At 44.4% G+C, this 72,089-nt stretch overlaps 1 protein-coding gene across 1 annotated transcript; it reads left to right on the top strand.

Moving 5' to 3' along the window:
• The first annotated feature begins 14,686 nt into the window (after nucleotides 1-14,686).
• On the top strand, nucleotides 14,687-68,237 carry EMB3126 (Ribosomal protein L1p/L10e family). Its single transcript, XM_086497780.1, has 7 exons — nucleotides 14,687-15,113; nucleotides 15,551-15,730; nucleotides 51,294-51,348; nucleotides 51,881-52,008; nucleotides 52,262-52,345; nucleotides 67,686-67,811; nucleotides 67,911-68,237. The coding sequence occupies exons 1-7, from the start codon at nucleotides 14,781-14,783 to the stop codon at nucleotides 68,037-68,039; spliced, it is 1,035 nt and encodes a 344-aa protein (XP_086353906.1). The 5' UTR covers nucleotides 14,687-14,780; the 3' UTR covers nucleotides 68,040-68,237.
• The last annotated feature ends 3,852 nt before the right edge of the window (nucleotides 68,238-72,089 follow it).

Raw genomic sequence — 72,089 nt, 5'->3', positions numbered from 1 at the left:
CTGTCAATTATGACAACGGGGTTGTAGCTCAAGACTTTTTGGTCATGCCTATTGGAACTATGGAAGGTCATATAAACCTAGGACACACGTGGATGATAGCAACCAAATGCGCTATTGATTGGTGGACATGGAGTGTCACAATGCAGAAACAACCTCCTAGCCCTGTCACTCAAGCCATAGTCCCTGAGATATTACCTCCTAAGGAAATAAAACCAAATACAATGCATGTTCAGGAGGTTGAACCATCTGTCCCTATAGCCCAACTCTCTAGAGCTTACCATAAAACCTGAGATATTACCTCCTGAGGAAATAAAACCAAATACAATGCATGTTCAGGAGGTTGAACCATATGTCCCTATAGCCCAACTCTCTAGAGCTTCAACTTATGTAGTTGAAACAAATCTTGAGACACACAAGACGCATCCTAATATAGCGAAGAAAACATACAAGTGGGTCCCTAAAGCTTCTTTAGCGACCATGGCTGATGCTAAAAAATAGGAGCCTTTTAAGAAACGCCCCACTCGCTCCTACTCTCAAAAATGTACAAAAATGTTGCGTTGGATTCCTAACCGACTATTGGAAGCCCAAGCTACTATCAAGGAAATGACCAAAACGTAAATTGTGTTCTTACCTGTCACCTGACCCATGTGAGTCAAATCCTGTGACGACAAGGTCGATGGAAGATCGTGGGAAAGGAAAAATCACATAACACTATACACAAGATTTGGAGCTTGTTGGGGTGATAAAGCCCAATGTGCCGCGCCTGAGTGTTGGGCGACCAGAGACTAACCGAGAACTAACACTAACCATTCATTCTACATAAAAGAATAAGGACTCATACTTCTAACACTATTGTGTTTGGAGTCCACCCAAACCTGTGTTTCCTCTCTTCTTCTCTCTTCTCCATTGCTGCACACACACACATGCTCTCGCATACGCACTTCAACTGGTATCAAAGCTCAGGATTGGGAGTACCATTGGACCTCAGCGAGGAGGCAGGCGGAGAAGCAGCAAAAACTACAGCATATTTTTGTAGGTCTATTTTGGCCTACCAAAACGTCTTAATTCAAGACAATTCCCGTGAAACCTGACTGATTTTTTGTCCTCTTCAACTTTGCAGAAGAAAGTTTTCTCAAAATCTTCACCAATTTTGAGATACGTCACTCAGACTGCCTGTAGGTCGTGAAGTACAAGCTGCAGATTTTTACAGATTTGTTTTGACCTAAAAAAATATCTTATTTCATGTCCATCTTCCAACCTCCTAATCGTTTTCGTGTGGTCTACAACTTTGCAAAAGGAAGTTTTTGCAAATTTTGCACGGTTTGAGAGATATTTAGTTCAGACGTCAGGGTGGTCTACCTTTGACGGTTCTTCTGCGTATAGATTTTTGTTGCAGACTCTTTCTGCAATCTCTGTCACGTGCATATTTGATGTGAGATCTTGAGGGTCTGTTAAATCAGACAAACAGCCACATCGGTTACATAAAATGGTTTCTATGGTTGATGTAAGATCTTTTGAGGTTTATGTATTGTGATGGAAATATGCAGAGCCTATTGTTGAGGATCGCGGTGAGATTTTATTGAGCTGGGGGATTCTCAAATGTGGAGATCCTTACGGTGGTACAGTTTTTGGAGCGAGCCCCCGACACCCCATAGTTTCGGCATCAACATAGAATGTATGTTTATGCGGTTAGTGCAGTATTGGTGTGCATCTGCTGACCCGCTATTGTTGGCATTGCTGTCATCTTTAAGTGTATGCATTTGACAATGTTCAGTTGGTCAGAGACACTCTTCTAGAGTTGGAGACACTGACAGTGACAGTTCTTTGAGTTCTATCTTGCCAGTTTAGCCACTTTGATTAGTTTTTCAATCATTGTACACATTTGTTTTGGGTTCAGAAGTCAGTTTTGCGAGACTCTACCAAAATTTTTCGGGTTTTCTGTCATCTCCTTTAGTGCAGCAGATCTATCACTTTTGTTCCTTGTCGAGTGATGGCTTCACCATCGGAGAACTCTTTGTTCAACATTGAGAAGTTAGATGGCACTAACTTCCCATTTTGGAAGGAACAAATTTACAATGTCTTAGTACAGAAGAAGCAGATCCGACTGATAAAGATGAAGGGGATAAAGCCTGAGGATATGGACAAGTATGATTGGGAAGAGTTGGATGATCTTGCCAAGTCCACCATCATGTTGACTTTGTCAAAGAATGTTACTTCAATGTGAACATGAAAAAGACTAGCTATGAGATGTGGAAGAATTTATGTGACCTCTATGAGAAACAAAGTGCAGCATCACAGGTTTATTGGTTGAAAAAGTTAGTTGATTTGAAGATGGATGAGAGCACACCCATGTGCAACCATCTCAATGGTTTCAGCACAATTTCCAATCAGCTTTATGCACAGGGAGTCAATTTCGACAATTCGGTCAAAGCAATGTTCTTGCGAGTTACACTGCCAGAAAGTTGGGATACTTTTCGCACAACCATAAGTAACTCAGCACCTCGTGATGGTTTAACATGTGCTGATGTTGAGGGCAATTTGCTTACGGAAGAGGTTAGCAGGAAGAATCTTGATACTTCTCGTAGTACTAGCAATGCTCTCGTTGTTCGTGGTCGGTCACAAGAAAAGGGCAAGCAAAATCAGAGAGGAAAATCTCGTAGCAAATCACGTGGCCAAAAAGACATTGAGTGTTATCATTGTCACAAAAAGGGTCATATGAAGAAAGACTGCCGAAAGTGGAAACAAGAGAAAGGTAAAGACAAGAAGGAGGAAGAAGGCAAGACTAAGGAAGGCACTATAAAGATTGAAGAGATCAACAATGTTTTTATTGAAGATTCTGATGGAGACATTTATCTCACATCTGCCATGGATTCAGCATTTTTGGTTGCCACTAATGACTATGCTTTACAGGATTGGATTATTGACTCGAGTGCATCGTTTCATGTGACTCCTCACAAAGAGTGGTTCAGTATATATGATGCAGCCCGTAAAAGTCGTGTTCGTCTTGGCAATAATTTTGCTTGCGACATAGTTGGTGTCGGTGATGTGTAGTTGAAATTTCAGAATGGTTGTTCATTCATACTCAAGAATGTGAGACATGTGCCGAAGCTTACCAAAAACTTGATTAGTACAGAACAATTGGATGACACAAGATATTACTGCACATTTGGTGATAGTTCGTGGAAGATCACCAAAGGTTCTTTAGTGGTAGCACATGGTTCAAAGTCTGGGACTTTGTACATGCTACATGTATCCAATGTTAAAAACCATGTAATTTGTGTAACCGAGCAGCCAAGTGTTTCTTTGTGGCATCGCCGATTAGGACATATGTCTCAAAAGGGAATGAAAATCTTATCTCGTTTTGGTTATGTTCCTGGCTTCAATTTCTCAGACTTTTCAGTTTGAGAGCATTGTGTTTATGGTAAACAAACACAGTCACCACACAAAAGGGGAAGCACTCGAAAAAGTGAGCCATTAGAGTTAGTGCATAGTGATGTGTGTGGACCTATGCCTAACGTATCCATGGGAGGTTCATTGCACTTTGTTACATTCATTGATGACTTCTCAAGGAAAGTGTCGGTATATCCTCTCAGGAAGAAGGATGAAGTTCTTTCAAAATTTTAGAATTTTGTGGCATTAGTGGAGAATCAATCTGGCAAGAAAGTCAAGTGCCTAAGGTCATACAATGGTGGTGAGTATGTCACTAAAGCCTTTCAAAAAAAATTTGATTCCAAAGGCGTCAAAAGAAAGTTGACTACTCCATATAACCCTCCACAAAATGGTGTTGTTGAGAGGATGAACCGTATCATACAAGAGAATTATGTAGTGTGTTGTCTAATGCAGAGTTGCCTAATGGATTTTGGGCGGAAGCGTTAGCAACTGCTGTCCATCTTATTAAGAGATCTCCTAACAAGGCTTTAGCTGAGAAGGTACCTGAAGAGCTTTGGTCTAGGAAGCCACCTTCTTACAAGCATCTCAGAGTCTTTGACTGTGAAGCGTATTGCCATGTTCCAAAGGAGTTTCGAAGCAAGTTGGCTCCTAAGTCAAAGAAATGCATATTTCTTGGCTATGGCAATCCTGGCGAGATGGGATTTCGGTTATGGGATCCTGAAGCTAAAAAGATAGTTTGCAGCAATGACGTATACTTCAATGAAGAAAGGATTTTCGAAGCAAGTTGGCTCCTAAGTCAAAGAAATGCATATTTCTTGGCTATGGCAATCCTAGCGAGATGGGATTTTGAAGCTAAAAAGATAGTTCGCAGCAATGACGTATACTTCAATGAAGAAAAGATGCATAAGAAGATTGTGCATATAGTGGAGGTCGGGAGAGTTATCTTCCAAGACGATGGAATTTTCCACAATAGGGCTGAAGTGCCTAATGTCAGACAACAGGTACAAAATCCTCCTGTAGTACAAGGTGTTGCCGAGGGACAACCGGCTCAAGCAATTATCAGAAGGTCTATAAGAGTTTCAAGGCCTCCTGATAGATTTACTCCCTCACTGAACTACATCATGTTGACAGATTGCCGAGAGCCTTTTTGCTATAAGGAAGCCATGTCAATGGATGACAAGGCAAAGTGGGAGAAAGCTATGCAATCAGAAATGGACTCGTTGCATAAGAATCAAACTTGGAAGTTGGTTTGGTTGCCTAAAGGTAAACGGGCATTACCATGCAAATGGGTGTACAAGCAGAAAATTACACCTCATGATAATAAACCCAAGTACAAGGCACGACTTGTTGCTAAAGGATTTAAGCAGCAACAGGGTATTGACTTTGTTGAGATCTTTTCTCCGGTTGTCAAGATGACTACTCTGTGGTGTGTACTTGTGTTGGTTGCTAAAGATGACATGGAACTTGACCAGATGGATGTCAAGACGGCATTCTTGCATGGTGATCTTCAAGAAGAAGTTTATATGTAGCAGCCAAAAGGTTTTGTTAAGAAGGGCAATAAAGACTTGGTGTGCCAGTTAGAAAAGATTCTTTACGGTCTAAAACAATCATCAAGGGAATGGTATCGTAAATTCTACTCGTTCATGCTCTCTCAAGTCTACAAACGTAGCGATATGGACCATTACCTCTACACTAGGCGAGCTAAAGATGGTAGTTTGCTGATTTTGGTCCTTTATGTGGATGATATGTTAATTGCCAAGAAATGCAGGGATGAGATTTCAACCTTGAAGTCAGAGTTACATGCAAACTTTGAAATGAAAGACATAGGTGAAGCAAGCCATATCCTTGGCATGCGCATTAAGCGAGACAGATGCAAGAAATTGGTCTATTTGTCTCAATATGAGTACATTGCTAAAGTGCTCAAGCGTTTCAATATGGAGAAGGGGAAGGCATTGAGTACTCCATTGCCTCCATATGAAACTCTCAAAAAATGATTGCCCTAAGTCTAAAGAGGAAAAGGCTGAAATGGCACAAGTGCCTTATTCATATGCAGTTGGGAGTTTGACGTATGCTATGATTGCTACACGTCCCGATATTGCTTTTGCAGTGGGAGTTGTTAGCAGATATATGCCAAATCCATGCAAGAAACATTGGGAGGCAGTGAAAGGGGTTATGCGATATTTGAATGGTACAAAAGACATGTGCATTTGCTTTGGAAGAAAGGAAGCACATGTAATGGGTTACACGGATGCAGATTATGCAGGAGACTTGGACAAGAGAAGGTCCACTTCAAGCTATGTTTTTGAATTCACTGGAGGTGTAGTTTCATGGCGATCTCGTTTGCAAGATTGTGTTACCTTGTCTACTACTACAGAGGCTGGATATGTTGCAGCTTCAGAAGCTTGCAAGGAAGCTATATGGCTTGGTCGGCTAGTGGGAGACTTGGGAATCAATGTTGAGATGCCTGTGTTACATTGTGATAGCCAAAGTGCTATACAATTGGCAAAGAATCCAGTGTTTCATGCAAAGAAAAAGCATGTGGATGTGAAGTATCACTTCATTCATGAGGTGCTTGAGGACAAGCGGTTGCAGCTTGCCAAATTTCACACCACTGAGAATCCTGTTGATCTTCTAACAAAGGGCTTACCTTCAGAGCAGTTTGCACATTGTCGGGCACTCATGGGCATTGGGTAGATGATCATGGTATAGCTGATATGTCTCTTGACCACGATTGATCCATACTTAGTAGAGTACATCTCTCCGATTGCACAAACTTACCCTCTTGACCAAAATGACTATAGACGTATAGTGATGTTCTTAGTGAACATTTGTGCCTCTAATGATGAGGAAGAGTTACATGATTACATGGATGGCACATATGGTCTCACGGACGATGAATATGTTTTTCTAGACGATGATGAGGACAGGGGTTTATCCTTAGGGTTCCCCCCCAATCTCTACAATATCCTATTCCCTTGACTCTCTAGGAGAAGTGCAAATAATTAGGTTAGGGTTATGTTGTCTGATTGTGTTCAATAAGGGTTGGTGCCTCTTCCCATTGATGTGCCTCCTAGAGGTATTCTTTGTGTTTCCTAGTGTGTACAAGAACGTATTGATGTTGTTATGATTTAGACCTTCATGGAATCTTTCTCTCGTTCACTCTTCAAATCAAGCGCGATCATCAACACAAACAGGTGTTTCTTGACCATTAGCATTGCCCCTAGTCTTTGTTTTTGCATCCATGTTTGTCTGCTTTAAATGTGATTGGTAGCACAATATTCCATTTTGCTTAGATTAAACATTAGATTCTATATAATTTTTTGTCATAATCTCTTGTCTAGGTTTCAGAATCAAGCAGTCTGACTAAGCTAGTTTGACCAAGTTAGGAGTTATGAATCTTCTCTTAATACCATGGGGAATACCTTCCTAATAATTAATGGTTAATTTAGGTTCTTAATCCGATTTAGGTCAGCATTGAGAGAGAGAGAGAGAGAGAGAGAGAGGGGGGGGGGGGGGGGGGGAGAGAGAGAGAGAAGTATAGTTGCATCATTGTCAATTGTGCGAATGGTGCACGGGGAAGTCTTAAAGAAACTCAAAGATACGCCACCGCGCCATACAACCACATCGTGAAAGTTATGAAATAGAGAGAGAGAGAGAGAGAGAGAGAGAGAGAGAGAGAGAGAGAGAGAGAGAGAGAGAGAGAGAGAGAGTTTCTTATAAGCATAGGCTAAAATAGCACATGAGACTTCATCAGAAATTCAAGTAGGCATATCTATTTAGTCATTCACATTAAAAGATACATTTGTCTAATGTGCACGCTAGATCTTAGTTTATCTGCGATCCTGATAAAGAAAAGGGAAAAGTGACAACATGTCCTTCCTTTAGCAAATCCAGAGAGAGAGCACCCTTACCTGCATCCACAGTAAGAAAACAATCAGTAGATTAGTTTCCAAACACCACTACTGGTAAGTGGGGTGACTCTAGTTGTCATCCATGTCACCCTAACCTATACTAAAAGAGGAGAATGATGTAAAAGGTGGAAGAATCTAACAAGGCTAAGTCTGTTAATTCTTCTAAGACAGGTTAATCCTACCAGATTTCCTTGATAACAACTGCCCATTTCTCGAGTTTAGTCACTATTGCATACCTTAGAGAAGAAATTAAACATAAACTAATTGTTATGGTGCCTCAAATGGTCCAGTCGTATTGTTCATTGCCATGGCAGTGGTTTGAAACTTCAAACTTCCAAGTTCAGTGCTAGTATATCGTACTTATCGACTCGCTCAGAGAAGAAGGAGGTGTCAAGCAGATACTCAAAATGATTTATTCTTACTTAATATCTTAATCAGCAAGGCTCTCACACAAAGAAATCCCTTACTATGCTCACAGACTGAGCAATTACTATTTGGAAATACTAAAATGGAAACTAAGTGAGCTCAGCTTTAAGTACTACTTCTCCCCTATCTTGCTCACATTAATTTACTCAGTACTGCATCAAAACCTACATCAAGCCCGCTCACCATGCTACTAAGGTGGACTGCTTTTCAAGCCTCACAAATTTTCAGGCGTCTGTCACCAATTTCATTTATAGTGAAGACGCTATGAATGCACTGTCGGGCCTTTCATAATTACCCGGATCACCTTTCCTGCAAAAGGTTTTTGCCTTCAAGTCGGCCTAGGGTAAAAGCCCTTGGGTTTATTACATCCCAAGTCCGTAAGTCAAAATGCAATGGCCTAGTTCATCCCATATAGCCTTAGCCTAACCTAGTTAGGTTTCCTTTGTGATCTAGTTAGGCCATGAGTCAATTAGGTCTCATCTAGGTAGTCTCAGTCAGGTAGTGGTAGTTAGTCCACTAGCTTAATCAAATACTCAAGTTAGCCGAATAAGCAGAACCAACTTGACTAACAATTAGTTCTAAGTTCAATTTTTGGGCCATGTGCCCATACGATGGTGCCTTTCTTCAAGAAGACCGAATTCAAGCATTCATAGGCATGGAGTGTCTATCTTAGTGAATGTGTAGAGAGAGAGAGAGAGAGAGAGAGAGAGAGAGAGAGAGAGAGAGAGAGAGAGAGAGAGAGAAGTATAGATGCATCATTGTCAATTGTCCAAATGGCGCACGGGGAAGTCTTAAAGAAACATAAAAATACGCCATCGTGCCATACAACCACATCTTGAAAGTTATGAAAGAGAGAGAGAGAGAGAGAGAGAGAGAGAGAGAGAGAGAGAGAGAGAGAGAGAGAGAGAGAGAGAGAGAGAGAGAGAGAGAGAGAGATAGATAGATAGATAGTTCTATTATCGTCCTGGGAGGTCAAATATGACCTATGGGACCAAATGAACATGTCACGTGGTGTGAGTGGAGTTCATAAGTGACTCTCGATGCTCAAAAATGGCTGAAATGAGCGTCGCAATAGAGAGTCCACATCGTGGTTGGGAGAGGAAGGTATGTAGGGAGAGCTCATGGCTGAATATATAGGGAAAAAAGGACCTAATGTGGTCAAAAGCTGAGCACTCAAGTAGTGTGTGGTACTCACTCTCTCGCACTTGACGAGGGCATAAGGTGCAAAGTCGATGACACTCCTCGCCAGTGCCCCAACGTCTTGTCTCGCAGCGTAGAGAATGGGAGCTAAGATGAATGGAGGCAATGGTGCGGATCGCACTCAACGGGATGGGCTCAAGGATGTAGGAATGGGTTCGGTTACCTCGTTCCGAGAAGAAGAGAGATTTGTAGTTTGGGGCAACGTGTGTGGTGTAATGGCTGAAGCGAGAACCTCCGGATTTCTCCCAAGCCATGATACATTGGCGTTGTAAGAAGGCCTCATTAACTTGGGAGTCACTCGACGCATCCTTGACCAAGTGACATGCATCCCATCTTCCAAACCATTTCTTGATATCAAGCATCCACCCCGAACTTAGTATTTTGCTCTTGCATGTCTTTTGAACCTTTTGACTTGCTTCATATGCGATTCTAGGAAGTCGATGCAAAGGGCTACGTTGTGTCTTACGCATGTACTCCACAACCCTTTCCATGCCCAAGACCTCGATGGGAAGCGATCTGGACTCAAGAAGTAAGAGCATGTAGGGTGTTTGTGTCTTGACTTGGAGAAAGTTGGTGAGAAAACGCTTTTGGACATTCTCAAACTCTTTCCAAGTAGACTTCCCAATGCTTCCACCCCACACCTCCACTCCATAAAGAAGCACCAGTGTCACCAATGTGTCAAAGAGGTACTTTTTGAGAGCCCAACACTTGATCTCTCCTGCATTGCACATGTTCTCAAATGCATAATAAGCCCTCTTTCCGGCTTCCAAGCGACGCATTGCACAATCCTTCCATTTATGATTGGATGGAACCTCAAGGCCAAGGTACTTGAAGTGATCTACCACTTCAAGTTTCTCATTGTTGTATACAATGCATGGATTTTCGTCATTGAGGGTCTTTACAAGCATAACCTTGGTTTTGGATCCATTCACGATCAGCCCGCTATGTAGGCAAAAGCGTTCCAAGACACTCATAAGCTTTTGTGCATCTTCTAAGGTATGTGCCAAGAGCACTACATCATCGGCATAAAGCAAAAGCATGATCACCGCATTTCCAATCTTAACCTCTTCTATGCCTTCTTGCTGCATAAAATCAAGAACCATGTATTCCAATTCATCAATGAGTAGCCCAAAGAGGGTTGGGGAAAGTGGGCATCCTTGTTTGACACCAATAGTGCTTGCAAAAAATTCTGAAATTCCATCTCCCATACGTAATCGACATATCACTTTTTGGTAGATGCGAAAGACTGCATGCATAAATTCTCTCGGCACTTGAAGGCTTTGCATACGTCTCCAAAGATTTCCTCGCGGTACCATGTCAAAAGCTTTCTTGAAATCCACAAAGCAACAATACAACTTTTTTCCTTTCAATCGAGACGCTTCCATAAGAACTCGAAGAGTGACAAGGTGATCAATAGTGCTATGATGCTTTCGAAAACCTGCTTGGCCAAGCGCACGTTTGCCATTCTTTTCAGCCCATTCACTTATCTTCATCTCCATGATACATCCAAATAACTTTGCCATCAAAGAACCAACCATTATAGTGCGATAGTTGTTCACATTGTTTACATCTCCTCCTTTGTGCAAAGGTTTGATCCAATTTGCACTCCAATCATGAGGCATGCCATACTGAAGTGCAAGGTTAAACATATCGCATATCCAATATCGTGTTTTCTTGCTTGTCCATTTAATCATTTCAACCTTGACACCTTGAAGGTCACCTGCCTTGCGAGTAGCAAGTTTCTCAAGCGCGCGGCATACATCTTCAATGGTAAAGAAGGGAGACATAAATGGAAGGGAGCTACAACCCTCCATCTTATCAACATTGGGTTGCTCATAGAGGTTCTTACAATGCATATACATATCCTCAAGAGTCAAGTCACCAAAGCTCTCAACGCGCTTGCCTTTTAGATTTTGCCAAAACTTGCCACATGCATGTGCTTTCTCTTGTGCTAAAAGAAGTTGTTTTTCGACTTCCCACCTTCTCCTCTTCTTTTGAACAAGTGCTTTGTATGTGTGTGAACATTCCAAGTAAACTTCCTTGTCTTTGATTGCATCCAATCTTAGCAAGTGTTTTCGGGCTTGACTACATTCCATGTCAAACCATTTCTTCTTGGTGCTACCCTTCTTAGACCTTTTGCAAGACATGTGTTTCACCGAAAAGCATTCCTTCGCACAAGAGAAAATTACTTCTTTGAAAACTTTCCACTTGCATTCTAATGTTGGGCTCCCTTGATGCTCTATCATGCTTAACATTTGGTCCACCATATCAGCATATATAAGTGCTCGTTTGAAGTCTAGACGTAGGTACAAATGATTCACATCATGATTGGAGGCTACATGCTCGGGCCGTTTACCACACTTGAGGTCAATACATAACATCCTATGATCCGATTCCGGATTCCATTCACCAAGTGTAAAGCTTTGTATGCATTCTAGAGTGGCTTCTGAGAACAACATATAGTCAATCACGCTAGCACCATTGTGCTTTCTACATGTAAAGTCATTGGTGCCTTGCCATAGAGATACACCATTTGCAATGAGCATTCCGGTACTATTGCACATATGTAGAAGTGACTTTCCATAGTGATCCACTTCTTTTGCATCATTAGAACTTCGATTATACATGTATGAGTCATCCACTCTTCTTGATACATGCGGCATGTCGACTTGTTGTGTGTCGTGTTGTAACATATTTGTGCGAGCATTCATGTCTCCAAAAACAATGACTTCACCTTGATCCTTGTAATGAGCAATGTCTTCCTCTAGTTCAACAAAGGGCTGATCTCTATCCATATTCAAGCGAGCATAAAAGTTGGAGTCATAGTGAGGAATGTAGCAGCCGGCCACAAACATGACTTGACCATTTGGTGGGCTGATTTTCAGCCATAAGTAGCGTTTATACTTATCTTCTTTGACAATGGAAACATCTTTCAAACCCTTTTTGGTCATACATGCTACGCCTCCTTGGCCTCTTCGTTGCTTTGCATTTTTGGCCCACATCAAAGAATGTACATCGTATTTGTCAAATCCAAGAATTCGTTGTGCATCATGCTCCCATGTTTCGACAAGAAGTATCACATCGGAGTCATTGGTAAGCTCATCAATGCCAATTCCCGCATTCCATGGATACCCGTTACAATTCCAAAAGCTTATTCGCAAGCGTGAGTTGGTCTCATAGATCATGTGTCCCTATTTGTTGGGTGGACTTGCATCCTCCTCAAGTGACTTTTCTTCTTGAGATGATACCTTAACCTTCTTGCTTCTTTCCTCGTATGCTTTGCGACGTACATTTTGTTGCATAAGAGTGCGATCCTCATATACATTACAACCCGTTCCTTTGAGGTAGATCCAACCATTGTCAAGGATGATCTTTCTCTTTACCTCATCAGCCATGGTACATACAATAGGTCTTTCTCCCGAGCGAGGGACTCCTTGTTTTCCAACTCGATGTGCACCATAAGCCATGATTCCTGACATGCCAAAGTGTGTAGCAAAAAACTCTTCAATAGCAACCGCAAGAGATTGGGGTGTTTCCATGCTTTCCTCCTTGATTCCACGAATGACGATGTTCTTTGAACGTTTTTGTCGTTCTTGCAATTCTTGAGTGTCCACATTCTCTACATTCTTTGCTTGGACAACGGCTTGCGTGATAGGAGATGTAGAAACCACATTATCCTTACATATATCAGCCCATGATTTGGATGCATTTCTCATCTCACATACATCATGTCGTATTGTATCTATCGTTTCCTCTTTCAATACATGATCACTCTCAACTTTGCTCAAGCGCTCTTTCACTACATTCATGTCCACAAGAGAGCGTTTACATTCTTGAACTTCATTCTCAAGATGCATCAAGCGTGTTGTTTGCATTTCAAGAACCTTCTTGAGGTGCTCATTCTCCACAACGAGAACTCTTAAAGTACCATTCTCCATTGCAAGTGCGCGCAACTCTTCACCTTGCTTGTTGACGGTTTCTTGTAACGAGATCAAGTAAGCCATGATCATTGCTTCCGTTGTTGTAGACGATGTGGTTGGATTAGCATCCAAATTCCTTGGAGATTTTGCATCATTCTCCATGGCGAGTGTGGCTTTTCCACCCTTGCGAGTTTTGTCTGACATTGCCTTCAAGTCGGCAACAAAAACGCAAAGTTTTGACAGTTTTTTCAGTTCTGAGATGCTGTTACAGCAAAGCCTTTCATTACACAAAAAAATTCTGTCTTTACATCAATGCGTAGAGGGCTTCGTGCTCTTCGATTGAGGCTATAGATCACCTAAATCGGAGTTCGGATGAGCAAGTTATGGTCAAAAGAGCGCTTGAGCAAAGTTGAGAGAGAGAGAGAGAGAGAGAGAGAGAGAGAGAGAGAGAGAGAGAGAGAGAGAGAGAGAGAGAATGAATTATAATGCATAGAGGTCAGATATTACCCATGGGACCAAAAGCAAAACATTACAACATTTCCTTCTAAGTGAAGGTGTTATATACATATAAGTTAATGACTAAGGGTCCATCAAGAGGATAAAAGAAACGAAGAAAACCTAAGGGGGGTCAAGTAAGAGGGGAGCCGGTTTGGGAGTTCAAAAATCTTGGATGATGGCTTTACCGCCTTGGTAGACTACCCATTTACCTGATTTGTGAGCTCTGTGCATCTTCTACAGCTCGTTTGCTTTAATCTTGAGTTGATTCATGGTTTGTTCCTCGACGATCCAAAGCTTTTTTCCCTTGAGGAGGTGGGATTGGTGTAACCGTTTCATCTGCCCTTCTTTCTCCTTGAAAGTGAGGATATAGTGCTCCGATGGCATATGCCTATGCGACTCATTGATCCAAGAGATGGTTTCACGTTTGATGTTAGATGGTTGAAGAATGTCATTGAGCTGGGTGATTGCTTATTTGAGGGTGTCCTCATTGGTTCATTATGGGTGGAGCCCCCCAATCCTAACCTTGAGGCTAAGAAATTCTTGTAGCCGGCATTCTTGTAAGACTGCGTGTCTCTCGGTGTCGATCTTCTTATGTGTTGCCTCGTGGGCTTCTTTCTAACTGCCATGAGCGTCTCGGTGCAGGAGGCTTGGACTTTGTGTGCTTTGGCAAGCTGAGCTTGGTTCTCTACTTCCTTTGTATCCTCAAGCTTGTGCAAGTGTTGCTTGTGCTCCTAATAAGTTCTTGGATTTGACCCTAGAGAGAGAGAGAGAGAGAGAGAGAGAGAGAGAGAGAGAGAGAGAGAGAGAGATCCCCCTACTTGATGATGATAACCTCTCTCAATAATCAACATCCCACAACAAATTCGAATTCCTCGTCTAGAATGATTTAGATTCCTCTATGCTTTGCCACATGGCTCAACACTTTTCGCCGGCTTTTATATGATAGAGATTTATCATTGTAATTTCTCACTTTCTACTTAGTGCAAGGTTATATCGAGACACACTTCGAGTATATTAAACAAGCTCACAATGGCTCATAATTCATCTCGCAGCTACGCCATATGGCCGATCATGACACCTAAAAAAATGAGCGACCTGAGAAGTACCACCACAACAATTGTTTTCTATATTGGACTTCATTGTAACCATGCACCTTCATGCGAGACATGGCTTGCATTACAATCTGCATCTAGAGGCATATACAACAACAGATTCCTTGGCTTCAATAGGGGGTCCATCATGCATCATGCCTCCGAAGCAGAGCTACACTAACCACAATTGGCTACTACCTAAGTTACTTTTGATCTTGTGTGATGAGGTTATTGAGGTAGACTAAACATTATCCAGAATGGCATTGTGGGGAGTTGCTCTGTGTCGAGAGTCGAAGCGGCACACGAAGGAGAGCTAGAGTAGCATTTGCTCTTCTTCGTCGCCAATGTCTATCTGCGCAGCTTCCTGCGTGCTGGACTTTTCGAGCCTTTCCATAGCCGGACCCTCATCGACACCAGGATCCTCTTCTTCCTCTTCTTCTTCGCGAGCTCTTCTACCTCATCGCAGAACATTATCATCTTGTACCGGTTGGCATACCGTTTTTCATACGCGCCCCTCGCCCGAGCCTCGAGATGCCACTCGCCTGTACGCTGTAACAGAGCTCTTTCCAACTTTAGAAGATGAAGTGGTAGAAGGTGAGGAAACAGCTGCTGACACTCCTGCAACTCCTTCTAAACCCAAGAAGGGAAAAGCTGCTCTTCCTTTAAAAAGAGACAGAGTAAGCATGAACTGCTGGCGACTTTCTTGTCATTTCAGTTACACTTTCAGAGAGTTTGCAGTTTCTGTGACTTCCCAAAGAGAATTTAATACAAGAGCATTGCTGACTGCTGCGTTCTGCCGGTGCTGAGCTCTTTATCATGAATCAAAATTTCAGTGTAGTTGTTAGTGGCGTATGTACATTGATGCTTAAGTTGATTTTTGCAAAACCAGCTTCCTGTGGTGTCATTTTTTTCAATGTAGCTGATTGTGGGTTTTGCTGCTTCAGGCTTGAAATAGAGAGCACTCTAATTATCTTGGGCGCCAATTGCATATTCTTATGTTAATGATTAGGAAAATTGCATATCCTTATGTTAATGAGAAGGAAAACTTTGCTGCAGAATTTACCAGGTTACTATCTCATTGGTATTTATAGACACAAGTTTTTTTGTGTTCCAGACTCGATCTAAGAGGTTCTTGGAGATACAGAAGAATCGAGCGAATAAGCAGGACTACTCTCCTGATGCGGCAATCAAGCTCCTAAAAGAAACATCCAATGCAAAATTTGTGGAAACTGCAGAAGCTCATTTTCGGATGAATCTAGATCCCAAGTATGCAGACCAGCAGCTGAGGGCAACGGTGAGGTGACAAGTAGATTAGCAAGTCATTATTCGAGGATTGTGTTCTGGTTGTGGTTCTGCAATGCCTGAAAGTCATGAGACTTAGCTGCATAAATTTTTTATTAAATTGTATCAATACTAGTGTGTTAAAACTAGGCTGATTGCTTTACTTTGGAATAGGTTGGTAGCTGATTATCATATTGTAATAGAGTGGCTACCCTTTTTAGGATTTCTGTAGGTAGTGAATGAGGCGTTTGACTCGTAAAGTCGTATGGGGGCATTTTGAGGAGTATACATATTGAAATTACATAAGCATTCACTTTGTTTCGTGTATGACAATGGGCGCTTTTGACCAAATCTAAAAGCTGGCATTTCCTATGTGGTCGTGTGTTTGCTCTTTATCCCTTTTTGAATCAGTGTTGCCTGTTTCTAGGTTGGCTATATTAGGCTTCTATTTTCTTCATTTGATCCCGTCTATGGGATCCCATAGCAAGGATCGTACGCCCGTAGATGATCAAGCCGATGTCGAAGATACCGTGTACTGCAGCAGTCACTGAGAAACCGCACGGACCACCACCGGATGGTGTCCTGGCAGGAGGTAACTTCATCCTCTGTGAAAAACACAAGCCATGTGTCTGCTGTCCACCCAGAAACGCATCTGTGAGGTGATGAAAACGCTCTGTCCAGCGATTTTCGGCGTGCTTGTACGCTCCCGGCTGGGTCCGGAATAGTGCAGAGGGTGTAGAGAAGGGTGGTGAATCATTGTCACTGCTCTAGATGGGCTCAAAACAGAGAAAACAGCAAGGGGTAATGGTTGAAATCTGTAGATTTGAAGAGGAACTTCGCCAGCAAGGCACTGGATGCCAATGCCAGGTAGGTGGTGGCAAGATCTAGGGTCCAGAAGCTGAGCGTTGCCCTCTTGCTGCATAAATGCAGGTCAATTTGCAACCCACTTTTGTTGCACTTTTTGGCACCAAAAACCTTCTGATTGTTGAAAAAACAAAGGCTTGATGGGTACCCTAGGTGCCCAGCAACTTGTGGAAGGTGTCAACGATGCAAATTGACCAATAAAACTGCTAAAAATGGGCTGAAAACCCAAAAACGCAGGTCTGGCTGAAAAACGCAGATGGAGCAGAGGAGGTTTCCGGCAATGAAATGATCCCAAAAGTGAAGCGTCAGCAGCGTGATGCAAAAACACTGTCCTGATTTGCAAAACGCAGGTGAAGGGGTGTTAGGTGCAGCGGAATGATTGTTTGCGCTTTGCTCAAGATGAGTGCTCCGAACTGTGCTCAAGGTTCCTTTTAGTTCTTATGGAAGGGAGAGCCTTCCGTTCTTAATGGAAAGTGCTATGATCACAACAAAGTGAATGGACACTGTGCGTGCAAGTGTATGAGACTGAGAGAAAGAGAGAAGAGAGATACGACACCAGAGACGACGTAAAACCCTCCTCCGAAGGCCCCACTCTCGTCGGTGAGAGTGGTCTACTTATTGATTGCACAAAGTGGTACAATGCGGATGCAATGGACTGATGCAACTTGGGACTATGCCGATGACGACGACGACGACTTTAGGGCTGAAATCTGTGGTCTCTATCTGCCGGAAATCTGCTGAACTTGGGGGCTGTTTTGGGTGGCTGAAAACGCAGGTTTTGGCTGCGTTTTTGAGGGCTGAAAATGAGTTCTTTTGCAATTCTCCAAGGCTGAAACTGCTGCTATCTGTGAGGCTGAAATCGCTGAACTTCCTGCTGCAGCAGATGGCTGAAAATGGAAAACGCTGGGCTGCTTGTAGCGTTAGCAAAAACGCTAGCAGGCTGGGATTATGGCGATGAAGCAAATCTGCAAAATGCCAGGCTAGGGTGACTGTGGGCGATACCAAACTGGAAACGCTAGTGCTAGGTGTTGATGGCGATCAAGCAAAGCTGAAAACGCCAAGTGAGGGGAGTGTCTGGCGATGGTGAAGACCCAAACTGAAAACGCTAGGCTCATGGAGAAGAAAACGCCAGGCTTGGCGGTACTGTGGGTTCTTGGTGAGAAGATGCCTGTCGAGCGGGGAGCTCCTGCTGCCTCTTCTGCCATTTAGTGCTCACTTGGGTTTGCTTATATATTAACTTAGCAAAATTGCCCTACCTACTTTTGTTGGGAAGTCACTTAAATTAATAAGTGAAAAATACCAAAAATAGGAAAAATAGGTTAAACTTACTGGAAAATTCCCTTGACTGATTTTAATGGATTCTGATGGGAATACTGATGATCATGCTGTGTGCAACTAGAGGATATGCATTTACACTAAGTGACTGGGCATGCATGGTCTACGAATAGACTCACAAAAGTGCCAGATCACTTCTAATCTAGACTGACTGGACCGATTGAACCCTGTTATGCTATAGCTTGTCCACGGACACATAGGGTTGGATGTGTCACGTGATAGGGGGGATCCTCCGCGATGAAAAACGTAGATCTCATCGCACGCCTAGTTGTTTGCAAAACGTTGGCAAATTCTGCATAAAAACGTTGGTTATGAAGAGATTAGACGCAAGTCTAATGGGGAAGGCGACAGTTCTGTCTACAATGCAAGAGGTAGAAATCAAAAGCGTGATGTGGGCAACAAGACTCAAAATAGAAGTAAGAGCAAGACAAAGGATAAGGATGTCACTTGCTATCAATGTGGCAGAAAGGGACACAAGAAACCCGATTGCAGGTATTTCAAGAAGAGCAGGATAGGAAGAAGGAAGCGCGAGAGAAGAAGAAGAAAGATGAGACAAAAGGGGAAAATCAGCAGCTGGTTTCTCCAAGGATGCCGAAAATGCAAATGTATCCTCTATTGTGGTCATTGAAGAGTTGTCAGACGTTGAGGAAATTTTGGTTGCGGCTTCATGCCCCTCAGATTTGGTGATAGCTAATGCAGAAGACATGCTTATCTCGAAGAAATATGTCATTGATGCATTGCTTAGTGCTAATGATGGCCTATCCCAATCTTGGATAGTAGATTCTGGTGCGTCTTTCCATGCGACTCTATCTTTGGAGTGTTGCCACATATGCTGTAGGCAATTATGGCAAGGTGTACCTTGGTGATAATTTTGCTTGCTATATTGAGGGAATGGGTACCATGCGTTTGGCTCTTAACAATGGTTAAGAGCTTGTATTGAATGATGTCAGGTTTGTACTAGGCATTAAGAAAAGTTTGCTATCTGCTGGCAGCTAGATGCACATGGTTTTACTACCATCTTTGCTGGGGGTTCATGGAAGTTGCTTAAGGGCTCTATGCTTGTTGCAAAAGGGTCTAAAAGAGGTACTTTATACTATCTTGGATGCAAAGCTTTGCTTGGCAAGTTTCTTGCTGTTGCTGAAGTTGCTTCACCTACAATATTGTGGCATAAAAACTTGGCCATATGAGCCAAAGGGGTATTGATGTGCTTTCGTCTCCGAAGAGGGTTGATGTAAAAGGCAAAAACTTGGATTTTTGTAACCATTGTCTTTATGGAAAGCAAAAGAAATCTTTTTACTACTCTGATGTCTCTCGCAAAGCTCATCCTCTTGATCTTATTCACTTTGATGTATGCACTATGCCTGTTAAATCTTTTGGTGGTGCATTGTATTTTGTTGCATTTATTGATGACTGTACTAGGAAAGGATGGGTGCATTTGTTGAAAAGTAAGAGTGAGACTTTTTATGCTTTTAAGAAGTTTCATGCTTTTGTTACCACTCAAAAGAGTGCTAAGCTTAAATGTCTCAGGTCGGACAATGGAGGAGAATATGTATCTGTTGAATTTCAGCGTTTTTGTGATCATAATGGGATTAAAGGGATTTGACAGCCCCTTATAATCCCTTTTCGAATGGTGTGACTGAGAGCTATAACCGTACTTTATGTGAGTGTGCGTTGCATGTTGTCCACCGCTAATCTTTCCCAAGAGTTTTGGAAAGAGGCATTAAAAACCGCAGTTCATATTTACAATCGCTCTCCTAATAGTACGGTGAAAAATGACATTCTAGAGGAGGTTTGGTCTGGCAAACTTGCCTGCTATGAGTATTTGGCTTCGCTGCTATGAGTATTTGGCTGCGAAGCTTTTGTTCATGTATACAATGACTTGAGAAACAAAGCTTGATATGAAGTCCATTAAAGGAGTCTTCCTAGGTTATATGTGGAAGAAGGTGAAATGGGCTAGAGAGTGTGGTTACCACAGCTTAGAAAGGTAATTTGTAGTCGAGATGTAGTGTTCAATGAGGCAAAATTGCTTAAGAATGCTATAAAATTTGATGCTGACAAGAAAATAGTCAGATTTCAGCTTTCCGTGCCACCCATTGATGTTGAAAAAGAGCCTCATGATGCATCACCACAAGGTGAAATTGATAATCAGCTGGTTAACCTTGAGCCAGAAAAGGTAGGACATGATATTGATGCGTCTAATGAGGATGGACAGCCACCTGAATTGGCTGAAAATGATTTTCAGTAGCATGATAGAGCTGAAAATGAGTTGCCTCATGATATAGAAGTTAGAACAGTTGCTTGAGAATGTAGATCATTGGGTACGCAGGTCAACTCGTTTGAGAAGGCAACTGCAGAGAGTTAATCTCTCTTTGCATCATGTAATGTTGACAGATTACTTATAAAGAGGCTAAGTCATGTGAGTCGATCAATAAGTGGGAGCTTGCAATGCAAGAGGAAATGAAATCCTTGTATGCAAATGATACTTGGGATCTTGTGCCATTGCCTAAAGGGAGAAAGTCCCTTCCTAACAAATGGGTGTACAAGATTCAGATTGTGGATGGAAAACCCGCGTACAAGGCAAGATTGGTTGCAAAAGGATATGCACAGAAAGAAGGAATTGATTTTCAAGAAATCCTTTTCCCTGTTGTAAAGCTTACAACTTTACGTGTCCTTTTTGCTCTCGTTGTGGTGCTTGATTTAGAATTGGATGTAAAGACAACATTTTTGCATGGTGACATTGAAGAGGATATATATATATGAAACAATCTGAGGGTTTTGTAGTTTCTACACGTGAGGAACTAGTATGCAAACTGAAAAGGGTTGTGTATGGTTTGAGACAATCATCGCGGCAGTGGTATAAGAAGTTTGACACTTTTATGCTGTCTCAAGGCTTTAAACGCAGCCATGCAGATCATTGTTTGTATATGAAAAGGGATGAAGATGGTAGTCCCATCATACTTGTTCTCTATGTTGATGACATGCTGCTTGTCGGGAAACATAAGACTAGTCTCGATGCTCTGAAGCATAAGCTAAATTTAGCATTTGCCATGAAGGATTTGGGTGATGCAGAGCATATTTTGGGCATGCGTATTAAAAGAGAGAGAAATTTGAAATTGCTGTTTTTATCTCAAGAAAAGTACATTGCAAAAGTATTCGACAGGTTTAATATGGCTGATGCTAAGCCTCTTGGAGTACCTTTACCTCCATATACCAAGCTTAGCAAAGCAGATTGCCCAAAGGATGAGGTGGCATTGAAAGCAATGAAGGGAATTCCTTATGCATCCGCTGTGGTTCTCTTATGTATGCTATGGTTGCCACTTGTTCCGACATTGCTTATGCTGTGGGAGTTGCTAGTCAATACATATCGAAACTTGGTAAAGCGCATTGGGAAGCTGTCAAATGCATTCTGAGATATTTGAAAGGTACACAATCAAAGTGTATTTGTTATGGCAAAAGTGACTTGAAGTTGCAGGGATATTGTGATGCCGACATGGCAGGTGACATGGATACTAGGAAATCTACCAGTGAATATGTATTTGCTATTGCTGGTGGTGCAGTCTCTTGGTGTTCTAGGTTGGAGAAAATTGTGGCATTGAGTACTACTGAGGCTGAATACATTTCAGCCACAGAAGCTTCAAAGGAAGCCATTTGGTTGGCAGACTTGCAAAAGAACTTGGCATGCCTGCTCATACTCCAGTGTTGGGTTGTGATAGCTACAGTGCTGTCTATCTAGCCAAAAATGCCATGTTTCAACCAAACACATAGATGTGCGGTACTACTTCATACGACAGGTATTACAGGATGGTCTAGTTATCTTGACTAAGATCCGTACACAGGATAACCCTGCAGATGTTCTCACCAAGAGTCTTGCTAAGGCTCAACACGAGCATTGCATACAGCTGGTGGGAGTTGGTTAACTTAAAGGCGTCATTTATGCCTTTAAGTGGGAGGTTGTTGGGTTAAAGGCCCTAAATAACCCCTTATGTACACTTTATGTACATTTTTTTACTTTGTCATGTTCAATGTTTGTCAGGTTCACATTGAACCTGGACACATTTTTAAAAGGTCACTTATAATAAAAGTGGAAAACCCACAACTCAACATTAGTGAGTTTTCCCAAAAACGTATGAGCATTTCTCTTTGCAACTTCTTCCTTCACCCACGCCTGGCTGCATCCAGCCCAATCCTACACTCCTTCACCGCGTGCATCTCCCTGTAGCCTCTGCTTCGTGCTTTCAATTTACACATTTATTAGGATCTGGGTCTTCTTTATGGTTTGTGGGGTTTTCCTACAATAGGTAGGGCTTTTTTACTAATTTTCAATGTGGAGAGCCCACACTTGTGTATTTTTGGCATATAAGTGCATTGCAGAGCAGTCAGTGTTTGGGCACACACTCTTTCTAGTGTTTTCTCTCTCTAGTGTTTTTTGTGTTGCAATTCACAAACGTTTCTCTCACCAACATTTTCTCTCTACACAACGTTTTTCTCTAGGGATCTCACTCTCTCTCTAGCTTTTCACTCTCTCCGCCTTCTTTCCTCCGCTATAGGTTGTGTTGCAGATTGGCTACCCGTGCCCATTCGGTGGGCGATATGCAATAGGAGGACGATTCCGAGGAGATCTGTCGCGATAATCTGAGATCCATTGGCTGCCCGGTCTTGAGAGGAGGTTTGCTCGCGGTTGTAGATGAGATCACTACCCGATTCACCCTTGTTCTCGTTTCCTTTGTACCATTTCTTCATGAAATTTCAAGGATTACATACAAAATTTAACTATAAAAAGCCTTTTCCAATCTGTTTTATTGAAAAGAGCCGTTTCTGCCTTTTGATAGCATTGCCGGTCTCACGCCATTTCCCATTCCATGCGACTATCAGTAGATCTCTTGGTGATGCTAGTTGCTTCTTCTCTATCATCTTTATCATTGATTGTTCCTTGTATTTTGCAATTCCGTAGCTCAATGGTTTTAGATGGTGCCAGCTGGCGAGCAGATGCCTTGGCAGTACGTTCCTTACTTTATGACACCACCGGTGGCTTTCTGGTTATCTTGGCCTTTGGGGTGCAATTATAGAGAGTTTTTGGTGGAAACTACCTATCTTTGAGAGGCAATTGTCATCTTGTCTCATCCTTAGGTTGATAGGACACTTTTCACTCTCTTCAGGAGAGGTTTTTTCACCTTTGGCCTTTCGGTTTTTCATCTTGTCCATGTGGTTAGTCGTATAAGGTTTTATTATATGTCGTTGAGCATGCTTGTAACTAAGTCTTGTACTTGACCTTTGAATCACCACCATTGGGATGTTTTGAGAGGCTTTTGAAGTGATAGAACTTAGCCACTTTTATGTGTGTGAGAGAGAGAGAGAGAGAGAGAGAGAGAGAGAGAGAGAGAGAGAGAGAGAGAGAGAGAGAGAGAGAGAGGATTCATGCAAGATTGACATATGATGCCACCTTTCCACACCCTATCCTTCCCGGAGCTCGATGGGAGGCCATTAGAGTAGTTAGCTCCCGCGGGAAGTGTCGTTGTGTTGACCCTCGTTTCGCTTCCGCTGATGCTGCACTTTGGAGGCTTTGGGTGTGGGAGGGTCGTGCCCTATCTCAGCTATATTGGGACCCATGAGAGTGACATTGGCCTCACTCTAACCCTACATGTGCACCTGTATCCTTCTTTGAGTATACACTGTCAGGATTGGACGGTTAGCATTGATGAGACAGCAGCCAGAGCAGCCCACTTGTATGTGTTTCTGGTTACATTCAGGTCTCTCTCATGCCTATCTGCAGCAGTTTTGGTCCGCCATCTGGGATATTTACATGCGGCTCGTCATATTTCCTTTTTCATGTGGATGATTGCGCATGCTGGACTTCCAGTTGGGACTTGGCTAGCTACTATGGATCATGATCCGTTATGTCCTTGCTGTCCTTTGCGACTCCCTGAGTCACCTGCACACTGTCTTTGGTCATGCTCAGCCTCCCATGTAGTGTGGCTTGCAGTTTGCTTTCTACTTAGCAAAGCAGGTGTTCAACATGGATTTCTTACTTGGGGATCTGTCTCATGGTTGATGCCGATGCCCGGCCCCCATCTTTTTTACGAGGGCTCAAACACAGATCCAGCCTTTATGCTTACCTCGGCTGGTTATCGGTGAGGGACTTTGGCTATGCTACCACAGATTGCTTGGCAGGGGGATTCTCAGACACGTGATGAGGTTTTTTCAGTCATCACTAGTATTACACTCTGGAATGTTTGGAGAGCTCGTTGTCTCCACATTCTTAGTGCGGCTCCACAGCTCCTTCAGGATACCCTCACTGCCATTTGGCTGGATATCATTCACACCCTGATTTGGCAGTGGGATTCTTCCTCAGGTGCATCTCGAGCAGCCGAGGCTCGCCGTTTTACCTTCCTTCGGCGTTGGGCACGATCCCCACTCTTCTTCACACTTACAGGTGGACAGATTACGTGGCATTATGTCCCTCCTCGGTGGTTTCTCCTCCACTCGTCACACCAACCACCATGAGATTGTTTTAGTGGAGTTGTCACTATAATGGCTCTCCTCCTTACATGCAGCTTGTACACCCCACGTGATAGGCTATTTTGGCATCCGTTGGGGATTATATTGTACTCAGTAATATACAGCCCTGACTTTTTCCAAAAGCGAGAGAGAGAGAGAGAGAGAGAGAGAGAGAGAGAGAGAGAGAGAGAGAGAGAGAGAGAGAGAGAGAGAGAGAGAGAGAGAGAGAGAGAGAGATTTGAAAGCTCTCAGCTCGGCAAGAGGACACACATTGACTGGGCTAGATGGGATGATGGGCCAGCACGCTCTTTACATCGTTGGTCAGATGCTTTGTTGGCTGGGGCACATGGGCACAGGTGATTGGAGCCACATATGGGATCCGTAGAGGAGAAGCGGCGACGAAGAGCACACCTAGAAGTTCAGCGTAAACTTAATCCGTGGTGCCTAGGCGTATGTTTGTGTTCGTCGAGTGTTCTAACCCTAATATGGACAACACAACATCCGAACTTGGGCGTCACTGTCCCGCATGGGTTGCCACTCGTATGAGAGAGATTGATGAGGCTATTCGACCTGACTGGCACACCCTTATTGGAGGACAAACTCTTTTACCTTCTCATCACGGATCGTGGGTGTACTTCGATCCCCACTCGAGAGACGCGATCGTTGCTCAGCATGGGAGTGGCATTGTGGAGACTGTCCATCATGAATGTCACATCAGAGTAGAGTTTCAAGGTGAGGTTTCGCTTGATCAACAATTGATTCCCCTTTGGTAGCCGATTAGGGTGGTTGGCTCTTTCCAGAGGTGGTCATGTGTTGACCCTGTTTTTACTACTGAGGAGGCACCACTTTGGGGACCGTGGATTTGGCAAGGAAAGCCACTTGTTTAGCTGGATTGGGATCCTGGTGAGTGGCAGTGACTTTCGTTGAGCGATGATGGAGCCCCTCTTATCCTTTTTTGAGTACTCTTATCTCCCTTGGGAGGAGGTGTCTTTTGCAATCTCGGCACCCTCTTGACCGTCCTCTCCAGTCAGAGGTTTGGCAAGATCAACGAGTCCTCCCCACTCCAGAGACAATTTTGGTCATCGGTAAATAATCTCAAAGAAAAGCTGTCATTCCTTCTGAGTGATTGAAGTAGGATGATAGCCCTGTTGTACTTGCGAAGCTTGATTTTGACAACTACTTCTCCAAAGCGTGCCGAGTGAAGAGTGCCGATTGGACTAACTTGAGAAGCACCATGTGGGTAACGCTTTGGTTGCATGCGTATAAACAACCTCACTAGTTAAAAAAAGCCTCTAAACTTTGATCTTGTCCCATCAAACTTTTCACGGAGGTTGACCTTGGGCTCCTTCCTTTGTTGTGGTGGACTAGTAAAAGTGCGGTTGGATTGGCTTCACGTAGTTCTTGGATTGAGGCTTGAAGTTCTTGCACCACTAGACTCGGCAAGTGTGGTTGCTCTGCTTTCCCCACTGGATTAGCTAAAATCATGAGTGGATTTTGGCACGTATTGGCCTCACGTAGTTTGTGGACGGGCGTTGAAGGTCTTGCACCACTGGACATAGCAAGTGTGGTTGCTCTACTTTCCATCGTTCATGTAGCTCCTGAATTTGTTGCTGCAACTTTTGCAAGTTAGCCACAACACCTTCCAATATAGACTCTGATGTCTAGGCAAGATCAAAGACGTGTAGGCTTGCCAAATTGTTATGAGCGTGCCTTGAGCTAGAGAAGAGCGAGAGAAGGTGCTCACAATATACACGAGCTTGGAACTATTGTGGCGTATAATCTTGATTACAAGACTTAATGCTCAATTAAGAGAACTTGATTACAAAACTCCGATTACAAGAATGGAGTACAAGGCAAGAGTAGATTACAAGAACATGGCTAGATAACAAGACAAGAACTAGAAGAGGACTTACCTCGCAGGAGCCTCACAACTGTGTTGGCAAGATTGAGGAGCTTTGTAGCCCAAGGCCTCTATTTATACTAAAGCCTAAGGAGGTTAAGGACGCATGTCAATACCACATGGCATGGCATGGATGTCAATACATGGTGCACATGCATGGTGACACATGGCATGACACATGGTTGTTGACATAAGCGATGATGCTGACATGAGTGATGGTGCAGACAATCCTTTAGAAGCTTCTAGTACAAGCTTTTAGAATCTTCTAGGATCTTCCTTCTAGAACCTTCCAGAATTTTTTGGAAGCTCGCATCCATGACAATGTGCAACATATTTAACCACTTGAGTGACCATGTATACAGGAACTTGAATAGAATCCTAAATATTATGTTAGTGTATGGGAGCATATATTTGTACCTAGTTCTACATCCACTATTGGACACTGATGATGTTAGTGGGGATGTCCTAGTAGTTAGTCGATACTATACGTTATGGAGCTGATGGTTATATGGTCTTGTGGGTGACTACCATGAGTCTATATCTTGCACTTCCTTTAAAGGTGAGTTTGGGCTTATCCTAGATTCATCCAAGATATATTTTCTAGTCGTATAGTGAACATGTAGACTTTACACTAGTGAAGGTTATGGCTAGTTAATATTAGGCTAATTCTTTCTATACTAAGCTTATCCTGGATTCATCTAGGTATAATTCTTTCTATTGTCTTGTGGGTGACTACCATAAGTCTATACCTTGCACTTTTCTTCAAAGGTGAATTTGGGCTTATCCTAGATTCGTCTAGGTATATATTACGTTTTCAACAACTTCTAGAAACATGTGTGTTTTGTCTTCGCATTTTCGAAACCAAACGTCTGCAATTGTTGAAAACACAAAACGTTTCTTGTTACACTGGCGGCAACTATTCTTGGTCCTTTTCTTCCTCTCTTACTCTCTTTGCATGCACACATCAAAGCATTAATTGTATACACTTGTCATATATAGTGTAAACAAAAAGGGGGACCAAATACTTTCTATCATATCTCATCTCCTCCTCCTCCTCTCTCTCTCTCTCTCTCTCTCTCTCTCTCTCTCTCTCTCTCTCTCTCTCTCTCGCTCTCTCATGTTAGCGACATTGATATATGGCTATATCATATATCTTTGGTAACATTGGGCCAAATGTGTGCACATATACACTTCATACATACATCGAATTGATGTTTCAGTTTGACGTTTCATTGAGAGCTTGGAGGGAAGGGTGAAAGATTTCAAGGTGAAACATGACGTTTCGAGGGTGAAATGTTTCGGGTCTTAATCGTTTTATGGTTACGTTAGACTAACAGTTTCGAAGTGAGAGCGCAAAGCAGAAGGTACCGGTAGGTGCACGTTGCGATGCAGTAAAGGATTGGGGCAAGAAGCAGGAGGCACAGTGCAGCAGAGAAGAAGCACTAGCAATCGAAAGCGGAGAGAGAGAGAGAGAGAGAGAGAGAGAGAGAGAGAGAGAGAGAGAGAGAGAGAGAGAGAGAGAGCGCTCACGTTTTTTGGGAAAACTTAATAAGTGAGTTTTGGGTTTTCCCACTTTTATTATAAGTGACTTTAAAAAAATGTGTCTAGAGTCAATGTGAACCTGGACAAAGTATAAAAATGTACAAAACGGGATTATTTAAGCCGTTAACCCAACAACCTTCCACTTAAAGGCATAAATGATGCCTTTAAGTTAACCAACTCCCACTAGCTGTATGCAATGCTCATGTTGAGCCTTAGCAAGACTCTTGGTGAGAATATCTGCAGGGTTATCCTGTGTATGGATCTTAGTCAAGGTGACTAGACCATCCTTCAATACCTGACGTATGAAGTGGTACCGCACATCTATGTGTTTGGTACACGCATGAAACATGGCATTTTTGGCTAAATAGACAGCACTCTGGCTATCACAACCCAACACGGTGTATGAGCAGGCATGCCAAGTTCTTTTGCAAGTCTTTCCAACCAAATGGCCTCCTTTGAAGCCTCTGTGGCTGAAATATATTCAGCCTCAATAGTACTCAATGCCACAATTTTTTGCAACCCAGAACACCAAGAGACTGCAGCACCAACAATGGCAAATACATATCCATTGGTAGATTTCCTGGTATCCATGTCACCTGCCATGTCTGCATCACAATATCCCTGCAACTTTTTTTTTTTTCCGAGAAAAAGATCCTTCTATTAGTTACTGAAAACTGCCCATAGGGCTACATCCACCTCTGCAAGAGAGGGCTACAACAAACATGATGGGGAGACTCTCCCAATGAAAAAACAACATATATACAATGAGGCTAAATCAAGAGATGGGAGGAGGGAAGAGCCACACAGGTGGACAGTAGTGCCATCTGAGCACCATCTGAGCACCCCCTGGACTATGGTGTAGAAAGGCCCAGGGCGCCAGAGTCGAAGGAAAGCCTCGCGGCGCTCCCGCATGCGGCCGGAGCTGCCCTGTAGTCCCTCAAGCTGTCCTCTGAGAGTATGGATCAGCTCTAGCCAAAAGTCACGAACAGTCTCTGCTGGTGGCACAGGGCGAGCCTCAAAGATGCGGAAACAGCGGGCCTGCCAGATGAACCAGAGAGCTAGGCCATTGATGAGCTCCCAACACTCCTCTCTCTCACTGCACCACTCCTGTGGAGTAAGCTCTGTAGCAGGCTGGAGTGTAGGTCGCCCCCCCTGCATCACTATCATCCGGCTGGTGGAATATAGCTCAAACTGTAGTGCCGGGCCCGTGAGGGTGGACCAAGCCGTTGCCCCCCAAGTGTACTGTCGAGCCGTGGAGAGGGCAGGCATCAGCTGAAGAACTCGTAGCCACACCTGCTGGGCCGAGGGACAGTCCCAAAGACAGTGACGTTGACTCTCCACCAACTGGTCACAAGCTGCACATGCGGTCGGGAGACCACTATGCACAAGCCAGCTCCCTACTGCTGTGGCTCTGTGTGCAACTAGCCACTGGAACAAAGTGACGCGCCGCGGCTGTCTGGAGTCCCACAGCCTCTGCCAAAAAGCTGCCAAGAACTCGAATGTGAGGCCCTCCTCCTGCCAATGACGTGCTGTAGCGGGGTGGGCCTCTCTGTGTGCTGCAAGTATGTGACGTCCAAGCCGAACAGTGTACTGAAAGAAGGGGACTCCTGGGCGGTCTGCAGAAAAGAAAGGGTCCCTCCATAGCCACTCACCAGGATCCCACTGTACTCGTGCCAGTGGACAACACTCCCAAGCCCATAGCCTCCAGTGTCCAGTCTCAAGAGTTGCTGGGGTCAGGGTCTATGACGCAAGTTCTCCCACAGATGCCCACAACTCGGATCCTCTGGAAACAACACTCTGCTACCTGCGGGGTCTCTACTGCAACTCGCTGTAAACGTCTCCCACCCTGAAGCTCGAAGAACAGGGCTTGGACAGTCTCTGAGCAGGCCCTGACTGAAATGAGAACCTCCAGTCGTGTGAAGGCTCCCATCCACCGGGGTGCTACTGGCTCGAGAGGCGTGAGCCACTCAACTGGAACTGACTCTGAGATGTCCTGACACATGCTCTGCACCCCTCTCATGCCCTGTAGCTGGGCACCCTGCACCTCCTTTGACAAACCTGTGAACTCTAGCCAGTCACCTAGAGAGCGTGCTGGACCTGCTGCCATGGGACCCCAAGAAACATGAGGCTGACTCCCAACCAAGTGGCCTCTCTGAGTGCTAACCATGGGGTTCCAGACGAGGGGCTGCCGTAGGCGCTCCTCCGTGCACGTCGGCTGTCTTTGCTCTAGGCCACGCCGTAGGAGCTCCCAAGATCGAAGCAGACTCACAGCGAATCGGTCCTCCAGTCTCCTGCTCAAACCAACTCGGCGCAACTCTGTAAAGATCCATCTGGTCGAAGGTTGCCAAGGGCCTCCTGACTGAGGCACCCTGGCACGAAGCCTCTGCAGCAAGAACTCCTTCCAGGGCTCCTCGCCTGGAAGAAGTCCTCTGACGACGAACTTCCCAAGAAGGGCTCTGCTCTGCTGTGCTGGATCAATGATCCCAAGCCCTCCCTGAGAACAAGGAAGTGTGATGACCGACCAAGCCACCTTGGCTCGGGCAATCTGAGTGTCACGACCTGACCAAAGGTAGTTCCTGATCAGCCTCTCTACCTGGCTGATACAAGAACTCGAGAAAATCCAGCAAGAAGTGATGTACCACATAGTCGCCAACAACACCTGGTTGGCAACTACTACTCTACCAGCCAGCGAAAGTCGTGCTGAGCTCCAATGTAACAGCTTTCTCCTGATGGACAGGAGAAGAGGAGCAATCTGTTGCTCGGGGGACAAATCCAAACCAACCTGACAACCCAAGTACCGAACTGCAGTCCCTGGAGGAATCCGCCTGAAACCCTCACCTGGCATCCAATCTAGCACAGGAGCACTGCCAACGGAGAAAGCCACTGTCTTTCTCTAGTTGATCAGTGCGCCCGATGCACAGCAGAAGGTCGCCAAAGCCTGCTCACATCTGTGTAGATTGGCCTCCTGGCCCTCTAAGTACAAGGCTGAGTCGTCGGCAAACTCAGCGTCCAGAAGCTCATCTCCCCGTATAGGGAGTGCAAGGCCCCTCAGACCAACCTGCTGTGACACCAAAAATCTGCTCATCGCCTCCGCATAGAACAGAAAGAGAAAGGGGGCAAGAGGACAACCCTGTCTGACCGAACGTGTGAGCATGAAGCGCTCCCCTCTACCTCCTGCCAAAAGCACCTGACTGTGAGCTTGTCCGTACAAAGCTGACACCCCTCTGATCCAAGCATCTGAGAAGCCCATCCTGTGTAGAGTGCCCTCTAGAAAGTCCCAATCAACTCTGTCGTATGCCTTCTCAAAATCAAGAAGAAGAATCACAAGGTCCTCCCCACGGAGCCGTGACAGGGCAGAAGCCTCCCAGAAAGTGAAGATGTTGTCAAGGATACTGCGTTCCTTGACAAAACCTGTCTGAGTCCCATGTATAAGGCTCTCCAAAAGTGGCTGAATCCTCAAACTCAGAGCCTTGGCAAGAATTTTGTAGGCTGAATTGAGGATGGTGATGGGGCGCCACTGTCTAATCTCATCCAAAGAGCCACCCTCCTTTGGAATGAGGTAAATCAGGCCCTCACTCATGCTATCCGGCATCACTCGTGTGTGCAGAATGTACTGAAAGGCACTACAAAGATCTGGGCCAAGCAGGTCCCAGTACTCCAAGAAGAAACTGGGAGTCAGCCCATCCTCACCTGGACAGCTACCACGAGGTAGGGCCCTAAGAGCCGTGTGTAGCTCCTCAAGCTGAAGAGGCATCTCCAGCCTCTGGTGCATCTCCTCAGTCACAAGACAAGGCATCTGTGCCCAAACCTGCTCTCTGCATGCATCCTGCCGCTCTGACTGAGGCTTAGCCGACAGTAACTCACGGTAAAAGTCAGTAGCAACTGCACGCATATCCTCGGGCTCACAAACAACTGACCCATCAGGTCTCCTCAACTGATTGACCTTGGCATGCGAGTGCCGAGTCCCACTGTCTCAAAAAAAACACCTGTCACTCTGTCACCCACCTGAGTCCACTGAGATGCCTGTCGGTGATAGGCAAACTCATGACGCCTCTCCTCTGTGCAAGCAAGCTCCCGTCGAGCCTGCTGTAACTGCTCCTCCAACCATGGACTGTCTGGATGCTGCTCCTGCATCCTCTGTAGTGAAGCAATGCCTCGTCTGAGACGCTGCTCCTCCTCTCTCGCTGCAGCCCGTCGAGCCAAAGACTCCTGGAGAAAAAAGTGGCTAAGCTGAGCTAGGCTTAAGGCCACTCTGTCTGCAGGTAGAGCCTGGCTGTCCATGCCCTCTGTCCAAAGAGCCTCTACCCTCTCTCTGAGTGCTGAGTCCAACAGGACCCGCTCTGGGATACGAAGCATCGTGCTCCCACTCCGCTGCCTGTCTGCCACTGTGAGGATCACTGGTGCATGATCCGAGAAGGAGGTCCCTGCCAGAATGCCCAATGATCCCCCCAAGTCACTGTGTCACGATTGTGACTATGTTAACAGCAATACATCTACTCCTAGTTGCAGATACGCGAAGTGCCATGCCAAGGAGGACCCCTGCGCTTGGATGGTCACACCCCTTCGCCCAAAAGACGTGTCTCTTCGCCAAAAGCCACACTCCTTCGACAACTGGTCACACCCCTTCGCTCTACGGGTGCGACTCTTCGCCCAATGGTTGCAGCTCTTCGCCGAAAGGACGTGTCTTTATGTCTAAAGTCATGTCTCTTCACCAAGAGACATGTCTTGTCATTTGTGTCTATTCGTCTCCTATATAAGGAACCCTTGTATCACACATTTGAATCAATCAAACACAGAGTCTTCTAAGTCTTGTCTCAAGTACAATTCAAGTTTCTTAAGTCTTAATCATGAGTTTAAGTACTTAATTAAGGATTAGTACCTAGAATCCTTACAGTGGTATCAGAGCAAATTTTTTTTCCCAGGCCTTTGGACTTGGCGTCTACCTAGTCTCGCCGTTGCCGACCCTACCCGCGACACTCACCTCGTGTGTTGTATGGCCGCAGAGGAAAGATGGTGTACTTCTACTACGCGTATGAGAGATACAGATGTGTGTGTGCGGGCGTACCGGTGATTGTGACCCTTCATGAGGAGGTTCGAGCGGATGTGCCTTATCAAATCACACTCACACCCGCAAAAGGGCACAAGACGCATCTTTTCCCCAAGTGCTCGAGCCTCGCACCCCATCTCCCCCATGCTCGCACCCGTTCCTGGCGGCGTGCCTTTTAGTTTGCGCATCCCTTCTTGATGCCTCTTCGTGCGCTGGCTGCCTTTCATGCTGAAACGCTGCCATATTGAACGCTGGCTGAATTTCCACGTGCTGAACGTTTTGCTGGGCATTCTTTTGAGCTGATTTTAAATTCTCCAAGCAGCAGAGTTTTGTTTACGCTGGCTGGACAGCGCTGCTCTTTCTTCTTACGCTGGGCAGATTTTAACGATGGCAGCCTTATTTTGACGCTGGGCAAATTTTCCTATTCTAAAGTTTAAGTGGCCACCTAAATTAACTCATTAAGTGGCCACCCAAAGTTCACTTGCCTTGAGTGGCCGCCCACTACCCAAATTTTTTAAAACCCCATGTGAAAACCCCAATTTTTTAAAAAGCCAATGCCAACACACCTTATCAATTTAAAAAAAAAACCCCCAAATTTATTAAACCCAAAGTGGCCAGCCACTACCCCAAAATTTATACACAAGAATTACAACCCATGTGCAACCATTAAAAGAGCCTTACAGTAAAACAAATAAGACCCATCGTCCGAGCAAAGCCTTCCTTTTCATCAACGGTTCATGCTCGAGTATGGACTCTCACCTCTCATTGTGGAAGCAGCGGGTAGCCGCCTTGGAACAAGACATCTCCTCACTTACAGTGAAATTGGAGGCTATCCGGCGACAGTTGCAACAACCTTTTGGTATCAAACAGTTTTCGATTGTTTCTCAGCAATCTATTTCTCACCCTCAGCATGTTTCTTCAGAAACAACCCAACACAAACTCACTTTGCTTGAGCAACAACGTGCTCAGAAGCAACATTCTTTGTAGCATGACTGCTATAACAAGCCTCAACCTCAAAATGATCATCGGCAAAAGCAGCAACATGAAGCTTTCAGAAGATCTCCCCTTAAAGAGCATTCAACCTCTTCGAAGTGGGCTCACATAGTGGCACATATTTCCAACCCTAGTCAAGTACTCGGTCGTGAACGCCGCAACGCTGGACAAGTTCCCCCTTGCGAGCCATGCCATGCTTCTCCTACTCTGGAAGCCTTAATACCCGCTGATAAAGCTGAAGGTTCAAGAGATTTTGGTTCATGTGTGGCATCCCAAACACACACAACTTCTTTGGTTGTGGTCCAGGCAAAAACAAAAGCCTTGTCACCGCCCTTGCAGAATGAAGTCTTTGTTTCTGATGAGATAACTGATGCTGTGGTGAATGATAATTCTTCAAACTTGAAGATACCAATTCTTACCTTCAATGATACAAAGGATAAAATGGATACAAAATCTTGCAGCACGACTTCAGTCGCTGCAATTGAATATTTGGACACAACTTGTTTCACAGATAAACCTTTACAGATGGATATACCTCCAAACACTAATCTGTCTCAGTCTACGACATCCCTTCAAAAGGATTTTACGGTTCCAGACAAACCAATGGAATACCTTACAGATTTCCAACCGGTGGTCTTTACTCAAAAGAAAACTCAAGTCAGTTTACCAATAATTTCACTCGAAGCAGATACAGACTCAATCTTTTATTGGACAAAGCTCGAAGTTACAAATGACTTTGACAAAGGCAATAATCAAGTTGCAAATGTGATACTCATACTTTTGACAAAGATGAGACAAGTTGCAGATATGATCATTTCACAGTTTGACAAAATAGTCATGGTCAATAATAGTGTCATGACGTGGGACTTAACAAAAAGAGCTTTGGATGCAGAAGCACTACAAAAATACATTTCCTTCTTCTCGGAATTTCTTCAACTACCCTGGGTGTCACAAAGTGATGACGTGGCGGACAGCAGAAACCCTAATTTTTGCCAAAAACCCTAAAATTCCTACAAACCCTAAATTTTGCCAAAAACCCTAATTTCCGGAAATCGCGGAGGCGGATTATTATTATTATTTTTTTTGTTGGAAAATGATGAGCGACGCGAATTTTGCTTTTGCTTTTTTTTTCTATAAAAAAAAGAGAAAAGACTCTCTAAGAGAGAGAGAGAACTGATGCTTTTGATTTTAAAAGCTTTTGGGGCTCTGCTTTTGGGCATCCCTTGTAACCTTTAAATTAGTGGTGAGGGCCTCACTTCTCAGAGCATCTGGACGCAGAGTCTGAGAGTGAAACCCTAACCGCTCTCTTGTACTTTGATGATTGATTAATACAAAAAGAAATACCGAAAGGGGCGCCAGTCTTTGGGGCCAATATCTCTAGGCACGGAACTCCGCCGGGCCAGTGCAAATCTATTGTGATCTGTGAATTATTTTGAAGTGGTAATTTGGTGCTGTCGCGGTTGATTCTTGACTTGGAGTGTCCAAGTTTGTTACAGTGGTATCAGAGCACGGCCGATTTCTCTTCTACGGGAAATCCGATCCCCGAATTTTTTTCCGCGGCACCTATGGCTTCAGGCAATGATCAGTCGACTCCCTCTGCATTTGGAGATGCGGGCTGGGATCACAACGAAGATTCAGGCAGAGAGTATGGCCCGCCTTGGCCTACTTAGGCGGAGCGGTGAGAGAGAGAGCGTTGCCAGTTGATTAGCGATGCAACAAAGATGATGCTCAATTTTGCCAAGGACCCGAAGATGGCAAAATATATGAACCAGACCTCTTTGGAAGAGGTACAGATGGAGTGGCAGAGAACCACAACACCACTTCCGAAACCCGCTCTCAAGAAACCTTCTGCCTCCAAGAAAATATACGGAGCAGGAACTGGAGAACGTGGTTGATACACGGATTGCTCAGCTTTTCGACGTGAAAAAGAAAGCCAAAAAGCACGGCAAAAAGCAGAAGAAAGGCACTGACTTCCCGTGATATTTGGGTCGTCGGTCGACATTTGACAAGGCAAAGAAATTGAAGAAGCGCGTCAAGTTTGAAGACCTACCCAGTTCTTCTTCTTCTTCTTCTGACAGTTCTTCTAGCTCCTCGGATTCGAGCGAAGAAGACAGAAAAGGTAAAAAGCGAAGCAAGAAACAAAGCTTCGGAAAGGTCAAGAAGAAGGCTACATCTCGCCCAGAAACTAACAGTTCTACTGAGGACTCGTCTACAGACAGCTCAGATTCCGATGACGGAAAGTTTTATGCGAACAAGAAGAATTTTTACAAAGCCAACCAGTATGACTTTCTCGAAGATAAAAGCAAGAAAGTCCGAGAGTTTAAGGAAGGTGGCCACTCGATCAAGTTTGATACTTTTCAGGATACTCAGATGCTTCGAAGGCTTTGTCTTTTATACAGCAGTTTGACATCGCTTTCGCGGGAGGACGCTATTCAGAGCACTCCAAGATTCGGAGAGCTGCCTCTTACTTTAAGGGGAATGCTCGTACTTGGTGGTCCACGCTTCTATTAAGCAAGACTGTGGCAGTTACATGGCTGAAATTCAAGAGGCTTTTTATTTCTTCTTGGTTGACTCAAGAGTTTGAGCGAGATATACGAGCTGCTTGGAACCATCTCCGGATGACCAAGAGCGATACAGTGAATTCTTATTGTGAAAGATTCTGGAGCTCTTTTCTACCCGCCTCTTCATTCAAGAAGATCTCGTTTAGAGAACAGACTGAGTGGTTTACCTTCGGTCTACCTACAGAGATCCGAGATCACTGCTTGGAACAGAAGTCAGCTTCTATTCAAGAGTTGATGAGTCATGCGAAGCGGGGCTTTGCCATTCACTCTGGCAGTCTGACCTACCCCACAGATAAGGCCATGACACAACGAGCCGAACAGACTTCTGGGAATGAAAATAGAAAGAAAAAGAGCAAGACAGAGAAAAAGGATGCACAACCCAAGCTTACTCCTGAGGAGAGAGCTCGCTTCATCAGAGAGGGGAAGTGCTTTGGATGCGGGAAACATGGACATATTTCCGCGAAGTGCCTTGATAAGGCACAGAAAGAACAGAATGATAAAGACGACGACAGGTCTGAGAGTTCGAGAGGAGCTGAGGAATGTGGCAGAAAAGGCAGATAGAAAAGCAGAACTGGTACCACATGGCGTGGGACCTGCTCCGAGTCTAATGAATGAAAGTACAAACTTTGCCGCTTTCAAGGCAAAGTGAAGGATCAGGAAGCTCTTTTGAAGGAGCCAAGGCCAACTTCTTTTCACTTGGAATTGGCGGCTCGATTTGGAACTACGCCCGACAGACTGACGCCACAGGCGGAGGTAGTTCGACTGGCACCCGGATGGGATGTTGCCATTACACTGAGCATTGGCAAACTTCGTTTGCAATGACAGGGGTGTTCAGGGCACGCGAGTGACGTTCTACTCGGGATCCCTTGGTACCACAAGAACTACGCTGTGGTTGACTACCGGGCCGAGAAAGCGACTTTGATAAATGAAGGGCTTAGAGATTGTACTTGATGAACTTCAGTTTTCTTACTCATTCTTTTAGGAGAACTGAACGATGGATAAATGTTGAATATGTTTTGACCTGAAGAAAAGAACGCCAAGATTTTTTTTTTCTCCACGCTCATGCCGATTGCTTTTGAGAGGGCCTGAAGATCATACGATTGATCTGATATCTGGAAGCACGCCACCGAATCGGCCACCTTATCGTGTGAGCCGAGTACAGAATGAAGAGATTATGAACCAAGTGAAAGACCTCTTGGAAAACGGTCTTGTCCAGCCTAGTACTTCACCGTATTGCTCTCCAGTATTGTTGGTTTTGAAGAAAGACGGATCTTGGAGAATGTGCATCGATTATAGCACTCTCAACGAAATCACCATCAAGAACAGATTTCCGATTCCTAGGATCGATGATATACTCGACAGGTTACAGGGATCCTCGTGCTTTAGCAGGATTGACTTGAAGAGTGGATATTATCAGATCAGGATAGCGCAAGGAGATGTCTACAAGACAGCTTTTCGGATGACTTTTGGGTTATTTGAGTTTTTGGTGATGCCTTTTGGCTTAACCAATGCTCCTGCGACATTTAACCGGATGATGAACAGGATTTTTCGAGAGTACAGGCTATTTGTTGGCACTTTCTTTGACGACATCATTGTTTTCTCCAAGAATGAGGCAGAACACAAAGATCATCTGCTTCAAGTCTTTCAGGCATTACGAGATCACACGTTAGTGATTAATGCAAAGAAAAGTGAATTTTTCCTACTAGAGATACACTTTTTGGGACACATTGTGTCAGCAGCAGGAGTGCGAATGGACCCGGCCAAGATAGAGACTATCCGTGATTGGCCCGATTTGAAGAATGTCCATGAAGTTAGAAGCTTCTTGGGACTGTGTTCGTACTACAGGCGGTTCATACGAAAGTTTGCAGAGGTTGCTTCCCCTTTGCATATCTTGACACAGAAAGGAGTACCTGTTTCGTGGGGACCCACAGAGGTGACTGCCTTTCGGCCATTGAAAGAGAAATTGACTACGGGACCTATTTTGACTTTGCGGGACTTGCAGAATCATTCGAAGTATATTGTGATGCTTGTGGTCGTAGTCTGGGTGCGGTCTTGATGCAAGAAGGCCATGTCATAGCTTACGAGAGCCGTTTGTTCTCTAGGCCGGAGATGACAGCACAGATTTATGAGAAAGAGCTTTTGGCGGTTATCCATGCTCTTACTCAGTGGCGGCATTACCTACTCGGAGCGGATTTTACTGTCTTTACAGACCATCAGAGTTTGCGCTACTTCTTGTCACAGAAGCAGCTTTCGGAAAAGCAGATGCGGTGGGCGAACATCTTGTCACAGTTTCACTTCCAGATTGTCCATGTGCAGGGACAGAAGAATGTGGTGGCAGATGCTTTGTCTCGGAAACCGTTGGTTCTGGCTATTTCCGCGATACATCATAGGAGCTTCGAGGATATGGTCGATCAGTATGCCACAGATACAGATTTTGCAGATATTTTTACACGGATACGGGATGGGGAGACAGTAGCGGGATACTCCCTTCGGGAAGGCTACTTGATGAAAAAGACTATGTTGTGTATTACACAGCCGTTGAGGGAAAAGGTTATGACTGATTGCCACTGTCCACCTTTTACGGGTCACCGCGGCATTGCTACCACCATGAAAGAGGTAGAGAGAGATTTCTTTTGGCGGAGACTGAAGAAGGATGTGGAAGAATTTGTGCGCAGTTGCTTGGTATGCCAGAAGGTCAAGTTTGACAGGCATAAGGCACAGGGATTGTTACAGCCTTTACCCATACCCACCCGCCCCTGGGAAAATATTGAAATGGATTTCATTTTTTTTGATTTCCCGAGAATACAGAATGATCACGATGATTTTCCGATTACATGGCACGCCTGAGACGATTGTCTCCGACAGAGACCCCAGATTTATGAGTTTGTTTTGGAAGGCAATTTGGGAGAACATTGACACGTGGTTGCAGTTCTCGTCATCGTTCCACTTGCAGACTGACGGGCAATCTGAGATTGCCAATTCAGTGATTTTAGATTTATTGAAGTCTTGTATCTCGCATCAGAAGACTCAATGGGAAAAGAACTTACCTTTGGTGGAATTTGCCTACAATAACACGATACACTCTTCGACGGGGAAGACGCCATGAGAGATTGTTGAAACTGCTGCGAAGGTTTCATCCTTCCTGAGCACGAAAGATTAGAAATTTGAAGCGGATGAATATTCGCGAGATTTGGATACGGCTTTGGCCAAGGTTCGCGAGACTTTACAGAAGTCTCAAGAACGACAGAAAAAGGCAGCGGATCGCCATCGTCGCGACTGGAAACCGAAGGAGGATGATTGGGTGCTCTTACTTTTGAGAAGGTACGCCTAAGAAAGAAAAAGGGAAAGGAGAGGCTTTTTCCAAAGCTTAGTATGTGATACTACGGACCTTTCCAGATTACTGAAAAGATAAATGAAGTCTCCTTCCGACTGAAACTGCCAGATACTTGGAGGATTCACAATGCATTGCATGTGAGTCTCTTGAAACTTGTTAAGGGTGATGTGCCTGATGATGGGGAGCGTGATGAGCAACCCAAAGTGGAAGAAAACGAGGAGATCCTTGTTCCTGAACAGATTTTGGCACATAATGATACGAAGAAAGGTAAAGTCCGAAGGCGGGTTCTTGGTTAAGTTCAAGAACTTTCCTGCATTTGATGCGAAGTGGATGGAGGAGGAGGACCTAGCAGATACTCCTCGGATTGTGAAACTTTACCTCAATGTTTTGGTTTAGCATAGTCTACTCCAAACGGAACCCAGAATTCAGCTTGGCCGAAGATCTGGTACAGTGGGATGCACAAGAGGGGAGTTACTCCACTCCTTTGTCAACAGATGCCTCGATTTTGATACGAAAGTCATTGATGTCTCTTTGAGCTTCAGGGATACTGAGAGCTGACAGTATTCTGCAGGATGACTTTATGAAATGGAATTCCTGATTATGATACTGATTTGTTCTTGACTTCTTGTGAGTGCAGGAACTGATAGCCGAAATGACTGCAGCATTTTGGTCTGATTGATCTCGAATAGACATGGTTGCAATAGGGGTTAGTCAATCGGACATCGATGAGGTCCCGATTGGACCTAGATGTGATTGCTAGCTACATTGCCGATAAATCATGGTCTAAGATCCGAATGAATGTTGAATGTCATGTGATGTCTGGTGATGTCCTGTGATGTCGTGTGATGTGACTGTCGATTTTGTACATGTGCTAGATGTGCGTTCCTAGTACGTAGGTACTAACAGTCAGTGTCTGCTAACACGGTTTATGGCTTTTGTCGGTTTTGCAGGCGTAATCGCGGTCGATTACAATGCTTTCAAGAGGGGGGTATGTCACAAAGTGATGACGTGGCGGACAACAGAAACCCTAATTTTTGCCAGAAACCCTAAAATTCTTGCAAACCCTAAATTTTGCCAAAAACCCTAATTTCCGGAAATTGCGGAGGCGGATTATTAATATATATATATATATATATTTTTTATATTGGAAAATGATGAGCGACGCGAATTTTGCTTTTGCTTTTTTTTCTATAAAAAAAAGAGAAAAGACTCTCTAAGAGAGAGAGAGAACTGATGCTTTTGATTTTAAAAGCTTTTGGGGCTCTGCTTTTGGGCATCCCTTGTAACCTTTAAATTAGTGGTGAGGGCCTCACTTCTCAGAGCATCTGGACGCAGAGTCTGAGAGTGAAACCCTAACCGCTCTCTTGTACTTTGATGATTGATTAATACAAAAAGAAATACCGAAAGGGGGGCCAGTCTTTGGGGCCAATATCTCTAGGCACGGAACTCCGCCGGGCCAGTGCAAATCTATTATGATCTGTGAATTGTTTTGAAGTGGTAATTTGGTGCTGTCGCGGTTGATTCTTGACTTGGAGTGTCCAAGTTTGTTACACTGGGTTTTATTTAAAGAGGGAGGGAATGTCACGATTGTGACTATGTTAACAGCAATACATCTACTCCTAGTTGCAGATACGCGAAGTGCCATGCCAAGGAGGACCCTTGCGCTTGGATGGTCACACCCCTTCGCCCAAAAGACGTGTCTCTTCGCCAAAAGCCACACTCCTTCGACGACTGGTCACACCCCTTCGCTCTACGGGTGCGACTCTTCGCCCAATGGTTGCAGCTCTTCGCCGAAAGGACGTGTCTTTATGTCTAAAGTCATGTCTCTTCACCAAGAGACGTGTCTTTTCATTTGTGTCTATTCGTCTCCTATATAAGGAACCCTTGTATCACACATTTGAATCAATCAAACACAGAGTCTTCTAAGTCTTGTCTCAAGTACAGTTCAAGTTTCTTAAGTCTTAATTATGAGTTTAAGTACTTAATTAAGGATTAGTACCTAGAATCCTTACACACTGAAGTGGTCACTAGTGTAGAAGCGATCTATCCGCGATAGATTCACTCCTCCCACTCTACGGTCCGACCTAGAGAAGGCAAGACTCTCTGGAGGCCTCACAAAGCCAGAGTGCTACCAAGTATCCGTGACCCTCAAAGTCATACACAACCTCTCCCAAGCTGCTAACTCGACTCTATGCACAGTAGCATGGCCGCCTCCAATCCTGTCAGAAGAGTCCTCCAACATGTTGAAGTCCCCCCCTACACACTAGTGGTCAGCCTGTGGCAAAGACTCAACAATCTGTGACCAAAACTTTGCACGAGCACTCGCCACATTGGGCGCATAGATGTTCAGGAAGCCCACAAGGCCACCCTGAACCTGCATAGTAATCCACTGAGCCCTGCCTGGCACAATAATCCCTCTGCCCACAATGGCCTCCTGCAATGAGTCTGCAATAGTCATACATACCCCACCCTGGATGCCTCCAGGTCCAAAAGCGGCTGACCAAAAGGTATCATATCGTCCACGCAAAATCTGACCACATCGCCGAATGCGGCTCTCAGACAGATGGTGCTCTTGTAGCATAAGGAGATCAATCTCTCCTCCCACAAGGCAATGCTGAAGCTCCTGTCGCAGCCGGCCCCGCTGTCGCTGAAACTGGGGCCCACCTAGTCTCTGCACGTTCCACGAGACGATCCTCATGGGGAGCGAGAGAGAATAGATGCTGCCGTAGTAGCAAGACGGGCTATCTTCGAGGCTGGCTTGGATGGGGAGTAATCCGCATCCGAGCATCCTCTAGATAGGCGAGACTGTAGTGAGTGCCTAGTCCAATCCCAAGCAGAGCGAGCCGTGCGTAAAGCAACCTCCTCTGTCCAAGAGTCCTCATGAATGTATACATAGCAAGGCAAACACTGCGTATCAGCAAAAAAGTACACCACAATGTGCCTACATCCTGCTGAGTCTGGGGGTGTCACCGCAAACTTGGCCAATGGCCACAACGTCTGCAGTAAATCTGTAACTCCAAGTTCTCCCATGTGGTGAGAGAACTCGAGAACCTGTGTATGCAACCATCCCACCACTAAGTCGAGGGACCACTCTGTCTCGGTCCTACCACAGAGGGGGAAGGAGAAACCAATTGCCGAGTCCAAGGCCTCTGTCCCCCTAGCGGCGAGGAACAAAGCATGGACCCTGAAGCAGGCTGCCTCGTGGTCTGCTGCGGAATCGCCGAGAAAGCGAGTGAACCCGTAGTCGAAGAAATCCCAGCGGCGTCGGAGGTCGATGCTCGTCAGACCCCGAGGGATAGCTGCAAGGGAAGATGTCTGAATCTGCATAGGGGGCCGCAAGAAGAGTTGACCCTCTCTCGCTAGGCGACTCGTGGCAAAGGCGTTGCCAAGCGATCTCCTAGGCGCCCGCGAGGGACCAGTCTCCTGAGTCGATTGTGGAACTGGAGTAGGAGGGGGGGGGAGAGGGAGCTGGAGGGGCGGGGGGGGGAGGAAACGCGGGTGGGGAGAAAGAGGTAGAGGGGCGAGGTGGGGAGTGGACGGAGCAGAGGGCGGGGGGGGGGGGGGGGGGGGGGGGGGGGGGGGGGGGGGGGGGGGGGGGGGGGGGGGGGGGGGGTGGGGGGGGGGGGGGGGGGGGGGGGGGGGGGGGGGGGGGGGGGGGGGGGGGGGGGGAGGAGAGGAGGGGAACTCTGAAGGGGGGGGGACTGGCGAGGGTGAAGCGGAGGTGGAGGCTGGCGCAGGGGGCTCCTCCTGCTCAGAGGACCAAAGCGGTTTCCCGTGGGAACCCACTGCTGCTGAGTGGGCACCTGAGGGCCACTCTGACTGAGTGTCCGGCTGTCGCTGTGGCCCCTGGCATCGACGGCCACGGGCCTGCTGCCACCCCTCCTCCGCTGGAGCCCCAGGCTCGGAGGGTGACTCTGAATCTGTGCGCTGTGCCGCTGGCTGCGGCTGCGGCCCCAGCCTTGGCAGGCTGAGGCTGAGGCTGAGGCTGGGGTGCAGGTCGTGGCCTCCTCCGTCCGTGGGCAGGCCTTCGCAAGGTGGCCCATTTGTCTGCAAATGAAGCACTTTGGTTCGGAAGACCCGAGTACTCCACACTCTGTCTAAAAAACCAAACCCCACACTCACACGATCACATACCCGAGGCAGAAGGATGACCTTCGGGAGAGTGTGGGTATCTCTGACCAAAACTCGAACTGAAGGGATGCCAGCCGCCTGGTTGGAAAGCTACTGATGCTGCCATACGAGGTGTCTCCAGGACAGTCCCGATGGCGGAGCCATCCTGGAGAGAAGTGGTAGGTACTATTACTCGCCTAAGCCTTAACTAGAGAAGTGGTACTTACTACCCCACCACACCCTCTGTAAAGGAAAGCAGACTGAATGGGGATGTCTGCCCTCCTCACTAGCACATCCGAAGTCGGGTCAAAATCATGACGCCACTGTCGAAAGTGGGCCGTGATGCTCGGATGGCCAGTGGACTCATAGCTATGACCTTGGCAGCCATCTCGGAGGTCTCGAACAACTCAATCTGTTAGTACCCCACCCAGCCTCCGAGAATCTAGACATCCAAGATCTTGCCTACCTCTGCGAGAAGGCGGGCCTGGAGAAGGTCACTCAGCTCTCTCCTCTGCTGGGTCGGGTGCCGAGAATCTTGCAAATGACCGAGGTCCGCCTGCAGACGCTCTACGCTACCTCTAACCTCTGCGGCTAGGCTCGCTTGCTCTGTCGGCGAAAGAGCAAGTCGAATGGTGGGCTCAGCGGGTCGGGTGAGGGGGCTTCGGGGGAGTCCCTCTGGGGCGGAGCATGACCTCCATTAGTGTCTGCTGCTCTGAAGGAGAAGGGCGGATGTGAAGGCTATCGCTTGAGAGCTCGGCAAGGAGAGAACCAATTGAAAATCCTCTGCCAATCAATTTAAACGAGGCCTGAGGAGGGGGGGGGGGGGGGGGGGGGGGGGGGGGGGGGTGGGGGGGGGGGGGGGGGGGGGGGGGGGGGGGGGGGGGGGGGGGTGGGTGGGGGTGGGTGGGGCGTGAGGATATGGGTTGGAGCTGCGAGGGCAGCGGGCAGCGAAAAAGCGGGGTGGCAGCGGGCGGGCTGCGCTCTGGTTGGACTGCGCATAGGTTGGGTGCAGGCAGGCAGGCAGGCAGCAGGCAGACAGACAGCGCGCAGGCAGGCAGGCAGGCAGCGCACAGCTAGGGCAGCGCGAGGGCGAAGCGGGGGGGGGGGGGGGGAGGGGACGCGCAGGAGCAGCAACGAGCGTCGTTTCATCTCTGCAACTTTAAGTCACTTTTTTCATAACAAATACACTTTGATTGTGTACCTTTCAAATATCTTAGAATGCATTTGACAGCTTCTCAATGCGCTTTACAAGGATTCGATAAGTATTGACTAACAACTCCCACTCCATAAGCAATGTCGGAACAAGTGGCAACCATAGCATACATAAGAGAACCACAAGCTGATGCATAAGGGATTCCCTTCATCGCTTTCAATGCCACCTCATCCTTTGGGCAATCTGCTTTGCTAAGCTTAGTGTAAGGTACTCCAAGAGGCTTAGCATCAGCCATATTAAATCTGTCAAGTACTTTTGCAATGTACCTTTCTTGAGATAAAAACAACAATTTCAGCTTTCTATCTCTTTTAATACGCATGCCCAAAATATGCTTTGCATCACCCAAATCCTTCATGGCAAATGCTAAATTTAGCTTATGCTTCAGAGCATCGAGACTAGTCTTATGTTTCCCGGCAAGCAGCATGGCATCAACATAGAGAACAAGTATGATGGGACTATCATCTTCATCCCTTTTCGTATACAAACAATGATCTGCATGGCTGCGTTTAAAGCCTTCAGATAGCATAAAAGTGTCAAACTTCTTATACCACTTCCGTGATGATTGTCTCAAACCATACAAAGCCCTTTTGAGTTTGCATACAAGTTCCTCGAGTGTAGGAACTACAAAACCTTTAGGTTGTTTCATGTATATGTCCTCTTCAATGTCACCATGCAAAAACGCTGCCTTTACATCCATTTGATTCAATTTGAAATCAAGCACCGCAACGAGAGCAAAAAGGACATGTAAAGTTGTAAGCTTTACAAGAGGAGAAAAAGATTTCTTGAAAATCAATTCCTTCTTTCTGTGCATATCCTTTTGCAACCAATCTTGCCTTGTACTTGGGTTTTTCATCCACAATCTTAATCTTGTATACCCATTTGTTAGGAAGAGCCTTTCTTTCTTTAGGCAATGGCACAAGATCCCAAGTATCATTTGCATACAAGGATTTCATTTCCTCTTGCATTGCAAGCTCCCACTTACTGCTTGACTCACACGACTTAGCCTCTTTATAAGTAAGAGGTTCACCCTCATCTGTCAACATTACATGATCCAAAGAGGGGTTAAATCTCTACGGTTGCCTTCTCAAACGAGTTGACCTGCGTACCCAATGATCCACATTCTCAGGCAACGGTTCTACATCATAAGGAAACTCATTGTCAGCTCTATCATGCTGCTGAAAATCATTTTCAGCCAATCCAGGTGGCTGTCCATCCTCATTAGGAGCATCAATATCATGTCCTACCTCTTCTGGCTCAAGGTTAACCGGCTCTTTATCAATTTCAGCTTGTGGTAATGCATCACGAGGCTCTTTTTCAACATCAATGGGTGGCACGGAAGGCTGAAATCTGACTGTTCTCTTGTCAGCATCAAATTTTGGAGCATTCTTAAGCAATTTTGCCTCATTGAACACTACATCATGGCTGAGTATGCCCATCACCTCCGGAGGGTGATAGAAACTCAGCTCGTTGGTTTTGTAGAGTACGTTCAAAGCATGAATGACCTTTATATAAACCTGCACCTACTCTTGGGCACTGACGACGTGAGTAGGGATGTCATAGCTGTTGTCCAAGCTATGCATGATAAAGGTGATAATCTTATTCTTCCTGTTTGGACAAGCAGCGAAGCTGAGATCACATATTGTCAAGTTTGGTTCTTTGCTCTTCGTAGGTTTTTAGTAGTATTTATTTTTCGATTTTGTATTTAGCTTATCTGAGGACTTAAGAATGTGTTCCTTTAGAAGTTGTTGTGTGAAGTTTGATTTCTAGGATTAAGTTTTTAAGACGTCTTATCCTTTTTTGCTTAAAGTTGAGTACTTGTTTTAAGCCAAGTAAGTTGCGTCAACTTATTTTACACACGTCTTTTCTAAAAACATTTTTAAGTTAATAATGTTTTGTTTTATTTAGTTTTGTTTCGTAGCAAACTAAGTGATTTAGTTAGTTTGTTTGTTTGTTTTTGTTTTTCTTTTCTTTTCTTGTGTCCCTTGCTTTTATAGTTTTATGAGTGCTTTATTCCCTCTTATAATTCGTGAGTTCAGACTATTCTGAACTTACGAAGGTATATAATGATCATAAGAGGCAGGTTTGCTAGACCAAACCTCCTCTGAATGTCATTTTTCAGCGTACTATTAGGAGAGCGATTGCAAATATGAACTGTGGTTTTCAATGCCTCCCCCCAAAACTCTTGGGAAAGATTAGCGGTGGACAACATGCAACGCACTCTCTCACACAAAGTACGATTATACCTCTCAGCTACACCATTTTGGCTCATATGGCCAAGTCTCTTATGCCTCAATTCTGTGTGAAGCAACTTCAGCAACAACAAGAAACTTGCCAGGCAAAGCTTTGCATCGAAGATAGTACAAAGTACCTCTTTTAGACCCTTTTGCAACAAGCATAGAGCCCTTAAGCAACTTCCATGAACCCCCCGCAAAGATGGTAGTATAACCATGTGCATCTAACTGGCCAACAGATAGTAAACTTTTCTTAATGCTTGGTACAAACTTGACATTATTCAACACAAGCTCTTGCCCATTGTTAAGAGCCAAATGCATAGTACCCATTTCCTCAATATTGCAAGCAAAATTTTCACCAAGGTACACTTTGCCATAATTGCTTGTAGCATATGTAGCAAAACACTCCAAAGATGGAGTCACATGGAATGAAGCAGCAGAATTAGCACTAGAATCCACTATCGATGACTGGGATAGGCTATCATTAGCACTGAGCAATGCATCAATGACATCTTTCTTCGAGATAAGCATGTCTTCTGTATTAGCTATCACCAAATCTGAGGGACATGAAGCCGCAACCAAAATTAGCACTGTCATGGGATAGGCTATCATTAGCACTGAGCAATGCATCAATGATATCTTTCTTCGAGATAAGCATGTCTTTTGCATTAGCTATCACCAAATCTGAGGGGCATGAAGCTGCAACCAAAATTTCCTCATCGTTTGATAACTCCTCAATGACCACACTAGAGGATACATTGGCATTCTCAGCATCCTTGGAGGAATCACCTACTGATTTTTCCCCTTTCTTCTCATCTTTCTTCTTCTTTTCTTGCGTTTCCTTCTTCCTTTCCCGCTCTTTCTTGAAATACCTGCAATCGGGTTTCTTGTGACCCTTGACAACAAGTGACATCCTTATCTTTTGTCCTTGCTCTTACTTCTATTTTGAGTCCTGTTGCCCACATCACGCTTTTGATTCCTACCTTTTGCAGGGTAGGCCGAACTGCCACCTTCTCCACTAGAGTTGCGTCTAATCTCTTCATTGAGAATAGACCCTCTCACACCGTCATACGTGAGGGTGGGATTGTTACTCAAGGAGACAACCAATGTTTCCTAAGTATCTGGCAATGTCATAAGCAAGAAAATAGCTTTCAGCTTATCATCGAATTGCTGAAGCCCACTGTCTTGCCACTCACTCAACACACCTGTAAAAACACTCAAATGCTCAGAAGCTGACTTCGAGTCATCAAGCTGCATGTTAACCAACTTTCACATCAAATTCACCTGGTTCACAGGCGTGGTGTTTTTATAATTGGACTTTAGCTTTTGCCATATTGCATAAGCATAGTCCAAACGCTTGATGTTCGTCAAAATGTCATCATTGATAGCCATTTTGATGTAGGCCATAGCCTTTTTATTTAACCTAACCCACTCTTCGTTAGACAAACCTTGCGGCTTATTCTCTTCCAATGCATCTTCACTATCCTTTAAGAAAAGAATACCTTGCATGTGTTCTTGCCAGAGGTCAAAGCCTTGACAATCGAACCGTTTGATTTCCATCAAACTTTTAGTGTCAGATGCAGAAGAGGAATAAGACAATTTAATTCAACCACAAGTGTGTATACAAGAGAGATGCAATAGGCTGAAAATTTCAGCAAATAGGAGCAACCACAAGACTTTGCATACGATAGACCACAATTTCTTTACATGGAACTGTCCAAATCTGAAATTTCAGCTGAAATGTGCAATTTCAAGCACCTATACTCAGCTTTTCACTCAATTTGTCGCGACAAACATCAATACATGTGATCCCACAACTTTGGTAGACCTGCGTTTTGCTGTTTTGACCTGTAATACGTTGTAAATCACCTGTTTTGACCTAAAAACAGCCTGCTTTGGGCTGTTTTGGCAGTTTTGGTGACCTTTTCGACGCCGGAAGGGAGAGGCTTCGCGATGGAAGCGAAATTGATCGCGGGAGAGCAATTTTAACTCGCTGTCCAGCAGACTACACATGGCTGTTTTGAAACCCTAGGGCTATGATACCAGTTGAAAGCGCGAAGTAGAAGGTACCGGTAGGTGCACGTCGCGATGTAGTGCAGAATTGGGGCAAGAAGCAAGAGGCACAGCGCATTAGAGAAGAAGCGCTAGCAATCGAAAGCAGAGGCAGAGAGAGAGAGAGAGAGAGAGAGAGAGAGAGAGAGAGAGAGAGTTTTTGGGGAAAACTCAATAAGTGTGTAAGGTGCAGCGGAAGTGAATATTGAACTTTGCTCAAGATGAGTGCTCCGAACTGTGCTCAAGGTTCCTTTTACTTATGGAAGGGATCCGTTTTTTAATGAGAGAGTGCAAGTGATAACAAAGTGGATAAACACTGTGAATGAAGGTGCATGAGATTGAGAGATAGAGAGAGAAGAATACGACACCAGAATGTTGTCAAAAACCCTTTTCCGAAGGCCCCACTCTCTATGGCGAGAGCGGTCTACTATTGATTGCACAAATCTCTACAATGCTTTGGACTTGCCGACGATGTTGATGACGATGAGGATGACGACGAGACGGGCTGAAATCTGAAAACGCTAATGGCTGAAATCTGCAAATCTTTATTTGCTGAATTCTGACTCTATGTCGGTGACGATGTCAATGGCGACGATGCGATGTCGACGCGTCGAAAACTCAGATGCTAAAATCTCCGTTTTCCAGGCTGAATCTGCAAACTGTGCTGGATCTAACCGTGCGGCGAGGATCTGCTGCGGGAAGGTGAGATTTGCGAGGTTCGGATTGCTGAAAACTGGAAACGTTGATGCTATTGTGGATCTTCTTGCGATGGAACAACAAAACGCTAGGGGCTGATCTGCAATTCGAAAACGCTGGCTGAAATCTGTGTCCTGCTGTGGAGAACTGTTAACGCTAGGGCTGATCTGATGTCTTTCTGTTGCGGAGACTGATCTGCAATGCAAACGCCAGGGCTGGTCTTCAATGCAAAAACGCTAGCTCTCTGCTGATGCAAAAACGCTAGGTTTGCTGATGGGGGGGGGGGGGTGTTTCTTGCTGAGAAGGTGCCCGTTGAACCGAAGTTCCTGCTGCCTCTTCTACCAGAAAGTGCTAGTGCTAGGTTTGCTTATATACTTGGCTACTGAATTTGCCCTACCTGGTTCCCAACAAAAGTCACTTAAACATAATAAGTGAAAAATGTCAAAAATAGGGAAAATAGGTCTATGCACTGTAAAAATGGTCCTGATGGGTTCTGATGGAAATTTGATGGTCATGCTGTGTGCAACCGGAGGATATGCATCTATACTCTAAGTGTCTGGACATGCACGGTCTGCGAACAGACTTACAAAAGTGCCAGATCACTTCCTATTCTAGACTGATTGAACTAGACTGAACCCTTGTCATGAAGTAGCTTGTCCACGTACACATTGGGTTAGATGTGCACGTGACAAAGTGAGTTTTGGGTTTTCCCACTTTTATTATAAGCGACTTTAAAAAAATGTGTGTTCAGACATTGAACCTGGACATATAAAAATGTACAAAAAGGGGTTATTTAAGCCTTTAACCCAACACGAAGGTTAATATGATAAGAACTTCATATGTAAGAAATGTTTTAAAACAATTTGTAAGTTTATATATATTGAAAGAGAAGAAGAAGAAGAAGAGAATTTTAATGTCGTAGAAACTATCCCAAGAGACTTTAAAGATCTATCCGACGAGGAGAGTTGAATTCAAGACCTTTTATTCAAGAGGGAAATGGCGTAACCAATCTACCACACTTAGGTGATAGAAAGGTTATACCATTTGCCTCTTCTTATTAGTGCCCCCCCCCCCCCCCCCCCCCCCTCCCCCCAGAGAGAGAGAGAGAGAGAGAGAGAGAGAGAGAGAGAGAGATTTTTAATGGATGGTTATTGCCCTTGAGTTGCCAAAGCTGCCTTTAAATGAATGGCTTATATGTTGCAGGTATCTCTGCCTAAAGGCACAGGTCAGGAAGTGAGAATAGCAGTGCTAGCACAAGGTACTACTTCTTTCACTTTGCAAAGTTGGGTGTAAATTAACAGCTGTTCTTGAGGTAGCCTCATGGTCAGGTGTAACTGATGCTAGGCATGATGACACTGATATCTATGTAGTCTGGCTAATGATATCAAGACTTTATGAGCTACACTTTGTTGAAGTGTAATTGGACATGCTCCTGTATTTATTGAAATTGGGTTTGTGTAATTATCTTTTTTGGTCATTATTTGTTGTAAAGAGATTCTGTTCCACAGAGAATGGTGCATGGCAATACTTTAAACGGACAATATGCTTCCCCTCTTTAACTAGTTGTAACTGTATGTAGGATTTTGCTTTAGGTAAACAACATCTTCTCTAAGATTTTGTGGTGTTTAGAGAATTCTGTGTAACTGCACTTAGGAGTAGGAAAGATTCCTTGGAATTGCAATTGCAATGACATATTACCCACTTTGCTTGTTCATATTTGTTTGATATGACATGCAATCAGTCTTGCACAAGTCACATTCTCGAATATAATCTTCTTGACACTTACCTAGGTGAGAAGCAAAGCGAAGCAAGAAATGCAGGAGCAGATGTAGTTGGGGCCGATGATCTGATTGAACAAATTAGTGGTGGCTTTATGGAGTTTGATAAACTAATTGCTACTCCAGACATGATGCCCAAGGTATTTACGCAGTTTTTCCTTCGGTTTTCTCCCCCGTCACCCAAAGGCTACTGCCTTTTACGTTTTAATCTGGTTCTAGTAGTTTACCCAACTATAGAAACAAACCAGAAGTAGGCTGTGACTGTGTTCTAATGTTTCTGTGCTGAATGCTTTCTTTTGCCTTTTGGAAAGGATCGTAAGAACAGGGCTGGTTGGATTTTATGTTTCCATTGGAAGTGTGCTGTTGATTTGTATTTCATGTGTCTGTTCTCAGGTTGCAAAGCTTGGAAGATTGCTTGGGCCGCGTGGTCTTATGCCAAATCCTAAGGCGGGCACTGTTACAGCAGATCTTTCACAAGTATGACTCACTTATCCTGTGCTTAAAATGGAAGTTTAAAAAGTCCAGGTTATAATCAGTGAGTGGGCATTCTTTGCTAAGATATATTTAATTTTTGTTCGTCTCTGAGTGTGTTGTCAGTTGAAGTAGTTTACCCAAAGTTTTGCTACAGCCTATTTCTTTCAGTGCCAGGTAGATTTATCTTTTGTTAATGTATTGATAGTCATTCAAATTTAGATATTTAGTGGATTTTGAGGATATCTTTTGAAGCACATCTTTTGTGTACCGCAGGGCAAAGTGTAGTTCTTTATCATTTCACATACAATACTGTGGCATCTAGCTTTGATGCCCTGAAGATTTTGTCCTGATTTGAGTGCAATACAACATAACAAATAGTGAAAGTTTAATGAACTCAGTCATGTTCTGTGTCGTGCTTAACAGTTTCATTAAATAGCTTGTAGCTGAACTCGCTCAAATCAATGATCAGGCATCAAGAGTGATGCTCTATACTTTCCGTTTAGGCAGTTTTGGTTGATATGGTGCCATTCATTCCATCTAGTGGTCCATCACCTTGATACCTGCAATTTGGGTGCTCAAAGTTTTGAGCCACAAGAACGTTAAGTGCTGTCTTCTAGCGTTATCTATGGGGCACTTGGTAGTGCTACTACTAGTGCCATCTTTCTCTTCCTCCCATAAGATAATCCCCCCCCCCCCCCCCCCCCCCCCCCCCTCCCCTTCCCCGCCCCCCTGCCCTGCCCGATGCCCAAGATCAACAGTAGCAAGATGATATTTTAGGGACTGTTGTACTCAAAGAACATTTACTAAGGTAGTTCCCATTTTTGGACCTTGGGAAACCAATGATTTTAGACGCGAAGGGCAAGCGGCATAGTCTAGATGAAATTTGGCATATGCGAAGTTGTGTCGGTGAGTAGGCGACCTATTTACTGGCTGTGACTCTTCGTATTCTTTATTTTTTGGGTTGTGGTTGATGTATCTAGGCTGCTTCTCTATATATAGGAGGTTGAGGTAACCCTTGAGACTTTTACTTGGCCATGTTAGAGTGTTAAGATTTAGTCACCTCTCCGGCCAATTCTGCTGGAGCTGCTAGTGCCTCAGTATCTCCCAGGGCCTGATCATAGGGAGTGAAGGTTGTTTTGTGGCTGTGCCCGACCTATGTGAGGTAGTTTTCTCGTTATCGGCCTATTCCTGCCATTGTTCTGCCCGCCCAATACCACTCGTTGGGGGTATTTTTCCCAAGCATGTGGTACCTCTAGTTTCCACCTTTAGGCTTGTTTTAAGGTTTCCTCCAAGTTTTTCCCAGTTACCCCCTATTTTAGGGTCGTGGGGTTTTTATGTGGAGGTAGGGCATTTTCCCCCTTCCCCTATATTGGGGGGGGGGGGGGGGGGGCACCTTGAGTTCTGGTTATTAGTTTTGTTTCGTAGCAAATAAAGCGATTTAGTTTTTCTTTTCTTTTCTTGTGTCCCTTGCTTTTATAGTTTTATGAGTGCTTTATTCCCTCTTATAATTCGTGAATTCAGACTATTCTGAACTTATGAAGGAATATCTTAGTTTTGTGCATCATCAGTAGAGTGCCAGCGTCTCTCTCTCTCCTCCCCCCCCCCCCCCCCCCCCCCCCGCCCTCCAAATGTTTTCTCTCCATTTAGAGTCTATGCATAGCATGTTACTCCTATGAAGCATGTTGCTTTGCAAGTGCAGTTGATCAACCTGGATGCAGCCAAAGCTACTTCCATGAGGTCTCTTTTCAATAAGATGCAATTACTGCGGCAAGAAATTCTTCAGATGGAGAAGAACACTACATTTGAGGACATGGCTATTCATTTGATGTCCCGGTTACCGTTGTATTACTTTACTCGGGTTTCTATTCTTCTTTGGTTACAAGTGGATGATTGAATACCATTATGTGGGAGAACTTAGAAGTAAGTATCGATGGTTTGGACCAGGAGTAGTTCTAATCCCAAGGTAGATTGAGATTTTCTGATTCAACAGAGGCTTTGGCAACAAATCCAAAGGCAAATAGCAGGCTGGGCAAAGTCAGCCACGTTCTACGAAGATGGATGCAAACGGGAAGGCTTGAAATCCTGGAGACATTGTAACAATTGTGGAGAGAAGGGTCATTATTGGAGGAAATGTGCTTTGCAGAGAGTATAGCCAACATGAGTGACTGCAACACCTTTTTATTACACAGATGGAGATCCCATAGGATTAGTTATCGTTGGAGCAGAAGGGGGACTTTACTTTCCTTGACTGATTGGATCATTGACAGTGGTTGTAACGGGACGGTACCACGTGCCAATGGAAAAGAACAGACTTTAGAGACGCTTCAAATCAATTGAATTGAGAGAGAGACACTTCACACGAGACACGGAGTGGCGGAGTTTCACCCTCAAATTGTACTGGCCACTCGACGAGAATTTGTAAGTTGGTAAGGACTTCATCTTCTTCTGCTTCTGCTATGGTTAAGGCTCCCTGGCCAGGATCTGCAACTTTGTACCTTGGAAAAATGCCATCTTGAGCATCAGTTGCCTTTTGGAAATTTGAATTGTAGACTACACTACGTTCAAAAAATCCCCATTTGGGAACTGTGAACACATCACGTCCATAAAATACTCCAAGATAATGAACTGTGGAACACATCTTGTCCATGATCCAACCAACAACAATGGGTTCAAGGGTTCAAACACCGATAATTTGAACTCCAACACAAGGGTCCAAACTAATTATACGGAGCAGTGTTTGCCCCTCTCTGCCACTCACAAGCCTCTCTCTGGCTGAAGTTGGTGGCGGCACCAATCTCCATGTGACTAGAAGGCACGACTCCTTGCCAGTGTAGACTCCACTACACCAACAACTGCTTTGTTGTCCTTTTCCGAGTCACTATCACTGCTTTCCTCTTGATGCTTGCTTTTACCTTTGTCCTTTGTAGAATCTCTGTCTTTGCCTTTGGATCTGCAATCTTTAGCCAAATGACACAATTGGAACAACGGTTCTTGGTCTTCTTTCTGGAATTCGAAGCAGCAAGTGCTTCCCTTTCTCTGAAATCTGAACTTTGCCTTGAGTTATCAACACGTGGTTGCATATATACCAACCTCAATGAATTGCCCTACCCAGACTTTGACAAATAAGTATAATAAATACCTAAATTCCAAAATAAATAATGGGATCACATTGGGCAGTTCATTTGAGATGCCAAAACTCTAACAACCTCCCTCCTTCTTGAAAGAAGAGTAATCATTCACCATTGTATCTACCAAACAACTAAAGTTAGCTCAAAAATATCCAACAGTCATTCAGTTTTTCATACCGGAGCTCTTGATATTTTTGCATAACAAAATTAGCCATTACACCTAGACCGCACTGATCTGTAACAGATGTCTCAATGCACTTAAGTTACATAGCCCCCGCAAATAACCAACAAGGTCTGGGCCATGAGTATATTTAGACATTATCAAGCATCAATTCTTTTCTTCAGTTCTCCTCCCAAGAAAGCGCGAGCCATGAGTAAAACACAACTTTGCAATCACAGCTTCCTCTCGAATACTCCTCCCAAGAAAGCCCAAGCCATGAGTATTCTTAAGTGTTCCCGAAAACATTGAATTCAATATCAAAACCACAATCAAGCAATCTCAAATTGGCACCAAAACGAGTTCAAAACAAATAATATCTATTTCAAACAAATTCCAAACAATATTTTCAAACTAAGTTCAAAAAACATCTAAATAGAAAGCAATTATTCATTCAAGGTTTTCTTCGGACAGTCGAACTTTCAAGGACGATCGGCTTGTCTTTCTGCATCAAAGTGATTGTATAGTTCCGGATCTGGAGTGTCGCATCATTCTTGTCGTGCCAAGGCATGCCCAAGAGTGTCGCAATTGCCCCATTTCATGATATGGAAGTATGCCTTTCCATGGTATCCTTGGATAGTGACTGGAAGAGCACCAATGAGAGGAACCACTTTTTAAGTTTGCCTAGTGGCTAGCTCGGTTTCAAGTTCTCCAGCTTGAGGACCGTACTAAAAGTCCATCTGCTTGAGGAAGTTTGGATGGATGAAATTCTTGGTTTCCCTTAGGGGTCAAAGAAGATAAGTGCTTTGACGCTGCCATAAGCTCTCCACAATTCATTGGAACTATCGAAATTAATGCCGTAAATGTCAGTGACAAGTCCAACTGTAGGTCTAGCTTGCTTAGCCGGAGGTGGTCCTGCGGATTTTTCGGATGTCTGAGCTTGGGTAGGCCGTGCGTGTCTATCTGTTCATTGGGGACAATTATAAAAATAATGCACTCATTGAAAACATCCAAAGCATCATCCTTCTTGTAATAAAGTTTCTCGTTGTTGTAGTGTCAAACAAGGCCTTTGTGGTTGACTTTCATGAGAATTCCGAGGATTTGTTTGTTGCGGCGGAGGAGGTGGTACTACCTAGGGCAACAGAGGCGGCAACATGTAATTTAGGAACTGCTGAAAACTTTGCAGCATTGGAGATTCTGTTGAGGATGCCGCAAAAGTATGTCACAGAGCTCATTAAGGAGAAACTGTAGATACTCTATAGAATCTAGAAATGCCATCGTGCTCTATTTGTTCTTGAAAGGACTGGTATGCTTTCAGAAAAGCACACGACTAGAGCATTGATACCACTATAACGGGACAACACTACGTGCCAACGGAAAAGAACAGAATGAACAGACTTTAGACGCTTCAAAGTTATTGAACTGAGAGAGAGACACTTCACACGAGATACGTAGTGGCGAAGTTCCACCCCCAGAGTGCACTGTCCCGAAATTGTGGTGCCCCTCATGATTTCTTTATATTGCTTCAACACGGTACAACGATGGCGGCACTGCTCTGCATCTCCTGCGAGAAGGATGCCAGAGAGTGAGCCCTTGATTCATATGTAAAGGCCCTTGGCTATCCAAAAGCAGTTTACATAAAATTTTTTAGGTCTAAGAGCATTTGGTCCCAAAATCTAGCGCTAGGTGCAGCCAGTGGAATTTACGGAAATCCGTACACTGCCACATCATGAGCCCAACGCAAAATGGGGGCGTCCGTATAGCTGCCACACGTCATCGGCCTTCTACACAATTCATATGGTGTGTGTGTGTCTGTTTTACTTTTAGGCCCCATTGGCCGGTGTCCCATAATTTGTTGGGGGTTAGGATTTTAATCCTAACCCTATTTTAATAATAGGCCACTCGGTGAGAATCTGTAAGCTGGTAAGGACTTCATCTTCTTTTACTTCTACTAGGGTTTAGGCCCCTCAGCAGGGATTTGCATGTTGGCTAGGGTTGGGGCTAGGAAGACCTAACCTTGTGAGTCTTCAATGGCTTGATACGAAAGCAATTTGTGACAGTGGTGTAGTTAGTTAGACAAATGACTTCTTCGCGTAATTTGATGAGGTTCAGTTATATTCTAGACGGGAGGGGGAATGTATATCTCGTGTCACAAACTGCTGACGTGTCAAAGCCCTGAAGAAGGGAGGCAACTTGCAGATGTCGTCCAAGGAGCCTAAACCCTAAGAAGAACAAGTAACAGAAGAAGTCCTACCAACTTATGGGGACCCCGTCCGATGGGGCCCCAAGTGACAAAGGATTAAAATAAAGCAGGACCTGGACACACACACACACACACACACACACACACACACAAACTGATGATGTGGCAGATTTCCAAAAACTGTGCTGGCATGATGACGTGGCAGGCTGTATGGATTTCTACGTTTTGCGCTGGCTGATGATGTGGTAGTTGTATGGATTTCCGTAAACTACACTGACAGCTTTTGGCCAAACATTGCTTTTGGGATCATAAGCTTTTGAGTTTTGAATGCTTTTCACTGGAGCTGCTTTTCAGGTCAAGGGCCTTCAAATATGAGGTTAGGGCTCATTCTCTGGCATGCTTTCTGGCAAAGGTGCAGAGTTTGGAGTACCGGCTTGTACTGTGTTGATGCAATATAAAGAAATGCTGAAAGGGGCGCCAAGGTTTGGGGCCAATACTCTCTGGGGTGGAATTCCGCCACTCCGTGTCGCATGTCGTCTATTTCTCTCTCTCTCAGTTCTGTATTTATTGAAGTGCTAAAAGTCTGTTCAGTCTGTTCTTTTCTATTGGCACGTGGTGCACGTCTTGTGATAGTGGTATCAGAGCATCAGGCGTGTGCTTTTCGGTCCCACAAAAGAGCAGACGGAGCAAACCAGAGACTTCTGAAATTTATTCCCGGACTTATCTTCGTCCTCTAACCCGGACTTATTAGCCACTCCCACCCTTACTTCATCACGCATCGGGCATGCTCCCGTCTTCACCGCTCATGTCTTACAGGGCATAAGCCATTAAGATCACTTGCAAAAGAAGGCTCCAAGATTTGTTTCGAGTCACTGTTTTTCTCAGAGGCAGTGCCATGCAGATGTTGATCAGTATGGTCTAGGTGTGATGGCTAATTTTACTACGCCGGAATATCGAAAGTTCCATTTTGGACGAAAGGAGAAGCTAACTCCTTGATCAAAAGAGCCGAAAGGAGAAGCTAACTCCTTAACAAAAAGAGCAAACTGATTGTTGTTCCTCGGAATGACCTTCGAAATTTTTTGAGCTAACTTGAGTTGTTTTGCAGATATGCTGTAATCGCGGACGTTTACTCTCTTTCAAGAAGGGGAGATGTCACAAACTGCTGACGTGTGAAACCCTTGAAGAAGGGAGCCAACTTGCAGATGTCGGCCAAGGGGCAGAAGAAGTCCTACCAACTTATGGGGACCCGTTCGATGGGGCCCCAAGTGACAAAGGATTAAAATAACGCAGGACCTGCACACACACACACACACACACACACAAACTGATGACGTTGCAGATTTTTGAAAATTGCACTGACATGATGACGTGGCAAGTTGTACGGATTTTCGCGTTTTGCGTTGGTTGATGATGTGGCAGTTGTACGGATTTTCGTAAATTACGTTGGCAGTTTTTGGCATTGCTTTTGGGACCAGAAGCTTTTGAATTTTGAAGGCTTTTCACTATAATTGCTTTTCAAGCCAAGGGCCTTTAAATATGAGGTTAGGGCTCATTCTTTGGCATGCTTCCTGGCAAAGGTGCAGAGTCTGGAGTACCGGCTTGTATTGTGTTGATGCAATATAAAGAAATATCGAAAGGGGCGCCAAGGTTTGGGGCCAATACTCTCTGGGTTGGAATTTCGCCACTGTGTCGCGTGTCGTCTCTCTCTCTCTCTCTCTCTCTCTCTCTCTCTCAGTTTTGTATTTATTGAAGTGCTAAAAGTCTGTTAAGTCTGTTCTTTTCTATTGGCACGTGGTGCCCGTCTTGTGACATCTCGCATGTTCTTTATGTGTCTCATCTTGGTTACCACATTTTGTTAGTGTATGAGCTTTGTGGTCAGGGTGTCGATTTGAGATGAAGGATGTACCGACTAAATCCCTTCTTTTTTATTTGGACTCACACACAGTATAGTTTACTTTCAAGAGGTTACTTTGGATCAGATGTTGCATGGTGTGCCAAATGAGAGTGGTTTCCTTCCCGAGGAGCATCAAAGTTCTCCTGTTGATATGGTGCGGATGGTGGAGATACCCGAGTACGTATGGGCTATTCTCCGGGGTTTAGGTGTGTTAGATTTGCTACCAGATGTGCGAGCCAATGTCGACACTCGTAGATGCCAGTTATAGTTACAATTATCGAGTAGAGTTTCTGATGGAGAGCAGATGGAGGTGTGCCATCCTTGTTGTCTTCTCAGAGCCAGGATAGACAAGCTTCTTCTTCAGATGTCACTTAGCAGCTCCACAATTGTGCAGTCCGACCAGGAGTTAGGGGTGTTAAGAGTTAATCACCTCTCCGACCGATTCTGGTGGAGCTGCTAGTGACCCAATATCTCCCATGGGCTGATCATAGGGAATGAGGGCTGTATTGTGGCTGTGCCCAGCTTATGTATGGTAGTTTTCTCATTATCGGCCTATTCCTTCATTTTTTTTCCTACCTAGTACTTGTGGCTGTGCCATATAGTTTTTTTTTTCCCGAGTTCTATTAGTTAATGAAAACTGCCCATAGGGCTACAACCACCTCTGCAAGAGAGGGTTACAACAAGCATGATGGGGAGACTCTCCCAATGAAAAAACAGCATATGTACAATGAGGCTAAATCAAGAGATGGGAGGAGGAAAGAGCCACACAGGTGGACGGTGGTGCCATCTGAGCACTCCTTGGACCATAGTGAAGAAAGGCCCAGGACACCAGAGTCGAAGGAAAGCTTCTCTGTGCTCCCGCATGCGGTCGGAGCTGCCTTGAAGTCGCTCGAAGTGTCCTTCGAGAGTATGGATCAGCTCTAGCCAAAGATCCCGAACTCTCTCTGCTGGTGGTACAGGGCGAGCTTCGAAGATGCGAAAGTAACATGCTCGCCAAATGAACCAGAGTGTGAGGCCGTTGATGAGCTCCCAACACTCCTCTCTCTCACTGCACCACTCCTGTGGAGTAAGCTCTGTAGCAGGCTGGAGTGTAGGTCGACCCCCCTGTATCACTACCATCCTGCTGGTGGAGGATAGCTCAAACTGAAGTGCCGGGCCTGAGGGTAGACCAAGCCGTTGCTCCCCATGTGTACTGCTGAGCGGTGGAAAGAGCTGGCATCAATCGAAGAACACGAAGCCTGTAACAGACTTGGACACTCCAAGTCAAGAATCTACCACGACAACACAAATAACCACTTCAAAATAGTTCACAGTTCACAATTGATTCGACACTAGCCCGGCGGAGTTCCGTGCCTAGAGTTATTGGCCCCAAAGACTGGCACCCCTTTCGGTATTTCTTTTTGTATTAATCTGTGTTCAAAGTACAAGAGTGCGGGCAGGCGCTCACACTCAGACTCTGCGTCTAGATGCTCTGAGTTGGGAGTGGCCTACCCACTTATTTAAAGAGTACAAGGGTTGCCAAAAGCAGAGCCCCAAAAGCTGAAAATTAAAAGCTTTGAAAAATAAAGCAAAAGTTCTCTCTCTCTCTTTCTTTTAATAAAGCAAAGAGGCTTTTCTTCTTCTCTCTCTCTCTCTCTCTCTCTCTCTCTCTCTCTCTCTCTCTCTCTCTCGCTTAAATGAAATAAAGCAAAGAGGCTCTCTCTGTTTTCCCATTGCGTAGAAAAGCAATGCCAAAAGCTGAAATAAGAAACAACCCACACAAAAGCAAAAGCAAAAAGCAATGCCAAAAATCTGCCCAGCTTTCCATAAATCGTGCTGGTGTCCGTACAACAAGCCACGTGTCAGCCCACCACGTCAGCAAATCAGGGTTAGGGTTAGGGTTAAGGCAGAATTAGGGTTTTTGATTTTAGGGTTAGGATTTCAACATAATTAGGGTTTCGGGCAAAATTAGGGTTTCTGATTTCAGGGTTAGGGTTCAGCAGAATTAGGGTTTCGGGCAGCCACGTCATCACTTTGTGACATACGGCCCTCTTGAAAGCATTATAATTGCCCTCTATTACGCCTGCAAAATAGACAGAAGCCATAAACTGTCTTAGTAGACACTGACTGTTAGTACCTACGCACTAGGAACACACATCTAGCACATGTACCAATCAACAGTCACATCACACGACATCACAGGACATCACTAGACATCACAGGACATCACATGACAAATCAACATTCATTCGGATCTTAGGCCATGATTTATCGGCAATGTAGTTAGCAATCGCATCTAGATCCAGTTGGGACCTCATAGATACCCGATTGACTAACCCCTATTGCAACCATGTCTATTCGAGATCATTTAGACCAAAGTGCTGCAGTCATTTCGTCTATCAGTTTCTGCACTTAAAAACAAGTCAAGAACAAATTAGTTTCATATTCCGGAATTTCATTTCATAAAGTCAATCATCAGAATACTGTCAGCTCTCAGTATCCCTGAAGCTCAAAGAGACATCAGTGACTCTAGTATTCAAAAATCGAGGCTTCTGTTGACAAAGGAGCGGAGTAACCCCTCTTGTGCAAACCCACTGCACCAGATCTCCGGCCAAGGGACAAGCTGAATTCTGGGTTCCATTTGGAATAGACTATGCTAAACCAAAAGCTTCAAGGTAAAGATTCTCATTCCGAGGAAGATCTGCTAGGTCTTCCTCCTCCATTCGCTTCGCATCCATTGCAAAGTAGGTCTTGAATTTAACCAAGAACCGTCAATTCACTTTACCTTCTTCCTTTCTTTCTGTGCCAATTTCTGTTCTAGAACGAGTATCTGCTCGTTTTCGTCCAATTTGGGTTGCACATCTGGCTTCCCATCATCAGGCACATCGCCTTCAAAAGGCTTTAAGAGACTCACATGAAGAACATTGTGAATCCTCCAAGTATTCTGGCAGCTTCAGTCCAAAGGAGACATCATTTATCTTTTCGAAAAACCTGGAAAGGTCCACACTATGTCATGCTAAGCTTACAAAGAAGCCGCTCCTTTCCCTTTTGTTTTCTTTCTTGAGTGTGCCTTCTCATAATGTAAGAGCACCCAATCATTCTCCTTCAATTTCAAATCGCGATGATGGTGATCTGTTGCCTTTTTCTGTCTTTCTTGAAATTTCTGCAAAGCCTTCCGGACCAAGTCCCTCGTGAACTGGTCGGCTTCAAAGAAAAATCTTATCTTTCGTGCTAAGGAAGGGTGAAACCTTCGTAGCAAATTCAAGAATCTCAAATGGCACCTTTCCCATCAAAGAGTTAATCGTGTTTCACTGAATTAGCAATCTCTAATTGCCCGTCAGTCTGCGGTGGAACGATGACGAGAACTGCAACCGCGTGCCCATGTTCTCCCAAATAGCTGTCCGAAACAAACTCGTGAACCTGGGGTCCTGTTGAAGACAATCGTCTCAGGCATGCCATGTAATCTGAAGACGTGGGCAATAAACAATCGTGCCCACGCTGTGTTCTCGGGAGATGAAATCCATTGTAATACTTTCCTAGGGGTAGGTGGGTATGGGTAAAAGGTGTAACAATCCTTGTGCTTTATGCCTGTCAAACTTGACCTTCTGGCATACCAAGCAACTGCGCACAAACTCGTCCACATCCTTCTTGAGTCTCGGCCAAAAGAAGTATCTCTCTACCCCTTTCAAGGTAGTAGCAATGCCGCGGTGACTCGTAGAAAGGCGGATAGTGGCATTTGGTTAGAACCTTTTCCCTCAACGGCTGTGTAACACACAACATGGTTTTCTTCATCAAGTAGCCATCCCGAATGGAATAGTCCGCTACTATCTCTCCTTTCTATATTCAACTGGATACATCTGCAAAATCTGCGTACTGACCGACCATATCCTCGAAGTTTCTATGATGTATCGCGGAAATAGCCAGAACCAACGGCTTTCGGGACAAAGTATTTACCACCAATTTCTTCTGTCCCTGCACATGGACAATCCGGAAATAAATCGTGACAAGATGTTTGCCCACCGCATCTGCTTTTTTTCCGATAGCTGCTTCCGTGACAAGTAGTAGCGTAAACTCGCATCATCTGTGAAAACCGTAAAATCGGTTTCGAGTAGGTAATGTCGCCACTGAATAAGAGCATGGATAACCGCCAAAAGCTCTTTCTCACAAATCTGTGTTGTCAATTCCGGCCTTGAGAACAATCGGCTCTCGTAGGCAATGACATTGGCCTTCTTGCATTAAGATCGCATCCAGAGTACGATCACAAGTATCACAATATACTTCAAACGACTTCTGCAAGTCCGACAAAGTCAAAACTGGTCTCGTAGTCAATTTCTCTTTCAAAGTCTGAAAGGCAGTCACCTCTATGGGTCCCCACGAGAAAGGGACTCCTTTCTGTGTCAAGATATGCAAAGGGGAAGCAACCTCTGCAAACTTTCTAATGAACCGCCTGTAGTACGAACACAATCCCAAGAAGCTTCTAACTTCACGGACATTCTTCAAATCGGGCCAATCACGGATAGTCTCTATCTTGGCCGGATCCATTTGCACTCTTGCTGTGAGAAAGTGTCTCAAAAAGTGTATCTCTGGTAGGAAAAAAAAAATCACTTTTCTTTGCATTAATCACTAACTTGTGATCTCGTAATGCCTGAAAGACCTGAAGCAGATGATCTCTATGTTCTGCCTCATTCTTGGAGAAAACAAAGATATCGTCAAAGAAAGTGCCAACAAATAGCCTGTACTCTCGAAAAATCCTGTCCATCCTGATGATATCCACTCTTCAAATCAATCCTGCTAAAACACGAGGATCCCTGTAATCTGTCGAGTATATCATCGATCCTAGGAATCGGAAATTTGTTCTTGATGGTGGTTTTGTTGAGAGCTCTATAATCGATGCACATTCTCCAAGATCCGTCTTTTTTTTTTTCAAGAACCAACAACATTGGAGAGCCCTTTACGATGTGTTGCTTTTTGCTTCGCTTTTTGCCTTTTCTGTCTTCTTCGCTCGAGTCGGATGAGCTAGAAGAACTGTCAGAAGAAGAAGAAGAAGAACTGGGTACTCCTTCAAATGGAACACGCTGCTTCTGTTCCTTTGCCTTTTCGAATGTAGACTGACGACCCAAATAACCCGGAAAGTCAGTGCCTTTCTTCTGCTTTTTGTCGTGCTTTTTATCCTTGTTTTGCGCGTCAAAAAGCTGAGCAATTCGTGCATCAACCACCTCTTCTAATTCCTTCTGTTTGTTTATCGTGGGAGTAGAAGGTTTCTTGGGTGGTTCTGTGGTCTACCGGCACTGTGTCTGCACCTCCTCGAAAGAGGTCTCGCTCATATATTTTTGCAAATTTTGGGTCCTTCGCAAAATTGAGCATCATCTTTTTCGTCGTCGATCAATCGTTGACGCTCCATCTCTTCGAGCTCCGCCTGAGTAGGCCGAGGCGGGCCATACTCGCGTGAATCTTCGTTGTGATCCCTTCCCGCATCTCCTGATGCAGAGGGAGTTGACTCATCTTTGCCTGAAGCCATAGGTGCCGCGGAAAATTTTTAGGGATCGGATTTCCCGTAGAAGAGAAATCGGCCGTGCTCTGATACCACTGTAACAGACTTAGACACTTTTAAGTCAAGAATCTACCACGACAACACAAATAACCACTTCAAAACAGTACACAGCGCACAATTGACTCAACATTGGCACGGCGGAGTTCCTTGCCTAGAGTTATTGGCCCCAAAGACTGGCGCCCCTTTTGGTATTTCTTTTTGTATTAATTTGTGTTCAAAGTACAAGAGTGCGGGCAAGCGCTCACACTCAGACTCTGCGTCCAGATGCTCTGAGGTGTGAGTCGCCTACCCACTTATTTAAAGAGTACAAGGGTTGCCAAAAGCAAAGCCCCAAGAGTTGAAAATCAAAAACTTTGAAAAATAAAGCAAAAGTTCTTTCTCTCTCTTTCTTTTAATAAAGCAAAGAGGCTTTTCTTCATTAAGTAATCTACTCAATTATCTATTTAGCTACGTCTTATTATCTGCCCAGCTTTCCGTAAATCGTGCTGGTGTCCGTACAACAAGCCACGTGTCAGCCCGCCACGTCAGCAAATCAGGGTTAGGGCTAGGGCTAGGGCAGAATTAGGGTTTCTGATTTTAGGGTTAGGGTTTCAGTAGAATTAGGGTTTCGGGCAGCTACGTCATCACTTTGTGACAAAGCCACACCTGCTGTGCTAAAGGACAGTCCCAAAGACAATGACGCTGACTCTCCACAAGATGGTCACAAGCTGCACATGCGGCCGAGAGACCACTATGTACAAGCCAACTCCCAACAGCTGTAGCTCGGTGTGCTACCAGCCACTGGAACAAAGTGACTCGTCTCGACTGTCTGGAGTCCCACAATCTCTCCCAAAAAGCTGCCAAGAACTCAGCTGTGAGACCCTCCTCTTGCCAATGAGGTGCTGCAGCAGGACGAGCCTCTCTCTGCGCTGCCTGAATGTGACGTCCCAGCCGAACAGTGTACAGAAAGAAAGGGACACCTGGATGGTCCGCTGAGGAAAAAGTGTCCCTCCACGGTTGTGCCATATAGTTTGCCTCTTGGTGGGGGTATCTTTCCCAAGCCCTCGGCACCTTTGGTTTCCACTTGTAGGCGTGTTTTAGGGATTTCTCCAGGTTTTTCTAGTTATCCCCTATTTTAGGGTCGTGGGGTTTTTATTGGGAGCTATTTTTCCTCTTTTTCTATATAGGGAGGGGTGCCCTCAATAGTTGTTATTATTGTGCATCATCAGTAGAGTGCTATGATCTATCACCATCCCTCTCTGCACTTCCTTTGCGTTTTTAAAGGCCCTCTCCTTCTATGCCCTCTCTTGCCCTAGGCGACACTCCATCTGCGTGTACACTACAGATCTAGGAGAACACCCGGACGGGATCTGAGGGATTGTGCACCTGCTACCGCCGTGTTTAGCCATATCCGTCCATCTTCCGCTGCCACTTCTCACAGGCCAGTGCGAGCCTTTATCATAGCTGAGTTTGAACATCACTTCCGGAGTGTGATGGAAACTCAGCTCATTGTTTTTATGGAGTATATTCTAATTATGAAATAACTCTATATAAACCTGCATCTACTCTTGGGCACTGATAGTGGGAGTAGGGAGGTCCTGCTGTTGCCTAGGTGAATGCATGATAAAGGTGATGATCGTATTCTCAGCGAAGTTTATGTAGCATGTTGTCAAGTTTTCAACATTGGATTCGTTTGATTATGTTTTGCCTCTTCCAGGTAGATATGTAGTAGATTCTCATCTTACACTAGTTTGGTTCCACAATTGAACAGCCCAGTGTCCTTTTCAGGTTATTTTTCTAGACCTATTGTAGAGAAACCATGAAAATTTTTGCGGGTGCTTAAGTCTGTCACATTCTATTGCAGAGCTAGGAAGACAACACGTGATGTAGAAGATGCATGTACATCACCGACATGATGAGCTAGGGCAACATTAACTGCGATCGACATAATGAGATGACACAAAGAATGGTTGTCTAGTAACTACACAAGGAATCATCCTTTATAGTCACCAAAAGTCAGTAGAAAGATACTCCATGTCTATTTTGAATTTTCCCACAAAGGAACTTGTTTGGGAATATGTTTCCTTGTAGGAATGCAGACAGGGAGCGTTCCCCAAAAAAGGGAACGAGTAAATGGATTCCGCATTCCAGAATGGCCATCCCCCCGATCCAGGGCCCCGTCACCTGCGTTCCCTGTGGCTATGAAGCTGTGCCTTATGTCAGGGAGAGGTTGGGTGTGGAACAAATTCATTGTAATGGATTTTACCACGCAAGCGTAGGGTTCACCAGCCATATTTTCTTGTTAGGCTCTTTGGTGCTGTTACTTTCTTTTTGGCTTCACAATGTTTTGCATAAGCCTTGTTTTTAGCTTGCAGATTTCACTCTTCCAGATACCAAAAGCTTTGGAAAGTTCATATGCTCACTTTTGGTTCACATGTGCACTGGGTTTCAGGCTATTGCTGAATTCAAAGCAGGGAAAGTCGAGTATAGAACTGACAAGACTGGGATTGTGCACGTGCCTTTTGGCAAGACATCTTTCTCAGTGGAGGACCTCCTTACAAACCTCATAGCTGTAGCAGTAAGCTCTCATCTCTTGCGCTTTGTGATGCGATGTGAGGGAAAGTGCATGAAATTGCTTCCCAGTCTCATGTTTAATTTCAAATCTTTTTGTTTGCAGAACTCTGTAGATTCGAACAAGCCGACAGGAGCCAAAGGTGTGTATTGGAAAACTGCCTTTGTATGTGCCACAATGGGGCCATCAATCAAGGTAAATGTAACTGAGCTGCGGGAACGCAAGCTCTCATAAGTCAGAAACGAATATAAGAATGCTCTGGTTTGCCAAAGGAAGTCTACATGAGCTCTTTGTCGATTTCGGGAGCTTGTGTTTGCCTATCTCTCTGTTCCACCACACAAGTCTTAAGTGATGGTTTTTTGTGATGAGTAATGAGTATAGTGAAAAATTCTTTGTCAATGTTTTTAATATGATTGCGGATGCTTACTGGAACATTGTAGCTAGATTTTTGGAGTTTGGGTTAAATTAATGAAGATCTATGGATAGTTTTTTTTTTTTGTATTGCTCCGTAGTGTTTATGTGCAATCTATGAGAAGGATTTGTCTACGAATGCCTGTCACTGTGAGTGTTTTAGTATGTCCTTTTTTTAAAACCTCCATGGTTTTTCTTTCTGTTGTATCGTTGTGTTTTTTGTCAGGAAGTGCACAGCACTCACTGGGTTCAAGGGTTGATTTCGTGATGTCTGCCATCAAAAACCAAAGGTAGTCTTAGTCTTTAAGGTAGGATTGCCATCGTACGGTAATACCGCTAAGGTACATCATAAGGAAACATTCAACTTATGATGTGCGTTGTTTTATTTGAGGCATTCTCTGTGACATCTTACTTGATCTTTCATGTCAGGATCGCTCCTTGTACGACATGCAAAATTTACCTCAGACCTTGTACTGTAGGTCTAATGTGTCTACGTTTGTCATTAATGCTCTATACAAGTGGTAAGTGGTGAAAACATTAGGGTGCAAGGTTTTAGTGTTTCTCTTAGTTTGTAATCTCAGACCTTGACTTTATGATGGTACCACATGGTGGGATTGCTGGCCTTTTACAAGAAGGGATGCCAGCATTTTCAATTTTCTGTTTCCTGTTTTTTATTCCCCCTTGATCTCTCTTTGCTTGTGTTGCTTTCTTCAATTAGCCTTTGTCCTCGTCACTGCTCTTTGCTGTATGGTGTTTGCCTGTGTTTTCTAACTTTTCCCTTGTTTTGTTGCATTTTGTTGTGTGCATTTAGTGTTAAGACTATACAAGTGTGTGTCGGAGAGTATGCATTTATGATGTGAGGTGTGTGTGTTACAAGTGCATATGCATGTCTGCCTCGGTTTGATCTGTGTATGTGTAACGAACTTAGTTCTCTTGACTATTGTCAGGTATACTGCATTTGTAGCTTTGAGGGGTGTTGTAACAAGGTTGTAGTTACCATGCACAGTGTTATATGTGTTATGCACAGTCCTTGGATTCTTGCTTGTGGCTTCTTCAGAGTGAAGAAAATAGCGAGAGGAGAAATTTTAATGTCGTAGGAACAATCCCAAGAGACCTCAAAGATCTACCCACAAAACTTGAACCCAAGACCTGACACTCTAGAGAGAGAGAGAGAGAGAGAGAGAGAGAGAGAGAGAGAGAGAGAGAGAGAGAGAGTAGTTTCTTGAATAATTCTTATTTCACATCAAGGTCTCAAATTTGTTTTGGTATTCACCCCTAAGTGATTTTTGGAGAATCCCAACCTGTTACATCAAGAACCCCGCTCAAATAATAACTTTGCTACTCCTATGGTTGTAGATTATTTCTTATTGCAAATGATACAAGCTTCTCATGTGCTAAAAATGCAAGGCCCATGTTAAAAAATCATACAGTGGGAAGGTTTATCACTGCCATGTTTGTCAAGGGCAATATCTAATCCATTAAGTCAAAGGATTCACATGATGAAGGCAATTTAGCATTTATTTGTGATTTGGTAACATTAACCATAAAATCATAGCCCTTCTAAATGTTGTAAGGTCTTGTGGCTTAGTGATTGTGCATGCATCTATGCCAGGACCACATGAAAGAAATGTGTGGACAACTCTCTTAGAACTCCTTGCTTGGAGATGGTTGGTTGTTGATGAAGATGCACTTATGACAACTTCATTTCACATGTAACTTTGACCATTGTAGGGACATCTACATCATAAAACTACAAAATTATGTCAAAGCTTTGTCATTTGTGCTCCTTACCTCCATTTCTCACCCGTAACAAGGCGTCTCCTTCTAGGATCGGCTTTTCCAATGGAATTGGCTTGGTATATTTCAATGATTTTGTACATAAGGTGTTGTGATTGATGTCTAGGGTACAAAGAGGTGTAGCCCATTGATGCAATTATGATGTGTCAATGAAGATTTGAATTGCAATTATGATCAGCTTTTTAGCACATGCTTTGGTACAAAGTAAGGCAATTGCTTACTACCTATCTTCATCACACCATGAGAGGCAAAGGGATATTCATAGTGCAAAGAGCTGTACAATAAATGGTTAGTATAGTGGAAACTACCAGGGTTGAATTCCAAAATTTCAAGCACACTTGGGAGAAAGAAATGGAAGCCACCAATATAATAAATGGATAAATATTGAATATGGTCATTTCTGCTACAGTATGTGCATTTTTGCATATGGTTAGGCTAGGGTATTAATGGTACCTGTATTCATAGCATTTTTTGGGTGGTTTTTGAATATCTTGAATCAAAGTACTGCAAAATAAACCTAATAACTTGTCACCTATGGACTAGGTGCCAACTTTTGGGTCTTACTATCTATACGAAATCTTGTAGCATCAGTAAGATTTGATTAAATTATGAATTAATAGTGCAATTAAAATTAGGCAACCTATGCAAAGTATAACTATAAGAGAGATTTAAGAATCGTAACCGGAGGAAGTACTAAAAGAGTGGTCGTAAAGATGTGGGCACATTGTGCCATCCTCCTATTTGATGGACATGATCAAAGCCAATCCACTAGTGCCTCGGGTCAGCCTCCTCTATCTTGACCGCGCTTTGCAATGTTTACAATAGAGCTAACAGCAGTGGTCTTCATCTTGAATATTAAACATCTGTTGAGTGAGTAGTCATGCAAAACAAGGGAAATCTTGAAGTATGGGACAACTTGCATGGCAGCCCCTCTTTAATCTTAGAATTGGCTCAAAGCCTCCCATATTGGATGATTGGGCTTGCAGCTGTACATCACCATTTGATTTATTTGGTGTATAGTTATTTTGAGCAAGAGACTAAAACCCTATGTAAGAGCTAGAGTACCTGAACACAATCAATTCAAAAAATTATACCATATCATGCGACTTAATCCAAGGAGGAATTATGTTGATAGAAAGATATATATATGTTTACATAAATGATGGTTAAAGTTGGGAACACTCATGTTTTCCCAAGAAGCACTTCCTTTAGGTCTATCTTTCTAGGTATTGAGAATCCACGATTTGTTCAGTTTCATGTGGTAAACTAAGAGGTTCAATGAAGTCAACCAAGCCATCTCAATGAGAAACATTGTCGTCTCCCTATAAAGCTTTTTGTAAGTGAATGACATGAAATATTAGATGGACACGATATTGTGACAAAAGAACTAACTTGTAGGTCATTTCTCCCACTTGCTTGAGGATTTTGTATCTCGGTGACAACTTAGGTATGGATGTCGATTTTAGAGCTTTTGAATGTTCTGGAACCAAGATTCATAACCTTCTTTGAAAAATAACTCGTCTTGTCTTCTTTTCTTATATGCATATCTGATATACAATCTTGATCTTGCCATACATTTTTGGTGAGTTGTATGTAACGTGTCCATATTGTCTTGTAGAAAGTCCTTGACATATTGAATTTTTCTCGTGGATAACCCCACACCAAAATTGGTGATCTAGGTTGAAAACCATACATAGCCATAAATGGACTAAACTTAGTGGTTACATGTTTTACACTACTATAAGCAAACTCAATAATACGAAGATAGTTCTCCCAATCGGTTTGCTTCTTGCTGATACATGGCTTCACAACTTGGATCATGCCTCGTCATGAATACATTTTTCTTTTAAGAATGTTGAAAACTCACTTTGTATCTCTGTGAACAAAAGAGTTAATTTTTGACATTCTACTAAGATCATCTACTGCAATGTTATATCAACATTTTTAATACTAGAGCTGAGAATCATACTCGTGAACCATTTATTTGATGCTCTCATGGTCAAACACAGTTTGAAATTGAGCTCCATACAAATTATTTCTCCACCTTTTCAAAGCATACACAATAGCATAAAGTCT

Source organism: Adiantum capillus-veneris, chromosome 23 (assembly GCF_014529385.1).
Source record: "Adiantum capillus-veneris isolate H3 chromosome 23, ASM1452938v2, whole genome shotgun sequence".
Classification (NCBI taxonomy): Eukaryota; Viridiplantae; Streptophyta; class Polypodiopsida; order Polypodiales; family Pteridaceae; genus Adiantum; species Adiantum capillus-veneris.
Note: the sequence above shows the minus strand (reverse complement) of the source record. Positions and strands in the feature narration are given on the sequence as shown.

What these genes read in the sequence shown, in the direction of transcription:
- EMB3126 (XM_086497780.1), top strand. Translation starts at nt 14,781, where the DNA reads ATGTCTATCTGCGCAGCTTCCTGCGTGCTGGACTTTTCGAGCCTTTCC. An exon ending in TTCCTTTAAAAAGAGACAGA is followed by an intron (nt 15,114 to 15,550) that starts GTAAGCATGAAC and finishes TTTGTGTTCCAG; the next exon opens with ACTCGATCTAAGAGGTTCTT. An exon ending in CAAACCTCATAGCTGTAGCA is followed by an intron (nt 67,812 to 67,910) that starts GTAAGCTCTCAT and finishes TTTTGTTTGCAG; the next exon opens with AACTCTGTAGATTCGAACAA.